Here is a 72,089-nt window from a genome sequence, read left to right on the forward strand (position 1 = left end):
CCCCACCCCCCAGCCACCAGGGGCAGCCACCACCAGGCCCCCACTCATGTCTCCCACCACCCCCACCCCCCAGCCACCAGGGGCACCCTCCACCAGGCCCCCACTCATGTCTCCCACCACCCCCACCCCCCAGCAGTGCAGGGGCAGCCTCCACCAGGCCCCCACTCATGTCTCCCACCACCCCCACCCACCAGCAGTGCAGGGGCAGCCCCCACCAGGCCCCCACTCATGTCTCCCACCACCCCCACCCCCCAGCCACCAGGGGCAGCCTCCACCAGGCCCCCACTCATGTCTCCCACCACCCCCCCCAGCAGTGCAGGGGCAGCCCCCACCAGGCCCCCACTCATGTCTCCCACCACCCCTCAGCCACCAGGGGCACCCTCGACCAGGTCCTCACAATCCCCAATCATGTGCGTTATGGTCAGCCTCCACAGCCAAAAAGCCCTACCAAGTAACCCATTCACCCACATGGAAATGGAAATTACATGTCACACCCCCAATGTTCATGAAGCTAATGAACCCATGTCCGTCACACACAATGTTTGCAATTGAATGGGAAAACACCCAACATGATATGCATGAAACCAATGAGATGATACCACACAGTGAAGTATGAAAACAAAATTGTATTGAAAAAAAGAAAGAATGCTAAAGAAATGAAACAAACTACAATGGGAAGTAAAAAAAATCAAGCTGCATGTCCGCATAAAAATAAAGAACTGCAAATCATAATCCAAAAAAATGTCGTCCAAAGTCATATGTAAAAAAACTATCTATCAAATCAAGAACTATGTAAAAAACTCGAAAGGCTCCATGAGCCCAACTGAACAAAGGAAACCTAAAAAAAAACCTAACTAAAAAGCAACTATATACAAAAAGTGGAGCAGTGTCCGTCGACTCCAAATCATAAGAAAAAACAAAGGAAACCTAAAACTAAAGAACTATATACAAAGGCGGCGGGCAAGTGCAGCGGCTCACTCCGTGGTGTTCTGGGCCAGGGCATCATCGAACTACTGTTCGATGTCCCGGAGGCGGTCCAGTTCCATGGCCCCGAGGGTCCGTAGGGACGACGCCGTGTCCTCCTCCAACCCCCTGCGGATTGCCTCGAGGCACTCGGCCCGCTTCAGGGCCCTCCGCATGGAGTTCTCCGCCCTGACCATTGTGAGCCGCGCCTCTTCCGCCCGCCGCCGCTCCGCACCTATGGCGTGGCCCAACCGCTGCCACACGGAAGACACTCTCTGTCCTGGGTCCTCCTGCCCTCCGGCCGATGCCTGCCCCTCCGATGTCGAAGGCCCCGAGCCTTCATGGCTCCCACCATGTTGCTGCTGCTGCTCTGCCTCTGCCCGTGCACTGCCTCCTGCTGCCTGCACATCCTCCGCCGGCTGGGATGCAGTTGTTGATGTGGCCACCCCTGCTGGACGTCCGACTCCCGACTGTGGCAGGGATGCCTCCTCCACCAGCCTGGCCGCACTGTCAGAGGCAGCTCCACAGGGCACCCAGGTGACTGATGGGTGGGAAGATGGCACAGAGGACGACTGGCGCGTAGGGAGTCCAGTTGAGGAGAGGGTCGGAGCAAGCCCCATCAGACGGAGGAATCCGGTCTGGGTGACCTGTCCCAGCAGGCTGACATGGTCAACGAGCCATTTGAGATGACGTGCAGTCTCTCCATGAAAAGACTGCAGGTCACCTCGCATGGCCCGTTGACACAACGCCACACCAGCCAGGACAGGCTCAACCCGGACCTGGATAGCCACGTCCGCAGGCAGAGGAAGGCCAGTTGAAGTCAGCTCACCCCCTGCCTGAAAACGGGTCTGGACGTAGGCATCCCTGCTGGTGCAAGATGATGCAGGGACAGGATCGGGGACAGGATTGCACACAGGCACCTCCGCGGCGGCATGTGCTGCCTCCTGTCCCTGCACCACTAGCACCAGTGGGATCCCCACCTCCAGACCCCGTCTCTGGTGCTTGCACGGCCTCCTCCTCCACCAAACCCCCCACCAACCTGGATGACTCCGTGCCATCTTCCCCTGTTGGGCCCTGTGGGGTCCCAGCTGCCCCTTCTGCTGCCGAGGAGTCCAACTCCAACCTCCGCCTCTTGGACCTCCCCCCGGCAGCTGCGGCCTGGGACGCGGCACCGGACTCCTCACTCCCCGACGAGATGACAACACGGGAGGGGAGCGGGGCCTTGCGTTTCCGGCTGGCGGTGGGATCCCCACCGCTGTGCTCCACAGCACCTTCTCCGCCCTCTTCATCAGTTGATGCTGCAGACAGGGAGAAACAAAACACAGGCATCGGGGCACTGTACAATGGACACATACACACATGACAGTTGCACATGAGTGGCATTGGCAAACCTCAGACATGTCATCACAATCCCCAACACACATGTCATTGCAACTAGCACACATGAGCCATACCACAGCCATATCGCAACTGCCACCACCATCCATACACATACAACAGCATGAGCAGCCAAAGGTGACCCAGACATCACATGCAACACAGGAAGTGCACCACACATGTACACACACCACCACACTTGCATGCATGTGTACACCTCTGCCAAGTGTCGCACTGTTCAGACGGGCATCCATGTCACATCTGCCAATCAGGCTTCCACATACCGCAGTCACATGCATCCATGTTGCATCACTGTTGCACCCTTGTCAAATACACACACATGCACATGTACACAGTGCTCATACATGCAGCCGAAAACAACATACATGCGTGACATCACGGACATGTCTACTTAAATACACATTCATCCAAACATGTGTGCACACACAACTGCATTTGGCATGCAAGCCTACACACACAAGCACCATCCATGTCTCACACATTACAGCCCTCGCATGTGTCAGCCCCACGGCCCTGGACACCCCCACCCATACTCGACCCCATACAAACAGATGTGCAACCTGCACACTACCGAATAATCACCACACGCACTGCTCACAATCAGGATGCATGTACACTCACCGCTCGACTCCAGAAGGGTCTGCTTCTCCAGGACCTGGACGTGGAGCGCTGGGGATATGCGTTCCAGGACCCTCATCTGTTCTTCCGACAAGTGGCCCCGGCGCCCCTTGGCATCAGCTGCCTTCAAGAGGCGCCAGGCCTTGTTCAGGGTCCTGGACCTGAAGTCCTCCAAGCGCTTCCTGACATGTTGGAAGTCGCGGACTGCCACCCCCTCCGCGTTGATGGCAGTCACGATGTCAGTCCAGATACGAGTCCGTCCTTCCTTGTCGGCGCGGGAACTTCCGAAGAGGGCATCATACTGCCACAGGACTTGCTCCACCAGGACCCCAACTTCGGTGGCACTGAAGCTGGTGCCCCTCTGCCTCTCTGGCCGGGGGTTGTCAGTGGTCACAAATGGTGTTTGCCCCGACATGACAACCCCAGAGGCAGGAGTGGGTGGGCAACTGGGTCCTGGGGCTGGGCTGTGGAGCGATGGAATACCAGTCGGGAGTCTTCGGTTCCAGCAGGGGTGGTCACAGCAACAGCACCCCTGGCTGATGTGCAGGCAGCAAATGGCAGTGCACGTGGGCAGCAGGCAGTCAGGCAGCAGCAGATGGCAGGTGGGAGCGTGCTCGGGGCTGTGGGGGGCAGTAGTTCGGCCTTCTGGGCAGGAGCGTGGTCTTCCGTGTGCATATGCGTGGACAGCTTGATACGGAGTGATTTGGCACATGAAAAGTCTGCACGTCAGCGTGAAATTCGAGGAAAGGCCCTTAGCGCGTAAGCGTGTCAGCACGCATACGCGATTCTATTGGACCAAAGGCCCTCAGCGCGTAAGCGCGTCTGTGACGTGACCCGCACGGGTGTTTCCCACACAGCACGTGATGACAGAGCACACGTGGAAAGACTGCACGTCAGAGTGTCATCGCGTATTATTGGACAGCACGTCAGAGTGTCATCGCGTGTAATTGGACAAAAGTGCATGTACACGCGATTGGCCTATGTACGTGAATATCAGGGGTGCGCGGGCGCTTACACACGCAAGTACGTCAGCGCACCTGTATCCCGGGTTGCGCGGGAATTTCCACACGCTATTGGACTGGGTACTGGATTTCAGGGGTGCGCGGGTCACACGCTCGCCTACAACATGCGCAACGCATTAATTTGCGCGCTAACAAAATAACAAGCTCAGACCCAGGATGAACATACCGTTCCTAGCAGCAGTGGGCGTGGGCTACCAAAGGAGGAGGAGGAGGATAGTCAGGGCCAGAATATTCACACCCAGAACCAGCCTTTTCGGGATGCCTGATGACCAGGTGCATGGGAGGTACAGGTTTCCACCACACATTATACTGGACCTGGTGAGTGAGTGGGAGGATGACCTCACATCACCCACCCTGTGCTCCCAAGCACTCAGCCCCCTGGAGAAGGTCCTCAATGTACTGCACTTCTTGGCCACAGGATCATTTCAGCGGACAAGTGCCATTGTGGGTGGGGTATCACAGGCCACCCAGTCACACTGCCTACACCAGGTCTTGAACATCATCACTGCACGCCCATCAGTCCGCAGGCACATATACCTGCCCAGAACACCTGCAGAAAGGCATGCTGCCGCCCTTGATTTTTACGGTGTGGCACGATTCCCCAAAGTTCTAGGTGCCATTGACTGCACCCATGTCGCTCTACGTCCCCCAAGGGCATCAGAGCACATCTATAGGAACCGCAAGCACTGGCATTCCATCAACGTGCAGGTAGTATGTAATGCCAAGGCAATCATCACCTCAGTATTTGCTAACTATCCCGGGTCAACCCACGACAGCTTCATTTACCGAATGTCCACCCTAAGCCGGGACCTAGAAGCTGGGCGGCATGGCGATACATGGCTGCTTGGTGAGTATGAATGCCACTGCACATGCATGCATGTCAGATACTGAGCAAGGTCACAACCCCACCAATGATAGCAATCACCACCTCCACAGGGGACAGTGCCTACCCTCTCAGCCCCCACATGATGACGCCAATTCGGAACCCCACCACGCCACCCCAGGTAAGATATAACACAGCCCACATTACAACCCGGGGCATAGTGGAGGGCACATTCGGAGTGCTAAAGTCACGCTTTCGCTCCCTTGACCGTTCTGGCGGGCAGCTGTTGTACGCTCCCCCAGTAGTGTGCAGGATCATAGTGGCAGCATGTGTCCTGCACAACGTTGCAACACGCCGGGGCCTGGCCGTGGACATGGTGGTGGCCCCACATCCCCAACCACATGCACAGCCGCTGCGCATGGGAGGGAAAAGGGCACGGGGAGGCAGCCCGTACACAGCTAGTGGCTAATTACTTCACATAGAAATCACACCCCTGTGGAGTGCACACTGCCCTGGCACATTCCATCTGACAATCAATGATGACTCAACCTGACACTGATCCTGAATGTCTGGAGAATGAACCGTGAAAACCATATCAGCCTGAGATTGTTCACCTGGAAGTGTCACAATGTGTGCATCCCTACCCACACAGACACCACCAATGCAGTTTTGTGAAGTAACACATTCAAGCAGCTAAAATGAATACCCACTTTCAAAATGCAACAAGAGGACAGTGCCATGTCAGCCAACCCATCCCCAGCACCGCCACACGACACACCGTGCCATGTCATGCTATTTGCAGGTAAACAAACTAATCCCCACAACATGACACTAGTGTCACAATGTAGAGTGTCCCTAATTGAAACTTGCAACACCTGAAATGCTCACAGTAATGCAGGACCAACAACAAACTTGAGCAGGTACTACCATCAACATGACATCACAAATGTTATATATTAGTAGTCTCACCACCTGGAAATGCCTGCACTCCCACCACTACCAACTGTGCAGTGTTGGCGCCATGTAGAGTTGTAGGTGCACTGCTGCCAACATGGACCCCATCTCCAAACTAGAGGGCCTTGTGTAGACATGAGGAAGGGACCTGCAAATTGGGAGGTAGACACAGATGATGAATTACACATCAATGCAACATGCAGTGTACAACACAACAGCAATATGCACTAGGAATGTATACACAGTATTGACTAGACTACCCACACATGTAGTGGGAGTCCAATGTCACCATGTACGTCAATGTCACTTGGGCACACCCTTTGCAAGCCCATGGAAACGGGAAGCAGGAGGGGTGTGTGTGACTCTAACCCAAGCATCTGAACCAAATACATGACAAGCCTGCATGTGCCCAGCCACAATGCAGCGTATGCCCACAGGAACCACGGAAGCCAACAAATTGTCCCAAAAAAATTGGGAAAAAATAATTAAAAATAAAAATACAAATCAAAAATGGCCATTGATGGGCCCGGGGGGGTTGGGGAGGCCACCCAGGAGGTCCGAGGACAGGATGCACACCAGAACCCACCTGCGTGGATCCTGGGAAAAAAAAACACCTCCATGGGCTCATGGCCCACACGGCTAACCTATTGTGGGAGTATCACTGCTGTCGCTATTATCACCCTGTGCAGCTGCATCCTGAGGTGGTTGCACTATGGGAGGCAGCCCACGCAAGGCCCTAGTCTGCTCCTCCATGGCTGCAAGCATGCGGGTGTGGTAGGTCTGGTTCTGGAGGATGAGTGTGCGGAGGTCCCCATGCAACAACTCATGGGATGCCCGGACCTCCGCCCTCGTTGCCTGCATCTCAGCTGAGAGCGTACGGGTGAGACGCTCCAGCTGCTGTTCTGTCCTTTGGTGTGTTGAAGCCTCAAGCTCAACAAGAGTCGTCCTGAGGTGAAGGAGTTCCTGCCTCAGGGCTTCCCTGTGTCCCTGGGACTCTATGGAGATGGCCTCCTGCAGAGTCGCCAGTGCCGCCCGCCTGTCCCTGTTGGACACCAACATGTCCTCCCTGTGTGACTGGCAGATGGAGTCGGTTGCCTGCTGTAGTCGCTCCATCAGCCTTTCAGGGGGGACAATGGAAGTGGCCACCCTATCCATGGCCTGAGCCATCATCTCGGATGATGCTGCCTGTTGGGTTGCCATACCGTAAATGGATTGCTCCCATGCGGTATTGCCAGGTGGCGTACGGCCATCACGTCGGCGGGCACCACACCTGTCTGGGGCAAGGCGAACTGCGCCTTGCTCTGCCGGCACTGCCTGAGGCTGCAGGACTGCATTCCCCCTCTGATCTGCTGGCCCAGGAACAGGATCAGATGTCACGGAGTGTGACCCTGCATCCGTAACCACCAAAGGCGTAGCTGCCAACACTGACATCCCCATTGAGGGTTCTGACCCTGGTGCAGGTGGGTGGGACAGAACAGAATCCCTCCCTGGAACACTCACCTGCGACGGCACGTAGGTCTCATCCGAATCAACACCTGAGTACAGCTCGGGGGAGGTGCAGCCAGAGACACCCCTTGAGAGCACGACCTGCAGCAGTTGTGGGTTCTCACCCACCACCACACCACGTCCCTCACTGGTGGTTGGTCGGCCCGTCGGACCCCTCCTGGGTCTGCACCATCTCCACAACCCCAGCAGTATCAGGTGCGTCTTCCCCTGCAAAGACATAAAAACAAAGAAATGGAAACAGACATTAGCACCATGGCACACAATGAGGGCTGAGAAGCAAGAGAACCAGTACTTGATTGACACATGTCCCACATGACTAATACCCTCCCATGCATGCACCCTCACTGCATATGAAGGGCAGGCAAATGGCACACACTGATGACACCAAGATGGAAGATGAACACATTTTCTGCATGCTGCCTGGCAGTGGCATCACACATTGGCCTGTGATTGCCAGGTGAAACACACATGCCATCACACAGATGGCATGTACCATTGCTATTGAGTGAAGATGGAGAGGAGGGCAGCACCTATTCATGCAGTCCAGTTCCCGCATGTAATAGCTTTTCTAATTCAAACAGGTCAGATTTTTCACCTGGAGCTGCCAGTCCGAAATGGTCCAATTGCACAGGGACATGTGTGAACAAATGATATCCAGGTAACAAAGTCACTCCACTTTACCATAGCCATGTCAGACATCTGACTAGAGAACTGCGAAATGCCTAGTAAAAGTGGTGGAATGCAAACAATCTGACTGAATGAACTGTGAAAAATAAGCAACAATGTTGTGGCAAGGTGACACTTCAAGGGCAACTGGCGTGCAGTTGGGCTAGATGTCTACTGTTGGCAGAAGGGATACTGCTATGGCCAAATGCAGCTGCGCAGGATGTATTGCATGAAGCACATGGCTGACCCATACGACTCAGGCGCACACACTCTCACCTGGCACACAAACAGAAGCCCTCACACACACCATGCACATGGATGACACACACATGCATGTGCACTCACCGGACAATGCCTCGTAATCAGGCAGATCTCCCACGCCTTGGATCTGTTCCTCCGTGACGTAGGTCCCAGCGACTGACTCATGTGGAGTGAGTTCCATGTCTACTACTGGAGACCCACCTCCAGTCACTAGAGTTGCGGCATGACTTGAGGCCAGCTTACTCTTTGCCCTGCGCTTTAGGTCATTCCAGCGCTTATAGCAATCATTGGCTGTGCGCCTCACGATTCCAAGGGCACTTACGATGTCCGCAACGGTCTGCCAGTGTGCCTGGCGTTGTGCAGGTGTGGTCTTGGATCCTGCAACAATGACCATCTCGTTGTCATGTGCGGACACATACTCGACAAGTGCATTCAGTTCGTCATCCGTGAAGCTGGGCTTCCTCGACGGGCCGGACTGTGTAGCCGTGTCTGGGGCATCAGCCTGTGCCGGACGAGCACTCTTCCTCTTCCGCTTGGAAGGTGGTGGTGATCCTGAGTGTCCTGCGCCGCTCTGGACACTAGGGGCAGGAGCCCTGGTGGACTCTGTATCAGGAGTGTGGGATTGCACACTCAGCATGAGAGTTGGTGCAGGCATTGGCTCAAGTGTGATGGTGTCAGGGGGAATGTCAGCAGGATGGACTAGGACCGACACTGTCCTGGCTGGGTGTGTGAGGGCTGGGGTGGATGGAGCCGCAGCTGCCCCTGCAGCCTCTCCGCCCTGCCTACTTGGGGCAGCAGATGACCTTGCTGCCCCAGATGCACGTGGCATGGTGACATCAACGTGCACCAGCGGACGTGTCATAGGCCTGCTGACCTGGAAGTCAGCCATGGAGTCAGCCAGGTCTGGTGCCACAATGGGCTGGTCCAACAAGGGCTGAGCATGGATGGTGTCAGCCACATCAGCCTCAACAGGAGGGGGGGGGGATTATGGGTGCCCTTGACTGGTCCTCCACACATGGGGGGACAGGCTCACCCTGCAAGTAACGACCACGTCCCCTACCGGATCCACCACGGCCACCACTTGTGGCTCTTCCACCTTTGCCACCCTTACGGAATCCTCGCCTCCCAGCCATGGCACTGATGTAAATGTGCGTATGGGAGTGGCTGTAAACTATTGTCCTGGGCAATTGGGGGTCAAAGGGGTTGGGTACCAGATGGTAATTGTACCCTAGTGCTCTTGCAAGGCTGAATGTAACCCCTGGGGAAAGATGACGGGTCACGCTACGCACAGGAGCCCCAAAAAAGGAAGATGACGTGCACGCAACCCCTCCTAGACCACGTGTGCAGAAAGAAAAACCTGCACTACGCTGTGGCACCCAGTAACACAAGAATGAACGTATGCGTGTCACACGCAGCCTAGAATGACCTCTGAAGGGGTAGGCTACACACGGGGCAAGCACAGATGTTAGATACGTGCGTGACTCACCGTCTGCCAGGTAAAAGAGCGTGAAAAAGGAGCCCGTTTGGTTGGCAACACCCCCGCCAAAAGAAGATTTGTACGCTGTCTGAGGAGACAGGACAACAGTAGAAGGGAACACTGTTTGAGGGAACAGGCCCAGGTAAACCAGTAAATGAGAAAAAAGAGAAAAAGCTGCCAGAGGTAACAGGGAATACGAACTTGAAACGCCGTGAAGTAAATCGCGTGTGAAACGACAAGAAGTACAGAATTCACCCACTCGCTCGCCACGAAAAGCACGTACAAGGAAATGGTTTTCTACACGTACCTTTTATACAGGCCCACACGTCCAGCGTCACTTACGCGGCATGTACGCGTTAGGGCCATTTCCACCAATTACACGCTTTGTCACTTCTGCGTGTAGGGCCATTTCCACCAATTACACGCTTTGTCACTGCCGCGTGTCCGCGCTAGGCCCATTCCCACCAATTACACGCGATGACACTCTGACGTGCTGTCCAATAACACGCGATGACACTCTGACGTGCAGTCTTTCCACGTGTGCTCTGTCATCACGTGCTGTGTGGGAAACACCCGTGCGGGTCACGTCACAGACGCGCTTAAGCGCTGAGGGCCTTTGGTCCAATAGAATCGCGTATGCGTGCTGACGCGCTTACGCGCTAAGGGCCTTTCCTCGAATTTCACGCTGACGTGCAGACTTTTCACGTGCCAAATCACTCCGTATCAAGCTGGCCACGCGTATGCACACGGAAGACCACGCTCCTGCCCAGAAGGCTGAACTACTGCCCCCCAGAGCCCCGAGCACGCTCCCACCTGCCATCTGCTGCTGCCTGACTGCCTGCTGCCCACGTGCACTGCCATTTGCTGCCTGCACATCAGCCAGGGGTGCTGTTGCTGTGACCACCCCTGCTGGAACCGAAGACTCCCGACTGGTATTCCATCGCTCCACAGCCCAGCCCCAGGACCCAGTTGCCCACCCACTCCTGCCTCTGGGGTTGTCATGTCAGGGCAAACACCATCTGTGACCACTAACAACCCCCGGCCAGAGAGGCAGAGGGGCACCAGCTTCAGTGCCACCGAAGTTGGTGTCCTGGTGGAGCATGCCCTCTTCGGAAGTTCCCGCGCCGACAAGGAAGGACGGACTCGGATCTGGACTGACATCGTGACTGCCATCAACGCGGAAGGGGGTGGCAGTCCGCGACTTCCAACATGTCAGGAAGCGCTGGGAGGACTTCAGGTCCAGGACCCTAAACAAGGCCCGGCGCCTCTTGAAGGCAGCGGATGCCAAGGGGCGCCGGGGCCACTTGTCGGAAGAACAGATGAGGGTCCTGGAATGCATATCCCCAGCGCTCCACGTCCAGGTCCTGGAGAAGCAGACCCGTCTGGAGTCGAGCGGTGAGTGTACATGCATCCTGATTGTGAGCAGTGCGTGTGGTGATTATTCGGTAGTGTGCAGGTTGCACATCTGTTTGTATGGGGTCGAGTATGGGTGGGGGTGTCCAGGGCCGTGGGGCTGACACATGCGAGGGCTGTAATGTGTGAGACATGGATGGTGCTTGTGTGTGTAGGCTTGCATGCCAAATGCAGTTGTGTGTGCACACATGTTTGGATGAATGTGTATTTAAGTAGACATGTCCGTGATGTCACGCATGTATGTTGTTTTCGGCTGCATGTATGAGCACTGTGTACATGTGCATGTGTGTGTATTTGATAAGGGTGCAACAGTGATGCAACATGGATGCATGTGACTGCGGTATGTGGAAGCCTGATTGGCAGATGTGACATGGATGCCCGTCTGAACAGTGCGACACTTGGCAGAGGTGTACACATGCATGCAAGTGTGGTGGTGTGTGTACATGTGTGGTGCACTTCCTGTGTTGCATGTGATGTCTGGGTCACCTTTGGCTGCTCATGCTGTTGTATGTGTATGGATGGTGGTGGCAGTTGCGATATGGCTGTGGTATGGCTCATGTGTGCGAGTTGCAATGACATGTGTGTTGGGGATTGTGATGACATGTCTGAGGTTTGCCAATGCCACTCATGTGCAACTGTCATGTGTGTATGTGTCCATTGTACAGTGCCCTGATGCCTGTGTTTTGTTTCTCCCTGTCTGCAGCGTCAACTGATGAAGAGGGCGGAGAAGGTGCTGTGGAGCACAGAGGCGGGGATCCCACCACCAGCCGGAGACGCAAGGCCCGGCTCCCCTCCCGTGTTGTCATCTCGTCGGGGAGTGAGCAGTCCGGTGCCGCGTCCCAGGCCGCAGCTGCCGGGGGGGGAGGTCCAAGAGGCGGAGGTTGGAGTTGGACTCCTCGGCAGCAGAAGGGGCAGCTGGGACCCCACAGAGCCCAACAGGGGAAGATGGCACGGAGTCATCCAGGTTGGTGGGTGGTTTGTTGGAGGAGGAGGCCGTGCAAGCACCAGAGACGGGGTCTGGAGGTGGGGATCCCACTGGTGCTAGTGGTGCAGTCCAGGACCAGGGACAGGAGGCAGCACAGGCCGCCGCGGAGGTGCCTGTGTGCAATCCTGTCCCCGATCCTGTCCCTGCATCATCTTGCAACAGCAGGGATGCCTACGTCCAGACCCGTTTTCAGGCAGGGGATGAGCTGACGTCAACTTGCCTTCCTCTGCCTGCGGACGTGGCTATCCAGGTCCGGCTTGAGCCTGTCCTGGCTGGTGCGGCGTTGCGTCAACGGGCCATGCAAGGTGACCTGCAGTCTTTTCATGGAGAGACTGCACGTCATCTTGAATGGCTCGTTGACCACGTCAGCCTGCTGGGACAGGTCACCCAGGCCGGATTCCTCCGTCTGATGGGGCTTGCTCCGACCCCCTCCTCAACTGGACCCCCTACGCGCCAGTCGTCCTCTGTGCCATCTTTCCACCCATCAGTCACCTGGGTGCCCTGTGGAGCTGCCTCTGACAGTGCGGCCAGGCTGGTGGAGGAGGCATCCCTGCCACAGTCGGGAGTCGGACGTCCAGCAGGGGTGGCCACATCAACAACTGCACCCCAGCCGGCGGAGAATGTGCAGGCAGCAGGAGGCAGTGCACGGGCAGAGGCAGAGCAGCAGCAGCAACATGGTGGGAGCCATGAAGGCTCGGGGCCTTCGACATCGGAGGGGCAGGCATCGGCCGGAGGGCAGGAGGACCCAGGACAGAGAGTGTCTTCCGTGTGGCAGAGGTTGGGCCACGCCATAGGTGCGGAGCGGCGGCGGGCGGAAGAGGCGCGGCTCACAATGGTCAGGGCGGAGAACTCCATGCGGAGGGCCCTGAGGCGGGCCGAGTGCCTCGAGGCAATCCGCAGGGGGTTGGAGGAGGACACAGCGTCGTCCCTGCGGACCCTCGGGGCCATGGAACTGGACCGCCTCCGGGACATCGAACAGGAGTTCGATGATGCCCTGGCCCGGAACACCACGGAGTGAGCCGCTGGACTTGCCCGCTGCCTTTGTATATAGTTCTTTAGTTTTAGGTTTCCTTTGTTTTTTCTTATGATTTGGAGTCGACGGACACTGCTCCACTTTTTGTATATAGTTGCTTTTTAGTTAGGTTTTTTTTTAGGTGTCCTTTGTTCAGTTGGGCTCATGGACCCTTTTGAGTTTTTTACATAGTTCTTGATTTGATAGATAGTTTTTTTACATTTGACTTTGGACGACTATTTTTTGGATTATGATTTGCAGTTCTTTATTTTTATGCGGACATGCAGCTTGATTTTTTTGACTTCCCATTGTAGTTTGTTTCATTTCTTTAGCATTCTTTCTTTTTTTCAATACAATTTTGTTTTCATACTTCACTGTGTGGTATCATCTCATTGGTTTCATGCATGTCATGTTGGGTGTTTTCCCATTCAATTGCAAACATTGTGTGTGACGGACATGGGTTCATTAGCTTCATGAACATTCGGGGTGTGACATGTAATTTCCATTTCCATGTGGGTGAATGGGTTACTTGGTAGGGCTTTTTGGCTGTGGAGGCTGACCATAACGCACATGATTGGGGATTGTGAGGACCTGGTCGAGGGTGCCCCTGGTGGCTGGGGGGTGGTGGGAGACATGAGTGGGGGCCTGGTGGAGGGTGCCCCTGCACTGCTGGGGGTGGGGGTGGTGGGAGACATGAGTGGGGGCCTGGTGGAGGGTGCCCCTGGTGGCTGGGGGGTGGGGGTGGTGGGAGACATGAGTGGGGGCCTGGTGGAGGGTGCCCCTGCACTGCTGGGGGGTGGGGGGGTGGGAGACATGAGTGGGGGCCTGGTGGAGGGTGCCCCTGGTGGCTGGGGGGTGGGGGTGGTGGGAGACATGAGTGGGGGCCTGGTGGAGGGTGCCCCTGCACTGCTGGGGGGTGGGGAGGGTTGGAGACATGAGTGGGGGCCTGGTGGAGGCTGCCCCTGGTGGCTGGGGGGTGGGGGTGGTGGGAGACATGAGTGGGGGCCTGGTGGAGGGTGCCCCTGCACTGCTGGGGGGTGGGGGTGGTGGGAGACATGAGTGGGGGCCTGGTGGAGGCTGCCCCTGGTGGCTGGGTGGTGGGAGACATGAGTGGGGGACTGGTGGAGGGTGCCCCTGGTGGCTGGGGGGTGGGGGTGGTGGGAGTCATGAGTGGGGGCCTGGTGGGGGCTGCCCCTGCACTGCTGGGGGGTGGGGGTGGTGGGAGACATGAGTGGGGGCCTGGTGGAGGGTGCCCCTGCACTGCTAGGGGGTGGGGGGGGGTGGGAGACATGAGTGGGTGCCTGGTGGAGGCTGCCCCTGGTGGCTGGGGGGTGGGGGTGGTGGGAGACATGAGTGGGGGCCTGGTGGAGGGTGCCCCTGGTGGCTGGGTGGTGGGGGTGGTGGGAGACATGAGTGGGGGCCTGGTGGAGGGTGCCACTGGTGGCTGGCAGTTGGGGTGGTGGGAGACATGAGTGGGGGCCTGGTGTGGGCTGCCCCTGGTGGCTGGGGGGTGGGGGGGGTGGGAGATATGAGTGGGGGCCTGGTGGAGGGTGCCCCTGCACTGCTGGGGGGTGGGGGTGGTGGGAGACATGAGTGGGGGCCTGGTGGAGGGTGCCCCTGGTGGCTGGGTGGTGGGGGTGGTGGGAGACATGAGTCGGGGCCTGGTGGGGGCTGCCCCTGCACTGCTGGGCGGTGGGGGTGGTGGGAGACATGAGTGGGGGCCTGGTGGAGGGTGCCCCTGGTGGCTGGGTGGTGGGGGTGGTGGGAGACATGAGTGGGGGCCTGGTGGGGGCTGCCCCTGCACTGCTGGGGGGTGGGGGTGGTGGGAGACATGAGTGGGGGCCTGTTGGGGGCTGCCCCTGCACTGCTGGGGGGTGGGGGTGGTGGGAGACATGAGTGGGGGCCTGGTGGAGGGTGCCCCTGCACTGCTGGGGGGTGGGGGTGGTGGGAGACATGAGTGGGGGCCTGGTGGAGGGTGCCCCTGGTGGCTGGGGGGTGGGGGTGGTGGGAGACATGAGTGGGGGCCTGGTGGTGGCTGCCCCTGGTGGCTGGGGGGTGGGGGTGGTGGGAGACATGAGTGGGGGCCTGGTGGAGGGTGCCCCTGCACTGCTGGGCGGTGGGGGTGGTGGGAGACATGAGTGGGGGCCTGGTGGAGGGTGCCCCTGGTGGCTGGGTGGTGGGGGTGGTGGGAGACATGAGTGGGGGCCTGGTGGGGGCTGCCCCTGCACTGCCTGGGGGTGGGGTGGTGGGAGACATGAGTGGGGGCCTGGTGGAGGGTGCCCCTGGTAGCTGGGTGGTGGGGGTGGTGGGAGACATGAGTGGGGGCCTGGTGGAGGGTGCCCCTGGTGGCTGGGGGGTGGGGGTGGTGGGAGTCATGAGTGGGGCCCTGGTGGGGGCTGCCCCTGCACTGCTGGGGGTGGGGGTGGTGGGAGACATGAGTGGGGGCCTGGTGGGGGCTGCCCCCGCACTGCTGGGGGGTGGGGGTGGTGGGAGACATGAGTTGGGGCCTGGTGGAGGGTGCCCCTGGTGGCTGGGTGGTGGGGGTGGTGGGAGACATGAGTGGGGGCCTGGTGGAGGGTGCCCCTGGTGGCTGGGGGGTGGGGGTGGTGGGAGTCATGAGTGGGGGCCTGGTGGGGGCTGCCCCTGCACTGCTGGGGGGTGGGGGTGGTGGGAGACATGAGTGGGGGCCTGGTGGAGGGTGCCACTGCACTGCTGGGGGGTGGGGGGTGGGAGACATGAGTGGGGGCCTGGTGGAGGCTGCCCCTGGTGGCTGGGGGGTGGTGGTGGTGGGAGACAAAAGTGGGGGCCTGGTGGAGGGTGCCCCTGGTGGCTGGGTGGTGGGGGTGGTGGGAGACATGAGTGGGGGCCTGGTGGAGGGTGCCCCTGGTGGCTGGGGCGTGGGGGTGGTGGGAGACATGAGTGGGGGCCTGGTGGAGGTTGCCCCTGGTGGCTGGGGGGTGGGGGTGGTGGGAGACATGAGTGGGGGCCTGGTGGGGGCTGCCCCTGCACTGCCGGGGGGTGGGGGAGGTGGGAGACATGAGTGGGGGCCTGGTGGAGGGTGCCCCTGCACTGCTGGGGGGTGGGGGGGGTGGGAGACATGAGTGGGGGCCTGGTGGAGGCTGCCCCTGGTGGCTGGGGGGTGGGGGTGGTGGGAGACATGAGTGGGGGCCTGGTGGGGGCTGCCCCTGCACTGCCGGGGGGTGGGGGAGGTGGGAGACATGAGTGGGGGCCTGGTGGAGGGTGCCCCTGCACTGCTGGGGGGTGGGGGGGTGGGAGACATGAGTGGGGGCCTGGTGGAGGCTGCCCCTGGTGGCTGGGGGGTGGGGGTGGTGGGAGACATGAGTGGGGGCCTGGTGGAGGCTGCCCCTGCACTGCTGGGGGGTGGGGGGGGTGGGAGACATGAGTGGGGGCCTGGTGGTGGCTGCCCCTGGTGGCTGGGGGGTGGGGGTGGTGGGAGACATGAGTGGGGGCCTGGTGGGGGCTGCCCCTGCACTGCTGGGGGGTGGCGGTGGTGGGAGACATGAGTGGGGGCCTGGTGGAGGGTGGCCCTGGTGGCTGGGTGGTGGGGGTGGTGGGAGACATGAGTGGGGGCCTGGTGGAGGGTGCCCCTGCACTGCTGGGGGTGGGGGTGGTGGGAGACATGAGTGGGGGCCTGGTGGAGGGTGCCCCTGCACTGCTGGGGGGTGGGGGGGTGGGAGACATGAGTGGGGGTCTGGTGGAGGGTGCCCCTGGTGGCTGGGGGGTGGGGGTGGTGGGAGACATGAGTGGGGGCCTGGTGGGGGCTGCTCCTGCACTGCTGGGGGGTGGGGGGGTGGGAGACCTGAGTGGGGGCCTGGTGGAGGGTGCCCCTGCACTGCTGGGGGGTGGGGGTGGGTTGGAGACATGAGTGGGGGCCTGGTGGAGGCTGCCCCTGGTGGCTGGGGGGTGGGGGTGGTGGGAGACATGAGTGGGGGCCTGTTGGAGGGTGCCCCTGCACTGCTGGGGGGTGGGGGTGGTGGGAGACATGAGTGGGGGCCTGGTGGAGGCTGCCCCTGGTGGCTGGGGGGTGGGGGCGGTAGGAGACATGAGTGGGGGCCTGGTGGAAGGTGCCCCTGCACTGCTGGGGGGTGGGGGTGGTGGGAGACATGAGTGGGGGCCTGGTGGAGGGTGCCCCTTGATGGTGGGGGCTGGGGGTGGTGGGAGACATGAGTGGGGGCCTGGTGGGGGCTTCCCCTGCACTGCTGGGGGGTGGGGGTGGTGGGAGACATGAGTGGGGGCCTGGTGGAGGGTGCCCCTGCACTGCTGGGGGGTGGGGGTGGTGGGAGACATGAGTGGGGGCCTGGTGGAGGGTGCCCCTGGTGGCTGGGTGGTGGGGGTGGTGGGAGACATGAGTGGGGGCCTGGTGGGGGCTGCCCCTGCACTGCTGGGGGGTGGGGGTGGTGGGAGACATGAGTGGGGGCCTGGTGGAGGGTGCCCCTGGTGGCTGGGTGGTGGGGGTGGTGGGAGACATGAGTGGGGGCCTGGTGGAGGGTGCCTCTGGTGGCTGGGGGGTGGGGGTGGTGGGAGACATGAGTGGGGGCCTGGTGGGGGCTGCCCCTGCACTGCTGGGGGGTGGGGGGGTGGGAGACATGAGTGGGGGCCTGGTGGAGGGTGCCCCTGCACTGCTGGGGGGTGGGGGGGTGGGAGACATGAGTGGGGGCCTGGTGGAGGCTGCCCCTGGTGGCTGGGGGGTGGGGGTGGTGGGAGACATGAGTGGGGGCCTGGTGGAGGCTGCCCCTGCACTGCTGGGTGTTGGGGGTGGTGGGAGACATGAGTGGGGGCCTGGTGGAGGGTGCCCCTGGTGGCTGGGTGGTGGGGGTGGTGGGAGACATGAGTGGGGGCCTGGTGGAGGGTGCCCCTGGTGGCTGGGGGGTGGGGGTGGTGGGAAACATGAGTGGGGGCCTGGTGGAGGGTGCCCCTGCACTGCTGGGGAGTGGGGGTGGTGGGAGACATGAGTGGGGGCCTGGTGGAGGGTGCCCCTGGTGGCTGGGTGGTGGGGGTGGTGGGAGACATGAGTGGGGGCCTGGTGGAGGGTGCCCCTGGTGGCTGGGGGGTGGGGGTGGTGGGAGACATGAGTGGGGGCCTGGTGCAGGGTGCCCCTGCACTGCTGGGGGGTGGGGGTGGAGGGAGACATGAGTGGGGGCCTGGTGGAGGCTGCCCCTGCACTGCTGGGGGGTGGGGGTGGTTGGAGACATGAGTGGGGGCCTGGTGGAGGGTGCCCCTGGTAGCTGGGGGATGGGGGTGGTGGGAGACATGAGTGGGGGCCTGGTGGAGGGTGCCCCTGGTAGCTGGGGGGTGGGGGTGGTGGGAGACATGAGTGGGGGCCTGGTGGGGGCTGGCCATGGTGGCTGGGGGTTGGGGGTGGTGGGAGACATGCATTGTTGATCAGTAGTGCAAGGTGACATGTGGGTTGGTTGGGGGGCATGCCCATGGTGGATGGGCTGCCTGCGGGACATGAGCAGGGGTGCAGGGTAGTCCCCCGTGGTGTGGGCTGCCCGCAGGGGCCGTGGAGGTTGTGGAGCGTACACCTTGGAGGACCCACACGGCCAATTCACGTGTAGTACTCCCCAGAACCCCTGAAATACACATACCCTGCTGAAATCGCGTGTGGAACTTCCCGCGCACCCCTGAAATCCACGTACCCTGCTGAAATCGTGTGTGGAACTTCCCGCGCAGCCCTGGAATTCACATACCCTGCTGAAATCGCGTGTGGTACTTCCCGCGCACCCCTGAAATACACGTACCCTGCTGAAATCGCGTCTGGAACTTCCCGCGCACCCATGGAATACACGTACCCTGCTCGCACTGGGCCAATCGCGTGTGGAACTTCGCGCGCACCCATGTAATACACGTACCCTGCCGAAATCGCGTGTGAGACTTCCCGCGCACCCCGGTATACACGCACACGTAATTTTTTGTCAGCGGGTGTCCGTGTTTGTGGGTACCCCTTTGCACGTCATTTGTCCTGGAGGGCCACAGTATAGGACATTCTTCATGGCTGTATATAGGTGCTATTTGTTGGCGCACCTTTTGGTGCACATTTCTTCCAGGCGCAGAGACGCTACCGCCTGCTTTCTTGTGGCGGTCGTGTTTGTGTCTCTGCGCTGGTTTGAGCGTGCGCTTTTTTGCCCTATTCTATTCCATGAATACGTGTTGTAGGCGAGCGTGTGGGCGTTCCGCGCACTTGTACCCTGTACTTCCCCCGTGACGCCCACGTTTTGGCAAGTTGTTCCCCATTCCAAGTGTTACGCCCCGTGTTCCGCCTACTTTTGTTGCGTGCGCCGCGCTATGTGCGATTTTCGCTGTGGCCTGTGCGATTTTCGCTTTGACCTGGCGCACGCTGCTAGATGGCCTGTGCGCCAACGTGGCCGCGCACTTTTTTTTCGCACATCCGATGGTTTTCTCGCGCACGGCCTTCCATGAATCGATGTGCGCTGCTTTTCGTGCGATTTTCGCACTTGCACTGCGATTTTCGCTATTCCACTGCGATTCGCACGTTTTTGCCCACTTGCGCCGCGCTAATTATTCCATGAATCGGCCTCTCAGTTGTTGAAGTGATGATTGTTTGGAACTTTAATTGGAGGATGGCCGAGTAGCTGAGGGGGCACCCTGCATCTGGTTGACCATTCTGCGTGCTGCTAGGCAAAGTGGAGAGTTATGCTTGGGGTTGATGCCAACCCAATCACAGTGCACCAAATAATCTATGGTCCTATAGTTAGTAGAACTAATGAGACATTGTACTTTTACTGACGTTTAAAGTAGTCATTTATGAAGGAAGGGGTTAGATTCCCGCCTGACCGTATTTACCCAATCCCCTCACTCTGTTACCATATATAGATATAACACCTATATTTAAGTTACCTTTTTCCAACCAATAGAATTGCATGTTAACTTTTGAGTGTTACACATCAGTTTATTAGGTGTTTTGAGTATAAAAGTTATGTTTGGAATGACATTCGAGGGAATTGAAGTGAGACGGGCTGTCGCACTGCTGTCGATTTCCATGTTTCCCTATTTTTTGTACTTGTCATTAAACGGACTCCCCTTTGCCAAACCAATGAGTTGTCCTTATTGATTGGTGTTGGAGTAAGAGACCCTGCACCCCCATCAATCTCGAGGTGCAGCTATCTCGTCTTAAAGTGCTGAAGAGCAAACCCCGACTCTATGGGGTGGCTGGGGGTCTCTCAGTTCACAGAAATGCACACATTGACTGAAACATCATAGATATTTACTATACCAGAATGATTAGGCTACAATGTTAAAATATATAGGGGCAAGTAATGGGTCAGCCTTTTACAACCTGTTAAAATCAAATTAATTTCAATATTCTAGTCTGGACCAAATAATATTGGGTGCAACATAGGAATTGTATTTGAGGAAACTACTCTATAATTCACAGAGGAAATCTTGTATTGACTGGTAGTGAAGGAACAATGAATAGAAGTGCTTCAAGGGATATTCTGAATATCGAATTGTTTGATGTGCAACGTCAGAAGTTCAAAGGTGTCCAATGCACTGAGGCCTGATGGTCTTTCGAATCAAACATTGAATTCTGATCCAGTTTTATGGGCAAACATTTTATTTGAATTATTCCAGAACATCCCTTGCTTCGAATGGTTCCCTTCATCTTGGAGGGATTCAATGGTTATAGTCATTCATAAAACCGGAGATAGATAGAGTCCATCAAATTATCAGCCTACCTCCTTACTGGACGTGTCTTACCAGATATATTTCTCATTTATTTTCACAAAACTCAATGACTGATCTAAGGATATGAGGTGTTCTGATTATTTTCAATCAGGATATAAAAGAGGTACTAACACCTCATTGAATTGTTTTGTAATCCATCGTTTAGCTAAACAGGATAAGGAAGCAAAATAGAGAGATTTACTTGGCCTTTTTAGATAGTATCACATTTTTTAATTGTGATAACAGCAAAGCTGTGGGAAAAATAAGGGCACAGGAGTGCCCGGAGACTCTAGTAAAAATGTTATCTCTGCTACACACAGACACAAGAATGAGAGTAAGGCTGGCTATGCATGAAACATTTTCGCCTTGGATATCTACCAAAGGGGCCTAGGCCAGGGTTGTGTATCTGCCCCATTTTTGTTTAATGCGTATATTTCAGATCTGAATTAATGTGTGTGTGGTGTAGGGGCAAATCACCTAGGTTGGGTTTTCTCCCTTTTTATTATCTCCTGTTTGCAGATGATATTGTGTTCTGTGATTATACACCAATTGGGTTCCACAGATCATTAACAGCAGTACATAAATATTTCCAAAATGTGTACTTGGAGCTTAACATTTACAAGTCTAAGGGGGTCATAACAAGTTCGGTGCTAAGGGATACCAGGCACCGGTAAGGAGACTGGTGCCGGTAATCCCTTACCGCTTAATTCCGAGGACCCTTAGCGGGAACCGTAAAGGATGTGTGGTCTGACCACACATCCTTTACGGGTCCCGCTAAGGGACCAGGGCGCTAATAACGGGCCTGCTATTCGCGAGCCCGTTATTAGCACCCTCCCTATTCTCATTGAGCCTTATGGGGGCTCAAATGGGAATGGGGAATGGTTTGTTCAATGGGGACTTACTGGTCCCTCCAGGGTCGGAATGCACTGGTAAGTCCCCATTGAACCAGACCGGTGCGGACCTGGTATTGGAGGCAGCCATGGCGCAAATAGCGCCATGGCTACCTCCAATCTCGGAATGAGGACCAAAGATTATGATTCTGAATCCAATTGGCAGGTCAATACATCTAAAAAACCGCAATGAATTGGTGGACTGGACACTTAAAACTGGAGTGTGTACAATGCTTTAAATATTTGGGAATTAAAATGATAGGTAAATAAATGCTGGAGGCTAGAAAACCAAATTTGAATAAAGTGAGTGATGTTGTTGCTGCACAATTGCGGGCTCTGGATAGAACATTTGGACGTTTCACATTCTAGCCAGTAGTTACATTTTATAAGCAGAAGATAGTCCCTAGAGTAATCTATGGAGTAGACACTGAGGGTAGTGTGGTAAAATGGGAAAGATTGCAATCCAAGCTTTGGAAAAAAAGTAATGTTATTGCCCCCAGGAGTTCCGTTGGCAGCAATCCGTCATGAATTACAGATTGCGTCATGAAAGGCTTGCATAGATTGGTGGCAAATGCAGCTGCTGAGAAGCTTGCTCAGCCCGCCGGAGGGCACACCCTTTGTTAAATTAAATGAGTAATGGCAGAGTGGCTCATGTAGAATATTATCAACATCTTGGATCATTGGAATCCTCAGTAGATGATTTGCTGCTGTGTCCAGATAAGGTTTTTAAAAAATGTTTGAACTGGATTGGGCTACAAGTTATTTGATCATTTGAAGTTGGATATTAAATCCTTAAATGCAATTCAAGCATAATGAATGAGACATCTGTCAAGGGAATATAGAAAGCTGGTACATAGGATACATTTGAACCCACAGTAGATGTAATGGGAGCCAGAGGTCACATTTCCAAAGAACACAGGCTATGTCGCTTCGGTGGTGAAAAGTTGAAACATGTTATCATCTATATGTTGAGTGTATCGTGTAAGCAGCTGTACGAATATGTGCATTTGGCAATTTTATGACGAAAATGGGGGTGCTATCTTGGGAGCCGCTGTGGTGTTCTGGAGAAGAAGTCTTTTAATAGTTTGATGTTTAAGAGTGATTATTCTTTTTAGGACTGATGTGCTTTTTTAAGAATAGTATATGTAATATTACTGGGGATTACAGGTATGTGTTTTCGTATGACTTGTCAGGCTTTTACTGTGGTTGTTTTATGGAGTATATTTTTAATGTCTCGTTTTAGATTTTGTACAGTGTGAACAGTTTCCGTGTTTGTGCACTTTGTATTTGAAACTAAACACACTACACACACATACAAATACATTAATTAAAACCTTGTATCTTCAGTGATAGAGCGGAAAACATGAGTATTTCCACTATGAGCACTACCTCATCAATACCTCTCTGAATCACAGGGGAGATCTTTCAAAGCTCAAGCATGCCATTAGCACGTCCATGTGAAACACATCTGAAGCCAATCTACTCATCATGACCAACTGAAGACTCACGGCAGCTTTCACTTGCGTGACAACAACACATCATTGTACTGACTGCTAAATACCTTTCTTGGCAGTCCCAGACAGAGCTGGTATGCAGTCTTTTGGGCAATTAATTCATATATGGGATTACCAGAGCGCCAAGCTTGATGGGCATCAACAGAGAGCTGTGCAAACAGGGAGTAACCCAGGGGTTACAATTAGAGTAATCCAGGAGCAGAGGTCTGGTTTCAGGTCGACCAGATGATAGAGGGGACTTGTATTGGAATGTTAAGGTCTTCGAGGCTGAAGGAAGAGCTGCCGTAGGCACTATTGTCTCCATCCTCACATTGCTGGCAATCCTCCATTTGCATTCTGAGCATAGCTGATGAGGCACATGCATCTTATGTTAGCTCGCTGGTTGAAAGAAACACTGATGGCGCGCGTGTGTGGGTGATGCCTGACATTAATCAGATGGAGGGAACCGTTAGATATTCCTTATGTGCAAGCATGATGTATGTGCACAATATGGGGTGTTGGCATTGTGCATTACTATTGTTTGCTCTGGAAATTACAGTGTACATTTCCTGCGCACAAGCACTTGAAGGATGACCCTTTATAATAGCATGTATGTCTCTGCAAAGCACCGGCATCATTTTGATGTGACAAGAAAATGTAATATGCTTAGATTGGAGCGTGCGAATCTTCTTTTTTTCATTAAGAACGTGAAGGAGGGAGGCATGAACCTTTAACCAGCAAATTCTAAATCATACAGTGCCACTTCTCATTTTCTTAATGTTTAGAGTGTGAGCTAGGTAACTTCTCGGATGATAAAAAGTGATTAAAAAACCTATGGCAGTTATTTCACAGTGTTGACAGTTATATTAACATGTACGTGCATGTTTTACCTTTGCTGATGATTTGTTAGTTTACAGTTGTAGGTTGAATGGGGGAATATGTAGGGGACTCTTTGCAGAAACATGCCATCTATGCAAATGCAATTTTGCAAGGTTTACGCACTACACACAAATGACCATAGTGCAAAAAAACATGATTCGTCCAAGAGTTCTTGCATCAAAGCTCTTCTGCAAATGCTTGAAGTGGCGGCAGCTGAGCGAGTAACAATCCCACCAAAGTGACAGTGGGAGGGTGCCTGCGGAAACCCAGGGAGCAAAGTATAGTGTAGAAAATGTTATGTTGGGTGCAGCACCAGCATGCCGACTATGGACGACAGCTGGCATTGTGAGGAATCCCCGGAATGTTGTGGTGAGAGGGAATTGGCATGGCATTCTACCTATGGGTAAACCGACTGTGAGATCTGAGTTGACAGGGAATTGGGGACGTGGATAGCCTGAGGCAGGATTAGTACTGGGGGTGAGGCGGTTCTATGACCAAAGTTCTTGGCATTCCATGAGAGATTTGCTGCATGAGTGACTGTTGGCGCAGTCAGAAATCGGGAGCACAGTATCCCTTCATGCGCCTCCCTTCCCTAGACGTGGTTTGAAGGGTTTGTCCTTCTTTCATTAGGCCTCAGCCCCTCAAACCTCTGCCTCAATCGGTGGGCTGCCCACGTATTTGCAGGTCTAACAGACTCTCTCTTGTCACTGGCAATGCTTGTTTGTCAGGAGTTGGAGGGAAGGGTACTTGCAGTAATCTTGCCTATGCAGGAATTAACTTTTTTTTTAAATTAGCCTCCCCCACCCCCATCCTTGACTACCCTTCAAGGGCTTAGAACATGTTTTAAGTGCATATTGTCATAGCATATTTGTAGTTATGATGTCAGTGGGGGAGCAGTGGAGAGAATATTGACTAGTGGCCAAATAACTGCAGGCCAAGACACCCTTCTTCTAGCCCCATATTAGGCCTAGAATTATCCTAACAGTCTGAAGGAATGTCTGAGGGGCAAAAAACGAACCCACGTATGCTTTCTTATACTGTGTGATAATAGTTTGCAGAAACAAGCTCTTGACTTGTGCCTGGTAAATGATATGTTTAAGTCCTTGCTTCAGCGCACTGTATTGGCTGTTCCTGTCAGCCATGTACCCCTCTTCATATGCCCCCAACCAGTGCAGGAAATGGGCTGGAACTATACAGAGTGGGGCTCCAGCAAAGCGTTTCTTGCCGGAGCCCCGCCCTCCAGACACAGGGGGTCCTACAGCCGACTCTCGCAGATCCTGTGCCTCATAAGGCAGGCTGCTTTCAGAAGACTCACAACTATATAGCCGTTCAGATAGCACAGCGAGTAGAGCGCTCGCCTTGAGATCTGTGCAGAGCCTGCGGATAAAGGTTTGCATTCCGGCAGGGACAATCTCAGCCTTTCATCCTTCCAAGGTTGATAAATGAGCACCACACACCATGGGTAAGCAGCGCTCAGATGCCTGAGGGTTTGTAGCACTATAAAAAAACTAAACTCAGCATTTGTGCTGAGTCTTCTGAAAGCAGTCTGCACCCGCTGAACAAATCATTATTCAATGAGCGTTCAGAACACACAGTACTGAAGCCTGCATACACAAATTGCCCAAGCCTCACATACAGTTTTGCAGCCGTTCAAATTGGTATATATGCCCTGCATTTTACAGTCATCTCTTTATTAGTGTGAATATTGTGACCAATCAAAACAGGAGAGTCTGTTATTCACTTAAAAGTTTTTCTTAATGAATCACTATAAGACATGTTTAACATTTTAAATTGTGGACATTATGTTGTTGCCATAATGTTCTTTGCTTTTATGCAAATTCCCAGGATTGGGTTCTATGTTATGTTATGTTACATAAATTTATAAAGCGCAGCATACGCATCTTGGCGCTGGAGAGTATCCGGCGAATAACTAGAAGAATAACTAGAAGAGCAGAGTCTTTAGAGCACGTCTGAAGGCCAGGTGATTTGCAGTAGCGCGCAGAGCCAGAGGAAGTTGGTTCCAGGCTTTGGCTGCTGCCACCGAGAAGGGGCGGCCACTAGTACGAGCGTGTTTAAAATGAGGAACCAAGAGAAGTAGCGCTGTCTGGGAGAGAAGGGAGCGTGTAGGCACATAATGGACACATTTCTCCTGCAAGTACTCTGCTCCTACCTTATAGAAGGCCTGGTGAACAGGCACATGTACTTAAATAGAATCTGTTGTTCAATCGGGAGCCAGTGTAGTTGCCTCAGGAGAGGGGCCATATGCGACTGTGGCGGGGGCGAAGTATTGCACGGGCTGCTGTGTTTTGAAGCATTTAGATACGATTGAGCAGTGTGGTTGGCCATAGTACAGCATATTAAAATAGTCGACTGGGGCATGCAGCTGGCTTGGGATGAAGGGAAGAACCTTTCTCAGAGTCTGCAGTTTGAAATGGCCGGCTTTGCAGATTGCGCCACTTGCTCTGTCATCATCAATGAGGATGAGAACTTAACCCCCAGATTTCTCACCGTAGGAGAAGGAAGGGAGAAGGGACCAAGAGAAGTGGGCCAGAAGTCTGGGGTCCAGTAATTAAGGGGGGTGTTTGTCCCTACCACCAGGTAGGGACAAACACCCCCCTTAATACTGCCATTTACTGCCATTGAACTTGAGAGAATTGGTACCCTTCCAGGCACCTAAGTCTTCAAGGCAGTTTCTCAGTCGGGCTGCAGTATCAGACCGCGTGAGATCCAGGCGAATCAGGATCTGCGTATCATCTGCATAAGAATAGAATCGAAAGCCGTGAGAGAGAATAAGAAGGAGCAAAGGGCAGATATGGATATTAAAAGGATGGGAGATAGAGCAGACCCCTGAGGGACTCCACAGAATAGTGTGACTGATTTCAAGCAGAGAGAGGGCAGGAAAACAGATTGAGAATGATTGGTCAGAAAATCTGCAAACCAGCTCAACACCTGTCCCCCCAGCCCTGCGTCCGACAAACGGGATACCAGAGTAGAATGATCAACCGTGTTGAACGCAGCTGAGAGGTCCAGTAAGAGCAGGGATCCCACACTGCCCTGGTCAACTAGGCGGTTGAGATCATCGAGTACAGAATTAAGTACTGATTTGCTGCCTCTTCCCAGACGGAATCCTGATTGGAAAGTATCAAAATATCCTGAAGATTCCATAAAGGATGACAAAGGGTGGGAGACCAACGCCTCCAAAGTTTTCATCAGGGACGGAAGAAACGAGATAGGTCGAAAGTTTGCTAGGACAGCAGGGTCCAGAGAGAGCTTTTTCAGGAGAGGGAGCACCCGAGCATGTTTCAGGGATTCTGGTATGAGCCAATTGTGAAAAGATTAATAGCTGTTCTTATTTCAGTGATGATGTCAGGGGAGATGGCCTTGAGCACATCTAGATGGATGGCATCAGCAGGGGATGCCAACTTAAGCCCATGAATAGCTTTCAAAACATTCTGCTCAGAGACCACAGGAAAGGAGGTCCATGAAGCACTGGAAGTAGGGAGATCAGGGAAAGATTGCTTATTAGCCATAGCAACCATTCTAGCTTTGATTTCTTTGCATATAGGAGCAATTTTGGAATGAAAGAAGGAGTAGAGAGATTCACAAAGAGCTTGTGAGGGCTCGATCGAGGGGTCAGAACTGGTCGGCGTGGATATAGAGATAATGTGTTGCACTACCTGGCGGGTGCCACACCCCTTGGTCCCGACCCCTCCTTCCCAAAGCCCTGTCCCTCCTTAGAAGTGACGGTTCCCCCAATAAATGTTTTCCATTTCCTGCACTGCCCACAACGATGGCATGAACCACTGGGTCCCACCGGAGGCTGGCAGATTGTCTCATGGATTTTATGCCACAACTATATTAACACACTTTGTGGAAATAAAACAGCCCTCTGCTGGGGAAGATACTTGGGCTTAAAGAAGATGTGATACATCACAACAGATTCCCCTCCCTCTTCTTGCCTTTATGGTATTTCTTCTCAACCAGCTATACATGTTTGCAGTTTTCTACAGCAAGGATCTCATTATCCTCTGCTATCTTCACTCTATGGCCCAGGATGTTTCACCTTGAAGCCACTTACTCTTTACATTGACACCAGTTCCTACCACTATTACGTTTTTTTCGGACATCTTCATCTCACTTTTTAAACTTGAATTATTATTCTAGTTTATGTTTTATCGCCCTTAGCTTGTATTTTTTTCATGTTTAGTTTGGCTTTTAGTTGGCAAAGCCACCTATAAGCCAATACAATGGCATTCGACTACAGATAGGTGGAAATAGCATATAAGGAGAGACACAAAGTTTGAAGGTGTTGTTTGATTATTTGCCCAACAATCTGCTGCCCCTGGCCATTATAATCCCTATGGCCATTCCCACCCATTTCCTTCCCCTCCCCGCCCAAATCATCTCCTCATGGGAACTCTTTCAGCTCGTTTTAAGAGTATGTCGGATAGCCATAAAGGCTGTTATCCATCAAAATATATGTCAGCCAATTTTTTATTTAGCCGAAGCAGCATTAAGTAAACCATCAGTCTGGGTTCCGATCCACCAAACGCACCAGCCCACTACCTATGGGAAATTGACATTGGTCAGCACATTCGCTTTCAGATGTGTATCCGCCAGTAATGGAGGTGCCTATCCGACATGCGGAAATGACACTACAAAGTGCATCCAGCACAGATAATTTGTAATGTGCACAAAATAACAGTGCATTACAGCTCAACACACCGAGCAGCATGTCATTAGCGCAGGCACATGCAGCAAGATACCCAGTTGCAGATTTAAATCTAAGTATGCATCCTATAATGACCTGGACCAGAAGGCCAAACAGCAGTACTTGTGGAGCTAAATGTATGGGATCATGAGTGAACATATGTGCCTGGCAAGATACTGAGTGCCACACACAAAGTGCACAAATGTTAATGATGTTTATAGTGCTTATGCATTAGCGCTTTATATAGCACAAATGTACATACATTTGACATCCCAACCGAAATTGGCACTCATTTATAGACTTTGGAATGATGAAAGACTGAATTGGTCTTGCTGGGATTCAAACCTGCGACCTACAGATCACTCATAGATCACTGGAATGAGCACTCAACCCGCTGAGCTATCTCACCAATTATTGTTGCATGCAGCACAGCATTGAGCCAGCCTCATGTCACACATTCCTCCCTGGCATCCCTGTTCACCATAGAAAATGTTGTCAATCAACACAGAAACACATAGTGGAAAACTCTGATGCCTGGAGTGTCCTGTGTCACCGTCTAATGTATGCAATTTAAGACATCATTGACACATACCTTCTTCCTCTGATAGGCAACTACATAGACAATGCAGGGCACACATATATCAACCAAGGGCGTTCCTCCAAACCAGAACTGCAGAGGAGGCATTCTGCCTGTACTGTTTTGATCAGCAGACATTCCTGGACATAACAGATTCCTTAGCTTTGGACATTTAGCCACAGATAGTCATTGCAATCACTCCACCAAGACTGAACGCATGCATGTCTCTAATGTTCCCTATTTATCACCATTCCAAAGTCGTTTCTATTCTTTTGGACCTTTCTGCAGCTTCCTACATTGTTGACCACTGCGCTCTTCTCCTCACTCTCCAGGACATTGAGTTTTTCGAATCTGCTCAGGTCTTGATCACCTCCTACTTGGAAAATCAATCCTTTAAAATCTCCTGAAACTCTCAAAACTCTAACCCCTTAATTGTCCCTGTTGGCATCCACTAAAGAACAGTCCATGCACATCTGCTCTTCACCTTCAATACCACGGCCCTGGGAAGACTGCTCTTGCCCTTTGACCTTTTCTCTCACCCTTTTGCTGATGACATTCAAATCCTCTTCTTCTTTTCTACCTTCACCACAACCATCTTGGAATGGATTACCAATTGTTTCACTGCAATTCGTTCATGGATGTCTCTCCACTGCCTCATGCTGAACACTTACAAACCATACTCTCTCCATCCTTTGCAAATCCTCCCCCACTTCTACCTACCAACAACATGCTGATTGGCTCTACATGCACAACCACTCCATTTTTAATTTACTAATCATAGTTTGGAAAGCCACCAATGGTTGTTCTTCCTAGTACTTTTCTGATTGTACCTTTGTTTAATAACCATCTTATTCCCTTTGATCCTCATCTGCACCCGATCTCACTGTCCCCTGCCCCACGCCCCCTCTCACTCCCTCTCCTTTGCTTTACTCACTCTGCTCCACTGGAACCCACTACCGAGCACAACCAAAGAAAATCCAACTGTGAATAGCTTCAAAGATAGGCTTAAACATCATTTGCTTTCTGTCCTCTACACCATCCTCCCTACTCGACCCCATCACTCCCTCCAGTCACCCTTAATAATAATACCACTAAACCTTAAGGTGATGAGTGAGTGTCCTGCACTTCTGTGCAAGCGGATCATTCCAGAGCACATTGGGTGGCATTGCAGGAATATATCAATAGACGGTCAGTGGAATCCTGACATGGGTTGGGGATGCCTTAATTTCCCATATGGCTGAATATATAACCTTCCACACGGATGACACCACCCTCAATAGGATAATGGAAAACCTCTACAGTACAGAAGGAATCTCAAATGAAGGAATCAAAGACAGACTCCATGAGGCCTTCATCCTCCCCAAAGCATGTGTGCTCATGTTCAACAACAAAAGGGGCTTCCACAGCATCAACCTGCAGGCTGTGTGTGATGCCCAGATGCTCTTTGTGCAATTATGTGCCACCTGGTTTTAACCATGATGCTACAGTCTTAAAAAAATAGTGTGCCATGTTTGATGTGAAGCATGAGTACCAGATGGGTATGGCTGCTAAGTAACAGTTTCCCCTCCCAATGCAATTGACTATGTATAGATCAGATATCAAGAATGCCTGAAAAATTGACCAAAGTTTGTTCTTATTTCCATTGCCATAGGGGATTTTACATACCCACTCAAACCTTGGCTACTGATCCCAGTGCGTAATCCCCAAACTGCACAATGACAAAGACCCAGAGATTGGTTGAGTGTGTGTTTGATGTGTTAAAACACATAGGACACTGCCTACGATGCCTTAGGTACTCACCTGGAAAGGTGTGCAGCCGTATATTGTTGTCATGTATCCTACATAACATTGCTATACAAACCCTGTGGTCCCACTGTCCCATACATGATTTGTAGCTCCAAGACATAATACCAGATCGACATGTACAACCCTGCTGCAGAATTCTGATGGAAAACACTGCTCATATGAAATCCCTGTAGGATGAGGTAAGTGGTGGATTCTGACATTCCACAGACTACCCGTGGTCCTCCCTCTAGTGGTCTAACACGAGCATGAGTGCTGCATTGTGACATTCAGGGGACTCCTTCATTGAGCAATGGAACACATTCTCTGTACTGAGAAAAATGTTCGGCTTCTAAAGCCATTTCAGAAGTTTCTTCCACAGCTGTACTTGACAATAAACTGTCTCAGTCAGACTTGACTCTGAACATATGAGCTTACATTGATCCTAGCACTAACATCGCCACGTGGTCAGGGATGTCACTGGTGTTCAATGTGGGTGGTGTGTGCTGCAGAATACAAATCGGAGGCGGTGTGGTAAGCCATGTCATTTGAGTCTGAGGAGATTTGTGGTTCCACATATGGAGGTTGACGTTATCCCTCCTGATCAAGAAAATATTCACCCCCTGATGTCTTCTGTGACATATCTTCATCTTCCTGCACATGTGTGGCATGCTGAGCTATCTTCTGGCTTGCAAGATGTGCTGGCATGTGCACCTTTCAGTTCTCCCTTGAGCCTGCCGTGATCCTTCCCTGGCATGGACCTGAATTGATTTTCCACCAGGGCCAGATGTAATTTCCTGGGTGGGATGTGTGGAATGGACAGTGGTGGTTGGTTCTATGTGATGTTACCCAAGTTATTTTCACTGAATCAGTTTTTACTGAAAAAGAAGTAATATCGGTTTTATTTTTAAGTGTGGGTCCCCCCCCACCCACTTCCCTACATTTCTAACCGACTCGACCCTCCCTCGACCGCTACTAACCCCGTACCCCTACTCCATTTATATATTTTTTTTTTTTGGTAAATGTTCATTTGGCTTTTTTTTTTTCAGCAACATCACTGGATACCGTGGTGGGGGTGTTAGTGGCAGCTGTCTTTTTGGCTACCATGTTAAGGGACTTCAATTCAGCACTCCAACTAAGTCAATGCCGAGTCTAGGATGCCCAAGGGAAGCCCTTATTTATATATTTTTATGACAAGTTCATGGATCTGGATGATAAACCCTTGTATAACGCCCCTCTCTTTGAATCCCCCTGACCTCACTGAGCCAAGAAATAGGTTTGTTTTGCAAATTAACAGATTTATTTGAACATTAAACAATATACATATATATATATATATATATATATATATATATACATATATATATATATATATATATATATATATATATATATATATATATATATATATATATATATATCACACTTTTATAATAAATTAATATTTGATCGCACACTTATGAATATGACTGTGATCAATAATGGATAATATTACACTAGCACACTTGTGTAATCACTTAGGAATTGGTATAGGAAGGATAAGGTCACTGAGAATGCTTTTATGGTTTCAAGGAAAAACAATGATGGAAAGAATGCAGCACAGAAATAAACTGATATGGTTTCAACAAGAGAGAATATAATCACTTTTCCTCTTGTGGCAATTCCCTCCCCACCTATGCAGTATAAAGAGGTGGAAGGGGAGCACACAATTTTCAGGAATACCATCAAATGCAATACCAATTCAGTTCCCCCCTAGCAAGCTTAGAGCACAGGGATGATTTTAAAACACAGGCAAAAATACTTTAAATGTGATTTGCAAAGATGTGAAAATATGCTAAAAATGATTTTAATTCCCTATAGGAGATTCAGGGTAGGTGACAGCTACTTTGAATTAGTTCAGGTCTACACTAGCAATGATTCATGAGGGATTATCAGGTTGAAAACGAATTTCAGCAATGCAAGCAAAAGCAGCTATTTTTTTACAAGTGGTGAAATTCAGCTAGTTGCAATTCGTGGTACTTTTGCCGAGTGTGTCGAGCACGATTACGGAAAGAATTTAAGGATTAGAAAGTCGGTTGGAAAGCTCAGGATCTTAGCTTTAAAATGAAAGTTAAATCTCGTTCCTAGCTCACACGGTTCCAAAGATAAAGACAATTTTGTGGAGGTAGATTTTCAGAAATGGAATAATGATTTGAATGGCAAGTGACACTTTCACAGGTTTGAAATCACAGAATGGACACACGATTTCTATGCAGTTCTAGGCAGGTTGAATTGGATGGGATAAGCTTATTTTAAACTAATAGATGGCTATGCACAGCTCTGGCTGGGTACTCACACTATGAATTTGAAATAGGCTGTCAAGATCTGGTCAGGTTGGCTGCGGTTCTCTCGCCACGGGACGGTCTCTGGCACTGGTTCTGCTCACAGCGATCTGGTCTGGGTCTGGTCTGCGGTTCTGGATCTCTGGTTCTGGTCTCGGCACCGCACAGCGGTCTGGTCTTCTGGAACTGGATCAAGTGGTTCTGGATACAGCACTGCTTTCTGGGTTCTGGAACAGGGTTCTAGCCAGAATCAAACAGCACAGCTCGGCTGTTGAAGAGTTGCGTTAGGTTGCAAAAGATTTTGAGCCTGCTGAGAAGGATTCAGCTTTTGGACTAGGCCTCTCTGCTGCAAGTTATGAAGTCTGGATGCTAAGTTCTGGTTCTGGAGTCTTCTAGATATTGTCTGGTCCGGCAAAATGCTTCACAAGAAATCAGTTTGAAATGGAAAAGTGAATGTCCTTACCTGGGTCTGAATGACTCCTTTTATGTCTTTTGAAAGTGGGTGGGGAGGCTGACTTTCTATGCCCCACCCTCTGACATTTGGAGTAATACTCTATTTTCCGCTACTACCCCAGAACATACCACAGAGTCCTAACACCTCTTAAAATGTGCACAGAAAAATCACAGGAATAATGATATCAATTATATAATTTTGACAAGTTCGTACTATGAATTATCCATCTTTTTAAAATGAATGCTCTGGCCCAGAAGGGTGTGGTTTCCCAAAGAACATGGTGGAATTTATTTTTGTCCACTTGCTCCAAGCTTAGTTTGCTCACAGAGGCACTGCTCCTCCCAGTTTCTTCCAAGAGGAAGCCATTTACGACCCCTTGATTAGCATTTGCCTGAGCCAAGTAAAGCTCATTGTTCTGTTTCCTGCAGCCCCGGGTATGCCATCCCTAATTCAATTAGAGAGGTGTAATCTCCTTTGGGGGGGCAGCAGAAGGGAGGCCAGGCCTGGGAATGCAGTTGCTGGGCAAGTTTCAACTCCTGTCGGGGGTAGTTGTCAGGCAGAATTCAATCTCTTTAAGCCAAGCATCACCTAAATTTCACTTTTGTTCCCAGTTTTTATCATTCAAATCAAACTTACACTTTTTACACATGGAGCTAGAACACTGATTCTAAGTTCAAAACTATGGCATTTAAACAGTTGCAACCTATGTGACACTCAAAAGTAGGTCACTCATTTATTTTAAACATTTCAATTTCAGTGGTTTTAAATCGAATTTCACTTAAGCTGCTGACATACACAGCTCAGCCAGTTTTGTTATAAACATTGCTTTAGGCTCTTCATCTTTCCAGATTTTGTATGCACACAAGACTACATTCTGCCGAATATCTGCTGGTGTTCAGTGAGATTTTTGAATATCTTGCAATGTTTAAAATAGGCATTTTTAGCTTGCATTTCAGAGAAACAAATGTGATTTCAAAGCACTTTTTGAGCTAGCAGGCACTGCAGTTTTTCCTTTGGCACCACGTTTCACTCATGGCGCTTCTGGCCCATCACGCTCGCACTGGTGGGTGGCAGGTCAGGCGACCAGTTTGGTGTGCGCAAAACTGTGCGGTTTTCCTGGATTCTGGCGCAAATGTGGGCTTTTTGGCCATCTTGGATTTTCTAAGCCCACAGCACCAAATGTTGTAGCCTAATAATTCAAACATGGGCCAAGACACCTGACAAGCCCCCCGCGTGACTGCACTTTGATTTCGAGTCGAGGGGGAGTCGAGTGCAAAGAATGTTTTGATCCACGCGCTGGGATGTCCGCATCACCTTCTTCTGATTCCGCAGATGGCACAGTTCAGCATCTTTTCCTCCATCAGGGTGGATCGATTGGTTCTCCTCGCCGGTCCTGATGGGAGTTTCGGGTGGTACCTCGGACCCCTCAGATCTTTGCTCTCGGTCCCCGGGTCGTCCTCCTTGGTCAGTCTCCAAGGTTTCATCTCTCCTAGGATGACAAAGCAAAGCGGCAGAAACATATTCATAGACATTTCCCCCCCACTGTGAATGGTGGGGCGAACATATACATTTTATACATCATGAAACATTTTCATGCAAGAATCATATAATTTTATAGGCTATATGTGGAATTTTAGGGTTGGAACTGTATTACTCTGGAGCGGCCCCCTCTGGGATTGCAGAGGACTCCTCCAGTTGCTGCAGAGTGTCCCTGGGATGGCAACACTTTAGCTGATTTATATGGACCCAGTTGTCTTCCCCTTCTGCCAAACTACCCGTGGGGATGCAGATCTTGTAGGCGACTGGGGAGATCTTGTCTACAATTTCAAAAGGTCCCTTCCATGTAGGCAGAAACTTTTACAGTTTGGCCTGGTTCCTTTGGAAATTGTATAGATAGACCCGGTCTCCCACATTGTATTCTTTCCTGGTAGTCTTCAGGTTATAGTGAGTATTCATACTCTCGGCTGATCTTTCTAGATTTCGCTGAGCATAGGCAAAAGCATGTTGGAGGTGTTTCCTTAAATTCTCAACGTATTTGTGAGTTGTGGAGGCATTTATTCATGTCTGTTCTTGTGTCCTGTAGAGCAAATGCTGGGGAAACACCATCTTGTGTCCAGTCATCAACTAAAATGGTGACATTTTAGTTGCAGATGAAGGGGTAGATCTGATGGCCATTAGGACCAGAGATAATCGGATATCCCAACTTGGCCCAGAATCTGTCAAAAAAGTTTTTAAGATGCTCACAATGGTTCTGTTGTATCTCTCCACTGCACCAGAAGAGGCTGGCCGGTAAGCAATATGTAGCTTCCTTTTAACCCCCAGTATCTCCCACATCTTTGTCATTACTTCACTGGTGAAGTGGCTACCTCTGTCGGACTCAATCCTTTGGGGTAGTCCAAAACGCGAAAAGATGTGATTGATCATCAGGGCAGCTGCTGTTTCTGCCTTGCAGTTTGGAGCCGGGAGACATTCCACCCATTTAGTAAATAAGCATGTCACCGTCAACATGTACTTATTTCCCCTACAGGAGCGAATCACGGGTCCTATGAAGTCGACTTGCAAATCTGACAATGGCAGTGTCATCCCCCTCTTTTGGAGAGGCGCACGGTGTGTGAGGGATGTTGGCTGAAATTGAGCACACACAAGACACCCCTTCAAATATTGATCGAGTTCCTGCCCTATGTGTGGCCAGTATGCAACCTCTCTTAAGATCTTAAGTGTTGTATGAAACCCCCTATGACCGGTGGTGGCCGCATCATGGGCATGACTTAACATCAGGCTTCGGAATGAGGTAGGGACCACCCACTGATCATGGCCAGCTTGGGATTTCCTTACCAACAACCCGTCTTGGATCCGGAACATTTTTGGACATTTCATCAACACTGTAAGGTCCTCTTTCCCAATGTAATTGGTATCCGTCAGGGGAAAGTTCTCAGGGGCCTCAGTGTGTTGGTAAAACTTACCAATTATTGGATCCCCATTCTGAGCCGTAATCAAATCAGAATCCAGGGTCTCCTTACTCCATTGTGCAGTTGAAAGATCATTGTGAGCATTTGTCTGGGACCTAATGATAGCAGTGACCTGGATTTCCCCCAACAGGGACTCAATCTCTATTAGATTCCCTTGGATGGCCCCGGTTTTGGCCAGCTGATTAGCTAAGTCATTTCCAGTTTTGTCTGGTCCCTCTACTTTGGAATGACCCTTGATCTTTTTCCAGTAGACGGTCATCCCATTCAAGGTGACCAGATCATCAATATTTTGGATTAACTTCCCATGTTTCAAGGGTTTGTTATTAGCACATAACATGCCTCTTGTTTTCCAATTAACCAGGTGCTCCTCGAACCCGTTCCGTACATAATCTGAATCTGTGATTATGACCAGTTCGTGGAGTTGATGTTGGACAGCAGTGAGGATGGCCTGATGCACAGCCATCAACTCTGCCACCTGACTACTTCGGGGAACAATTTTGTACCCAGCGGAGGGTTCTGGGGACTCATTCACCCATGCATTCCCTACGCCGGCCACAAGTTCTTTTTCCTGTTGTTGTCAACATGGTAAGAGCATCCATCCACATAGACAGTGGGCATTCCCTCACACTTGTCTTCTTCAAAGACTTTGTGTGGGGAATTAAGGTATGCCTCCATGTTGTCCTTGATTTTTAGACGTTTGTCCTCGAGACAGTTTTCTCTGGCACAATCATGCAAGTCAGCCAGACCTTGCGCAATTGGACTCTTCTTGTTTTGGCCATATCTGACCTCCACAGGAAAGCCTTGCATTGACAGAATCCAGGAAGTAATTCGGGAATTACTCACATTTCCGGCTCAGATTCTGTCACTTTGGAGGTATTGCAGAGGCTGGTGTGGAGTCTCCACTATGATGTGTTCCCCCTGGATACACGGGCGGTAATTCTTCAATGCCCACACCGTTGCCAGGAGTGCCTTCTCACAATCGTTGAATTTTTCCTCCACAGAGGATAATGTTTTGCTCGCATAGGAGATTACTTTATTGACCTTGTCATGCTTTTGATATAATACTGCAGTCAAACATGTATTAGAGAACCCGGTCTCCAAGAAAAACTCCTTGTTTCTGACAGGGTAAGCTAGGCAAGGCGCTTGTGAAAGGCTTCTTTTGAGCTGTCTTACTGCCTCAGATTGTTCTGGACCCCATTCCCACTTGACCCCCCCTTCAAGAGATGAATCAGGGGTCTGGTGATCTCTGCATAGCCCTCAATGAACTTTCTGCTGTAATTAGTCAGTCCAAGGAGGCTCCTTAGTTCCCGCAGAGTTGTGCGTCGTTCAGTTTCTGGAGTGCTTTCATGTTCTTCTCCTGGGGACAGAGACCCCGAGGAGTAATCTCATGCCCCAAGAAATTAACACAGGTTCTATACCACTGTGCTTTCTGAAAAGAAAATTTTGCTCTGGCGGCCCTCAATTGTGTCAGAGTAAGATGAACTTTTGATGAGGACATCATCTACATAAGCCAGGTTACCCCTCGCACCCAGGTTGGGCATGGCCTTATGTAGAAAAATGTTGAAATCATTGCCGGAGTTGAGGTATCCGAAGGTCCATGTGTACTGCTGGCCCCCAAAGGTAAAAGCCAGCTTGTATTGGTCATCCCTACTGACAAGCACCGTCCAGTATCCATTGGTCAGGTCTATTGCAGTGAATACCTGTGACCCCTGGATCTGGGCCAGCCCTTGGTCAATGTAGGGAAGAGGCCATCGGGAAGTATGGACCCGTTTGTTGAGCTCCCTAAGGTCAGCGCAGAGTCTCCACTGGCCGTTTGGCTTCAATATCCCCAGCACCAGATTATTGAAGGTTCTGTGGACTGGACGGATTATTCCCCGGGACTCAAGGTTCTTAATTATTTCAGTAAGGGACTCCATGGATGTGAGAGGCAAGCGATATTGCTTCACAAACACTGGAGTCATGCCAGGGTCCGTGGGAATTGTTGTTGTGTGGCTGTCTGTTCCAGAGTCACACAGGCATCAGCTAGATTGACTCTCTCTTCCACTATCTGCCTGAAGCCTGGAAAGACTTCTGCTTTTGCTATCTCAGCGGCCTCCTCCAGCTGAGTGGAGAAGTCCCTGGTCAGAGTGCTGATTTGGACTGGGGGCTTCAGGTGGGAAAGGCAGCCCTCATGGACCTAGAAAATCACCTCATGCCTTCTGAAATCACAAGTCAAATCATCCTTACCAAAAGGGAAGGACGTGTACACCAGGAAATTCCCCCCATGCCGGGTAAAGATCCTGTCTGGTGTTGTATTGTCATCACTGTCACTGTCAAAACAGTCCTTGGGGATTGGTCCTAACAGTTAATTTCCTAAATCAATGGAGAAATGTTGTCATCAACCGCCATTCCAATAATGGTGCCTGCGGCTAGAGTAATACTCTCTAAGTCACTGTTATCCACCTCTATTGGAATGGTGTCATGTTCTATGATGCCTAATGGTGTTGGGTTTACCCCCAAACCTTGCTGTTGGAGAGAAGCATTTAGATGAATATAAGCATCAGGGTTTTTCAATTTTTGTTCTCTTTTAACTTTCACTTCCAGGGAGAATTGTCGGGTCCTTTCTGGGATGTTGACTTCTTCTTTAATCTGAATTTCAACTGCATAACATAGCAATTGAGCTGACCTAAATGCTTTTTCTGGATCATCAAAGCCCATGGGATTATCCGCTAATCGGGACCACGCTTTGAAGTTTATTAGGTCCAAACTAATGGCAAAGCGATTGAGAATGTCACTGCATAAGTAAAAGGTGGCAGTGACATCTCGCACGACCCAACAATTATGGACTATACTCTTGTTGCCAATGGAGATTTTGAACATACACCTGCTTGGCAGGAGATGTTTGGAATTGGGTATTTCCAGCTCCATTTCCCATTTGTCTATCAGATTGAATGTGGCAATGGCTGGATCTTTTGGGCGTTGGCGGAACATGGCTTCACTGATGAAGCTCTTACCGTTGTTCAAACACACTTGGGCAAGAACAGAGTCCTTCCCATCATTTAACTGAACAGGGATGAACAACTGCTCTCCAATTTGCTGAATATCAGCCAGGTTCTGAGCTGATTTCACATCTTTCTGGACTATTGGAGTGGGAATGTCTGATTGGGGATTAGTAAAGAATTTCAAAGTGTTTCCTTCCAGTGTGGAATACCACCTTAAACTGGAAGGAAGGTTGATTTTCAGAAATAACTAACATGGTTGACGCTCTGTTTTCATTTTATTGGTCGGCTAGTCTGGGTCCATTGTTCACACAATCTATTAGGGGTGGCAACTTTCTCAGGAGGTCATTCCCTAGTAAACAAGGGGTACCCTCTGGAGTCACTACTATGACCGGATGTTTCACCTTGTATCACCCAATTTTAATGTCCAAATCTGCAGTCCCCTCAACGGGAATTTCCTTCCCGTCAAAGTTCTGAAGCAGTCCAGGAAGAGAGGTGAGAGGAATTTGGTAATTCTCCCCCCTTCCTGCATTTAGATTATCAAAGGCCCTTTTGGACAGAAGAGTAGCTTGGTATCCAGTGTCTACCAGTGCCAAAATTGTACCCTGCCCCTGTACTTGTACCGGGGCATAGTATCTTCCCTCCTTCTCCTCAAAGGGGCACCGATAATGCACATTTTTTACAACTGGTGGGCTAATTTTCTGGTTTTGGACATTGAGAGAGAAGAGATTTGGGCAGAGTTCGGCAGGGAGTTTTGGGAATCTGAAAGAAAAAGTTGGCAATTGGATATTGATGCGGTTTTGGGTTCCCCTGGTTATGGTTCTAGGCCGCCACCCCCTTTTTGGAGGCAGTCAGGCAAATGGGTTTGAACCAGGGGGTTTCGGTATTGTTGGTTCTGGGATGGAATGATGGGGGGCGACAGCTCAATCCCCACATTTGCCCAGTCTATTGGTGCGGTTTTGGGTTCCCCTGGTTCCGGTTCTGGGCTGCCCTCCCCTTTTTGGAAGCAGTCACCCGGATGGGTTTGAACCAGGTGTTTTCGGTATTGTTGGTTCTGGGATAGAATGATGGGCGGCGACAGCTCAATCCCCACATCTACCCAGTCTGGATTAGAATCCCTTGGGACCCATTTTTCTTTGGGAGGAGTTCCCCCATCTCTGAAGGAGAAGATCCTTTTCCCAGGATCCTCTGAGGATCCCTCTCCCTCAAATTGGAAGAGCTGTACCTCCTCCACAAACTGGGTCTGTTTGGGTACTTTGTTTCTCCTACCTCCTCTCTGCTCCTTGGGTGGCAGACTTTCAGGGGTAGGATATTTTGTTTCCGGTTCCTGGGTTTCCAGGGGCTGTTTACAAGTGGGGAAGGAATCTTCCTCCAAGGCTTTACACCCCCCGTCCCCTTGTGCCTCCTCCCTGGGAACCAGTGGGTAATCGGGGTGCTGTACCCGTCATTGTTCTGGAGCACCAGGCCCAGAGTTTGGGGCATTCTGCGCCGGCATGCTCGTCTGAGGGTTCTGTTGAGCCCTCAGCATGTGACCCAGATCCCGTGCCATATTTTGGACCTGGCACTCTAACTGGGAAACCCGCTCAAACTGATACGGGGTTCTATTTTCTCCCCTGGGCTGATCCCGGGAAGGGTAACTATCCCTTCTCTGGTAGTACACCGGGTTGGGAAGATTTGGGTACCCCTCCACCCTTGGCCTCCCCTCTCCTGGATTAGGTTGTCTGGGCTCAGGGAATTGGGGAAAGAAGGATGGATGATTTTGGGACTGGAAATTGGGCCTGGGAAAAAAGTTCTGCCCAGGGTTTGGTGAATTTCTGCTCTCCTGTGGGAAGTTCCCTGGGTTGGGTGCCTGGTTGGACCCCTCCCCTTGGGCTGGAGGAGTCCACACATACTCCAGGATGGGTCGGTTTCCCTTGTAGCAAGGACTTACATAATCATGGGAGCGAGGAACCCCATTTGTGGGACTACCTCCTTGACTCCCTGTCTGCGACTGGCCCGAGGACCTTCTGGGCTGAGAATTATTCGGTGCAGGCAGGTTTTTAGGCCCCCCCATCTCCAAATCTAAAATGGGGGAAACCTTTACCTCTGCCACCTTGGCAGCAGCAGGGGTGCTGGTCGGTTTGGGACTTTTATGGGCGTTGTTTTTATTTTCTATGGGCTTCTGCACCTCATAGATCTGGGTGGCCTGTTCAATGACCAAGTCTAGTGACCTTTTCTCATGAAAATCTGATGTATTTGGGCAAGGCAGGAAAAATGTATTTACAAACTCTTTACTGTCCGTGCGCACCTTTCAATTCCTGCACAAATTTTGTGGGGCCCGATCCTCCCCACATTGCAAATTGTAGGCTACCTTGCGAGCCTCTTGGTGATTTCTGTGAACAGAAAAATGTTTCAAAATGGCCGCCCTATATGTGGACCATCTTGAATGGTTTTGGTCCTCCAGCCCAGCAAAGAAACTTGAGTATTCTGGGGAGAATGTCCATTTGACATACTGAATGAAGCTACTGCTGTCCTTCAAATGGAAAGTCTCCATCATTTGCTCATAAAGCTCCAAGTGTTCCCAAACAGAATACTTGGCGTTCTTGTGATAAGGGGTGATGACACTCCTTATTGCCTTAATCTGTTTTAAGGGGTCCTTAAGCAGGGCCCTTTTTGCCTTATTGGCCTTTTTGGTTTGGGTAACCCTGGTCCATTCATCCTCTGACTCAGAAGCACTGCTCTCAGAGGTGCCCGTCTGATCTTCCAGGTTTTCCCAGATTCTGCGAGCCTGGGAATGGCTGGCAGAATGTGGGGACCTGGTCTTCTGTGTCCTGTGATGCTCAGAGGAGTCTTCAGATTCCTCCTTGCTGCCAGGATTTGGTGAGTACCCCCCCATTGACCTAACTGGGCAGATGTTTTCAGGATGCCCTTAGTGGGCCTACTCTCCTGGGGTTCTCCACTAAATTGCACTGTACTTAGGTGCCCATACCCGGATGCCCGCCCATCCATTCCTGGGTGGTACTGGCCTATGAGCCCCATACTTTTGGCTGGATGGTAATCTGCCATCCCCGTGGCCCTGGGCTCATGTGCGCCATGGGACATGGGGGTGGCAGAGTCCAAGGACTGGGAGAGATGAAGGCTTCTGGTACTAGGGTTCCTGAGGTTATGCACAGGTGTTTCCCTTTCCCAGTGAACCTCATCTCTATCAGCCCCTGCTCCCTGTTGCCATGCAAGAGCCTGTGCTTTCAGTTCCTCAGTTAAGGCCTTACTTGACTCTATCAGTCTCTCCTGCATGGCTTCCTGTTGCTGGAGCCTATCATTGTGCTGACAGAGAGCCTCATTCTCTCTCTGTGCCTCCTGGTTGGTTCTGGAATACTGGGTCTGTTGAGTGTTCTGACCCACGTTTGGACTATTATGCTACAACATTTGGTGCTGTGGGCTTAGGAAATCCAAGATGGCCGAAAAAGCCCACGTGCGCCAGAATCTATGAAAACCGCGCAGTTTGTGCGCACACCAAAATGGTCGCCTGACTTGCCACCCCCCGGTGCGGGTGTGCTGGGTCAGAAGAGCCATGAGTGAAATGGGGTGCCAAAGAGAAAAACAGCAGTGCCTGTTCGCTAGAAAGCACTTTAAAAATCACCCTTTGTTTCTCTGACGGCAAGCGCAGAATGCCCATTTCAAACATTGCAGAATATCCAACAATCTCACTGAACACCAGCAGACATTTGACAGAATAAAGTCTTGTGGGCATACAAAATCTGGAAAGAGGATGAGCCTAAAATAATGTTCATAGCAAAACTGGCTGAGCTGTGGATTTCAGCAGTTTAACTAAATTTGGACTGAAAGACACTAAAAATCTAAATGTTTAAAAGAAATGAGTGACCTACGTTTGAGTGTCACAAAGGTTTCAATTGTTTAAATGTCATAGTTTTAAACTTAGAATCAGCATTCTAGCTGCATGTGTAAAAATTGTTAGTTTATTTGAATGCAGAAAACTGGGTAACTAGAAGTGACATTAGCTGGGGCCTGGCTTAAGGAACTGAATTCTGCCTGACATCTACCCCCACAGGAGTTAAAACCTGCTCAGCCACTCTTCCCCTTGCCAAAAGGAGTTGTCACCTCTCTGATTAGATTAGGGGTGGAGCAGCTACAGGGAGTTGAACAAAGGCCTGTCCTGGGCCCAGGCAGATGGTTTATTAGGGTAGTCCCAAATGGCTTCCTTTTGAACAATGGGCCTTCCAGGGCCCAGGCAGATGGTTTATTAGGGGGATTGTAAAATAGCTTCCTCTTGGCAGAAGCTGGGAGGGGCAGGGTCTCTGAGCTTGGCAGAAACTGGATAAACTGGTTTCTACACCATGTGACCTGGGAAACCACACCCCTTTGGGGCCAGAACATAAATCTAAAAAGATGGATCATTCATAGAGCAGACTTTTGAAAATTTTATAAGTGATATCATTATTCTTGTGATTTTTCTGTGCACATTTGAAGACGTGTTAGGACCCGGTGGTATGTTCAGGGGGGTTTTTAGCGGAAAAGAGGATATTACTCTAAATGTATGTATGTTAAAAATCTGACACTCCACCACCTAATGCCCACATGCTTTGCGAACATTTGTGTAAATGCGGGGACAAATCCAATATTGGTAACCCGACCAAAAAGTGAAATATGTTGCCATTTTTGAACCCAAGCCCCCAGGAAGAGCAGAGTTTGAACAGGGTATACCTCATGTCATATCTGATGGGTGCATGTACTTTCAAACCACTGTGTATCTATGAAATATGTCTTTAGGTTAAATATAGATTGTGTGTAATTTGACAGGGGAGTGTCCTTTCTGCAAGCCATTAAATGACATCGCTCTGACACTCCACTTCTTTTCCCCAATCAAGAGAGAAAGGAAAGCTTGACCAGTGGGCAGTTGAGAGAGGGGCTGGCTAGTGATGCCGCACACACACCCACTTTCAAAAGACATAAAAAGAGCCACTGGAAGCTAGAGAGGAGATTCTATTCCACCTGCTGCGGGACGCTCTGCCGGGAAAATCCATACTTTACCTCCATCAACCTCCAGAGAGCCAACATAGAGACTTCAATCTATCCACCTTCAGAGACCAAGACTTTACTTCAGAATTTGTAGCAGAGAGGTCAACTACAAGCTAAATCCCTCTTTAGCAGGCCTCAAATCATTGCCACTATTCACAGCCAGGTGAGCTGTTTGAATTCTTTGCAAGAACTCTTGCCATTTGCCAGAGAGCAGTGTTGTATCCAGAGAGAGACCAGCTGAACCGGAGACCGCTGTATCTGGACCCACAGACCTGATCAGAACCAGAGACCCAGACCAGACCAGCAGAGTAGAGCTGACCCAGACGCTGTGCACAGAAACTGTCCGTGGCGAGTGAAGAAAACCTGTTGACCAGATCCGTGGCGAGGCCCATTCCTTTTAAAATTATATTGTGAGTACCTAGCAGAACTGTGCAGAACCAATCTCTTAGTTAAAATAATATAATTCAATCTATTTTAATCTAACCAGAACTGCCTCCTAACTGTCACCTGTCATTTGCAAAGCTGTCACTTGTCATTTTCTAGCTGCAAGCTGTAACCTGTCGCTTTGAACTTTTAAAATTTCAAATCTGAAAAACTACCTTTATTTAATCGTCAGTATCTCTGGAACCGTTTGGGCTAGGAACTTGGTTTAACTTTCCTCTGAAAGCTTAGAATCTCAGCTTTTCGACATGCCTAGAACCGACTTCATACTTTTGCCATAAACACGATTCTCGCACTCGCGAATTTTACCGCGATTTGCAATTTGGTTAAAAATCCAGCCACGTGTGAAAACAGCAGCTTCATTGCTTTCCTTTGCCAAAAATTCGTTTAACCTGCTAGTTACTCCTAGATCCTTGCTAAAGTGAGCCTGAACTCATCCCAAGTATATTTCACTCACCCTGAACCTCCTAAAAGGAATTAAAACCATTTTCAGCATATTTCTCACTGCATTGTCACCATAGTCAAAGCATTTTGCCTGTGTTTCAAAACTCCTATCTGTTGTATAAGCTGCTGGGGGGGAATTGAACTGAATTCTATTTGATTGCATTCCTAAGAACTGTGTCATCTTCATCTCCTTACAGTGCATAAAAGGGGGGGTGAATGGTCCAAGAAAGTGATTACATTGTCTTTTGCTGAAATCCTATCAAGTTATTTTCTGTACTGCATTTCATTCCACATTGCATCCATTTGAAACCATAAAAGTATTGTTGCTATCGTATCCATCCTATAACCACTCATCATTGATTATAAAGAAGTGTGCTAGTGCCGGACTATCCATTATTGATTACTGCTCAGATTAAGTGTGATATTCAATTATTAATTTATTATAAAGTGTGATATATATGTATATATATTGTTTAAATTATCAAATAAACCATTTAAACTTGCAAAACAGAACTACTTCGTGGCTCAGTGGGGTCAGGGGGATTCCAAGAGAGGGTTGTGATATATAGGGGTAGTCATCCAGAACGCATGAACTGGATGTAAAGATATATCAATAAGGGTTTCCATTCAGTATCCCAGACTAGGCATTGACTTAGCTGTAGTGTTGAATTGAATCCTCTTACAGGCCAGTCTTTGCTGCAGGAGGGTTACCTCCTGAGTCCCATCCCTACTGGCCTGTTCCTTTCTTGCCAGAGCATCTTCCACCCTCCTGGTGTGCTCTAACAAGTTCTGAGGCTCTTTTTTGGAGGTCACCCAGTCCCTGGAGGGCCAGGTGCTTTTCTTCAATTTTTTCTTTTAATTGGCAGACTTCTTGGCCTAACGTGACCGTTTCCTGACTAAAAGCCTGCATCTGTGCCGCCAGGTCGTCCCTCTGCCTTTGAAAGGCACCAGCTCTCTGGTGCTCCTGATCAAACTCTGCCTGGGTATCCAGGTCTTTCAGAATCAGTTTGTTGCTCTCTGCCTTCTCCCTATCTAGGTGGCTTTGCAGGGTGACTACCTGTTCTGTGCATGCCCTATTGAAGTCCAGTTGTTGCTCCAGCTTTTTATGGCTCTGCAGTAGGGTGTCCAAACCTTCTTGGTACTCCTTCTGCAAGGCCAGAAATCTGGTATCCTGGTCAGACTTTTCCTGTTGCAGGATACCCATATCCTCTTTTATTTTAATGATATACTGCCTACTATCATTTTCTGACTCCTGGCTCCTCTGCAGCCTCTGCTAGGGAGAGACCAGGTCAGAGTGGGCCTTCTCTAATGCCATCAGTTGCCTATTTGCCAGATCTTGGCCTTCAGCACATTTGTTCTATATGGCTCCCATATATAAATATAAATATGCCGCTACCCTGGCAATCTTGTTGTGCTCATCCTTGGCCTTAGGGGCCATATATAGTTCACTCAGGGCCACATGTAAGAGACCCTGATCTCTCCATATATCTGACCCAGTTACAGTGACCTGTTGCGCGATTGCCTGCAACCACACATTCTGGTCCTGTTCCGTCCATTCGCCTCTCACAAATAGCTTATGTAAGAGGTGCTCTCTGGCTATTTTGATATCTACCAAGGTCGTCATTCTGGAAATTGATTTCCTTCCTGTTTTACAGAAGTTAGTATTTTATTTTGCAAAACAGACCATTTCCTTAGAGTGTTCCTTTGAGGAGTGTTTTTACAGTGTAATACAGCATGGTGATCCAACAGGATTTGTGTATCCTATCAGTTAGCACACTGTATCAAGCTGCGCACGTGGTAGATCTAATCCAGATGTCCCGGCTCGAGCCCCCACTCTGTTAAGGGACTTCAATTCAGCACTCCAACTAAGTCAATGCTGAGTATGGGATGCCCAAGGGAAGCCCTTAATTATATTTTTTTATGACAAGTTCATGGATTTGGATGATAAACCCTTGTATAACGTGCCTCTCTTTGAATCCCCCTGACCTCACTGAGCCCAGAAGTAGGTTTGTTTTGCAAATTAACAGATTTATTTGAAAATTAAACTATATATATATATATCACTTTTATAATTAATTAATATTTGATCACACACTTATGAACATGACAGTGATCAACAATGGATAATATTACACTAGCACACTTTTGTAATCACTTAGGAGTTGGTATAGGAAGGATAAGGTAGCTGAGAATGCTTTTATGGTTTCAAGGAAAAAAAAATGATGGAAAGAATGCAGCACAGAAATAAACTGATATGGTTTCAACAAGAGAGAATATAATCACTTTTCCCCTTGTGGCAATTCCCTCCCCCCCTATGCAGTATAAAGAGGTAGAAGGAGAGCACACAAGTTTCAGAAATACCATCAAAGGCAATACCAATTCAGTCCCCCCCCCCCTAGCAAGCTTATAGCACAGGGATGATTTTAAAACACAGACAAAAATAGTTTAAATGTGATTTGCAAAGAAGTGAAAATATGCAAAACATGATTTTTATTCCCTATAGGAGATTCAGGGTAGGTGACAGCTACTTTGAATTAGTTCAGGTCTACACTAGCAATGATTCATGAGGGATTATCAGGTTGAAAACGAATTTCAGCAATGCAAGCAAAAGCAGCTCTTTTACAAGTGGGTTCTTTGGAAATCTCAGGATCTTAGCTTTAAAATGAAAGTTAAATCTCGTTCCTAACACACACGGTTCCAAAGATACAGACAATTTTGTGGAGGTAGATTTTCAGAAATTGAATAATGATTGAGAATGGCAAGTGACACTTTCACAGGTTTGAAATCACAGAATGGACACACGATTTCTATGCAGTTCTAGGCAGGTTGAATTGGCTTATCCCATTGAATTGGATGGGATAAGCTTATTTTAAACTAATAGATGACTATGCACAGTTCGGGCTGGGTACTCACACTATAAATTTGAAATAGGCTGTCAAGATCTGGTCAGCTTGGTTGCGGTTCACTCGTCACGGGACGGTCTCTGGCACTGGTTCTGCTCACAGCGATCTGGTCTGGGTCTGGTCTGCAGTTCTGGATCTCTGGTTCTGGTCTCGGCACTGCACAGTGGTCTGGTCTTCTGGAACTGGATCAGGTGGTTCTGGATACAGCACTGCTTTCTGGGTTCTGGCTGCTGAGAAGGATTCAGCTTTTGGACTAGGCCTCTCTGCTGCAAGTTCTGAAGTCTGGATTCTAAGATCTGGTTCTGGAGTCTTCTGGATATTGTCTGGTCCGGCAAAATGCTTCGCAAGAAATCAGTTTGAAATGGAAAAGTGAATGTCCCTACCTGGGTCTGAATGACTCCTTTTATGTCTTTTGAAAGTGGGTGGGGAGGCTGACTTTCTATGCCCCACCCTCTGAGGATCCTGATAGGCTAGATAGGCTAGAGAATTCTCTGTGCTCTCACTGGGGAACTAAGTTGTGAGTCATGCAGTGTCATTTTATGGCATACAGAAAGAACACTCCCCTTGTCACTTTGCACACAAATCTATTTTTGATCCAAATGAAGATTTATCTATGTACAATTTTTCTAATATTATATGTCCAGTTAACACATTTTCTGCAGCACCAAACCATCTGATCCCTGTCTTTGTAAGATGTTGTGTCCACTTCTGACAGAATTCTGCCCTTTTCATCAAGAACACAACCTCTAAACTTTTCCAGAATTTACACAAACGTGCGCAAGGAGTATGGGCATCAGATGATAAAGCGTCAGATTTTTACATACAGACATTTGGAGTAATACCCTATTTTCCGCTACTACCCCCAGAGCATACCACAGAGTCCTAACCTCTTAATATGTGCACAGAAAAGTCACAGGAATAATGATATCAATTATATAATTTTGACAAGTTCGTACTATGAATTATCCATCTTTTTAAAATTATGCTCTGGCCCAGAAGGGTGTGGTTTCCCAAAGCACATGGTGGAATTTCTGGTTTGTCCACTTCCTCCAAGCTCAGCTTGCTCACAGAGGCACTGATCCTCCCAGTTTCTTCCAAGTGGAAGCCATTTACGACCCCTTGATTAGCATTTGCCTGAGCCAACGAAAGCTCATTGTTCTGTTTCCTGCAGCCCCAGGTACCCCACCCCTAATTCAATCAGAGAGGTGTAATCTCCTTTTGGCGGGGGCAGCAGAAGGGAGGCCAGGCCTGGGAATGCAGTTGCTGGGCAAGTTTCAACTCCTGTCGGGGATAGTTGTCAGGCAGAATTCAATCTCTTTTTTCATTCAAATCAAACTTACAATTTTTACACATGCAGCTAGAACACTGCTTCTAAGTTCAAAACTATGACATTTAAACAGTTGCAACCTATGTGACACTCAAAAGCAGGTCACTCATTTATTTTAAACATTTTGATTTTAGTGGTTTTACATCCAATTTCACTTAAGCTGCTGACATCCACAGCTCAGCCAGTTTTGTTATAAACATTGCTTTAGGCTCTTCATCTTTCCAGATTTTGTATGCACACAAGACTACATTCTGCCAAATGTCTGCTGGTGTTCAGTGAGATTTTTGAATATCTTGCAATGTTTAAAATAGGCATTTTTAGCTTGCATTTCAGAGAAACAAATGTGATTTCAAAGCGCTTTTTGAGCTAGCAGGCACTGCTGTTTTTTCCTTTTGCACCACGTTTCACTCATGGCGCTTCTGGCCTATCACGCTCGCACTAGTGGGTGGCAGGACAGGCGACCAGTTTGGTGTGCGCAAAACTGCGCGGTTTTCCTGGATTGTGGCGCAAATGTGGGCTTTTCGGCCATCTTGGATTTTCTAAGCCCACAGCACCAAATGTTGTAGCCTAATAATTCAAACATGGGCCAAGACACCTGACAAGCCCCCCGCGTGACTGCACTTTGATTTCGAGTCGAGGGGGAGTCGGGTGCAAAGAATGTTTTGATCCACGCGCTGGGATGTCCGCATCACCTTCTTCTGATTCCGCAGATGGCACAGTTCAGCATCTTTTCCTCCATCAGGGTGGATCGATTGGTTCTCCTCGCCGGTCCTGATGGGAGTTTTGGGTGGTACCTCGGGCCCCTCAGATCTTTGCTCTCGGTCCCCGGGTCGTCCTCCTTGGTCAGTCTCCATTGTTTCATCTCTCCTAGGATGACAAAGCAAAGCGGCAGAAACATATTCATAGACATTTCCCCCCCCCACTATTAATGGTGGGGCGAACATATACAGTTTATACATCAGGAAACATTTTCATGCAAGAATCATATAATTTTATAGGCTATATGTGGAATTTTAGGGTTGAACTGTGTTACTCTGGAGCGGCCCCCTCTGGGATTGCAGAGGACTCCTCCAGTTGCTGAAGAGTGTCCCTGGGATGGCAACACTTTAGCTGATTTATATGGACCCACTTGTCTTCCCCTTCTGCCAAAGAATATCTTGCAATGTTTAAAATAGGCATTTTTAGCTTGCATTTCAGAGAAACAAATGTGATTTCAAAGCACAGGCACTGCTGTTTTTCCTTTGGCACCACGTTTCACTCATGGCGCTTCTGGCCCATCACGCTCGCACTGGTGGGTGGCAGGTCAGGCGACCATTTTGGTGTGCGCAAAACTGCGCGGTTTTCCTGGATTCTGGTGCAAATGTGGGCTTTTCGCCATCTTTCATTTTCTAAGCCCACAGCACCAAATGTTGTAGCCTAATAATTCAAACGTGGGTCAAGACACCTGACAACCATCCATTCCAGACATCTGCCTTGCTTTATTGCAGCCACTGCACCAGATGATTACTGTAAGGGGCCGCCTGCCGGGACCGAGTCAAGATTAATTGCTTCACATTTGTGTGGGAACGGCACCTCTGTGTGCTCCAACACCAGTTTCTACATATGAATGGTAGCCTTCTGTGCATTGCCATATGTGGGTACAGTTTTTGGCCTTTTTCTGGAGCTCCAGGTATGTGCAGGTACATCTCCGTGCCCTCATAGCTTGTGTGTCTACATGCACTGAACAGCTGCTGGGATCAATGTCTGTGTATGTCTGCATTATTGGAGCTGCGTGCATGGTCTTTGTAGAGTGATTTGTGGATATCCCCCTATGCTGTGCCTATGGCTGTCACGGGCTTGTCAACTGCATGTGGCACACTCACGTGTATCATGCCTCTCCTCCAAGGCTCTCACAATCTCCAGTTAAGAAATGTGCAGCACCTTCTTCTCCCAGGCTGTCTAGATGATGTTGTCTTGCCCCTCTTTTCCAAAGCTGTCTTTTGCCTCTGAAATATATATGTGCATTGCATGTTTTGGATCATTCCAGTGCTTGCATAGGTCTTCCTTGTCCTGTGGCGGGGGGTAGTAGGAGGGGGTCTGGGTGTTGTACCGCATTTCCAGCCATTGCAATGGTGGCACACATGTTCCTTATCAGCGGTTGCAGTAGACTCTGATCCTAGGAGCCATGTCTTCACAGCCATCATTTTATCCAATAGCACATAAAATTCTGCATTCATGAGGAATAGGGGCTGGGCACCTGCCATGATTGCTGGCTTTAGATATGTGTGTTGTCTTCCTGCAAACCTCTCCATGCTGGAAATCTGGTTTCCTGCCTGTAATTGCTCTGATGCAGGTGGGTGGATGTGCTGTCATGGGGCCTATTTTCCTATAGAGCATGCATTTTAAGCTGGCGTGCAGGCCGCTCACCTGACACCTGACCGATAGCTCATCTGACATCAATGGCAGAAGAGGTCGATCGTCACTTCCGCCAGTATAGAGTCCAATGACCTAAGCGCTCCTATGGCAGTTCTGCATACATTCCAAAGCCAGAAGAGGTCTGTCATCACATCTGCTACATTACAGTCTGATGGCAGAAGTGGTCTGACATAGTTTACTCCATTAGTGTGTGGATTGGCATCAGCGAGACTACCAAAAAACAGGATAGCATGTCCTCTTTCCACCACTTTGGCATGCATGCCAACACATGGCATGTATGCCAAACATGTCAACACATGGTGGTGTATTGGCATGCAGGGATGGCGGATGGCAGTTTCTTGTGTCGGCAGTGTTTTGGCTCTTCAATGGCCATGCTCGAAACGAGGCACTGGATGTAAATGCTTGCTAACACACAAGAATGCTAATTATTCTTAGCACATTTTACGGCTTTTGATCAGCTCTGAGAGGCACCATAAATAGACCCTTGAGGTTTTGGTTGTTCAAACAAATAGCCACAAATGATTTGTAGAACATTCTGTGGCTTTTATTTCAGCACGTGTTATCTTTAAAAACATGGACTCCATTATTAGGGCACAGCGAAACTTTCAAAGCAATGTGTCTTTCAATCCCACCCCATACCATTAATGATTGTTTTCAAAGCAGGCCACGTGTGCCCTAGCAGGCCTGAATGGTACAATGTAAACCAGAGCAGAGCAGAGTATGACCACTAGTGACATGCTGTATATCCTAGGCTACAAGCAGCCCAAATCCTGCTTGCATGAAATATGTGACGCTTTGCCCTAGTATGGTAAGGCTGTTTTTCCCTCTGAATGCAACTCTGCAGCACGTAGGGCCCGCTGGAAAGCAGGAACTAAAGTCAAAGGAGACGCCAGATCACACCATGGACGTTTTCTGGCCCCCATTCACCAGCAGCCTTCCTAAACAAACCATTCATTTTCGAGAATGAGACCGCCGACCCTTTTTCTTATCCTCCAATAACTCATTTACAGAGCCTGCAAGAGTTGAAAGGTTACGTGATGGCCGCTAGATCCTTACTAAATTGAGCAAAATCAAACTAAATGAAGCCTTTGGTCATGAAGGAGATGACACAGTAGCAGAACTGCCATCGAAACCAGTCGAGCACTGTTCCCTAATATCCTTTTACGTACATAGGATACAACTTTTTAAAAGTCTGCACACTCCCTTCTGGTTTGTGCATTAGGCATACATGGAACGTATACCGCTTAACCATTTTAGAACATAGTTCACCTTGTAGATACCACTCGCCCCTCACTTTGTCTGGACACACAGCACTGCGGCTCAACAAAGGAATGTAAATAATATAAATTCCACTTTGGAATCTTCTGATTCTGTTGAAAGGCGCCAGTTTGGTGCTATCTGCAGGCCACACCGTGTTTTAGCAGTAAGCCCCATTTATAGTTTAGTGGAGGGACAGTTTCTCTCCCCTTTTCTTTTAGATAGGTGGCACAGCACCATTGACCTAGTGACAACACTCTCACAGAGGGACACGGTGTGCTTCCATCTAGGGTCATCATTAGCCTCTTTAGTTAACATTAGATTAATACATGTTGATTCGTCTATACGCCTTCGCCCCCTTATTCTCCATACATCTAGTGTGTGTTACCTATCCTGGGGTGCAAGCAGCCCAAATCCTGCTTATATGACATATGTGACACTTTGCCCTTGTATGGTAAGGTTTTTTTTTTTTTTTTTGCTCTGGATGCAACTGCTGCACACAGGGCCGGCTGGAAACTAGTAAAGCGGGAACTAAAGTACACGCCAATTCTCGTTCTTGATATAGGTGCTAGATTTATGCCGTTTATGTCCAAAACTGGCTTAGAGGACTTTCTTAAAGGATTATGTTTCGGCCAAATCTTGGTAGTTCCTTCTGCTCATTTTCTCTCTCTTCACTCTTTACTCTGGTTCCTTCTCTGACTACTTGTATCCCTATTTCACTTCAGTGTAGGCCTTACAATGTTTGCTATTCTCTGCGTTGGAGAGGCTGCCCAAAATTGCACCATTACATTGGTCCAAAGCCTCTTCAATCTTAATTCTTGCTAGTCAAAATATCATTGTTTCTTCTTTTGCTCAGTTTTCTCCAAACTCCATGTACAGCAACTACCTATGGACTTGGTAAACGATCAGTGGACGTTGTTAAGCTTCAAATATTGGACCATCTTTGTACCCTGTGTAATAGTCACATGCTCATTTATCTTATCCCATCGAAAACATTCAGTTTCCTAACATGACAGTTGTTACTATTGCTTGAATATTTTTATTTATATTTATAAATAATGGGATTTTCATACCAATTCTGCCAGGTGCTACCGTTTTATGTGTGAGTGCGACCAATAACATTAGCCCATGTCTGGAATTTCTGTGATAGTAAAAACAAGCACTGGCAATGCCAACAGTTTGGGCTTTTGTGTAGTCAGTCAATGCAGTAGTGGTATTAACTCCCCATTGATGGTGGCAGGTGCAAAATGGTGCGAGTACCCTGGCATCTGAAAGTAGTGCCTGGCAAATGCCTAATACTTATATGAAAGTCAATACTGTTGACGTTGCCAGTCTTTCTTTTCGACAGGACTTCAGTGAAAGACATGCACAGAGCTTATAGATCGAGTGACTGAAGGAATAGCTGTTTAAGACATGTTACACTAGTAGTGTGTTTACAGCGCTCCAATGAAGTCATTAACTCTCAGAATACTTCTTTGAAAAAACACTGGAAGGCATTTTGAGTGAACAGTTTCATGGTAAATTCCCATGAGGAGGTGCTTTGGGTGGGGAAGGACAAGAACTGGGTGGGAATAGCCATATGTATTAGCACAGCCATGGGAAGTACATGTGTGGGAAAATAACTAAACAGCACTTTCAATTGTGTGTCCCTCCTCAAATGCCATTTGTCCCCTACACGTAATGTAATCATGTTGGCTTATAGGTGGTGCAAGCACCACCTTATAGCCAAAACTTAAAATGCACTCAGGTTTATATGAAAATACATATTCTGAAACAGTTAAGCATAACTTAAACACATATATGCATTTTGTGTTTCTGGCTGGCAATACACCTTTGTAGTTATGGGGTTTTTCAGTGCTGCATGCCACTGTTTAAAAATGTGCAATCTTTCTTTCATCATGACATCCTTTTGATGGGGACAGCCAGTGCCGGATTATCCATTAGGCCAAGTAGGTACCGGCCCATGGACCCCAATCCATTTAGTGGCCCGCGACAATGGATCAAAATAAAGAGGTGTAGAAATTAAAAACAGATTGGGAGATAATTTGCATGGGGCTGGGGGTGACATGTCGACTGCCCAGCAGCCTTCACAGGGTTTAATCTGGCACTGGCCAGCGCCTGGCAATTATGATTAGGTTGATCATCTGTGACATCATCATCAGCAACAAAATACATTAAGACCAATATTCATTGTGCAAAGAGCCAGTTTCTCAAGAGGACTTCCTTTAGGCCATTCCAGATTACATCTTGTGAGTACTCAGTGGCTGCTGTTTACATAACATGGGTGCAGAACGCATGTCCAGTAAACCTGCATGTGTAGAAGATGAAGAGTATATGAATCAAACCAATTAAATCACAGCCTGCTGTCTCACAATGACTTCTGCCTAGATATGTGAATAATTTGAATGCCATTGTACAATGATCAGAACTGTAGAACTATTTGACATTTATGATCACTTATGGTTGTGGTTTAAATCAAGGCTTTGCCATTTCTAACTGCACTTGTTTTACAGAGCACTCAATATCACCTAGACAGACGTATCAAGTAACTAGATTTAAGGTGAAAAGGCAAACAATTGCATCAAAAATCATAAAACCAAGAAAGAAGAGTAGGAACAAAATGGAAATATTTCTTAAAGTACAAAAAGAAACAAGGTAAGCAAATTCTGATGAATGTCCAAGGTGGTTTGTTGGGATCCTGCCGAGATCTTTTGTGCAAGAGCAGTTGTCTGAACATTGTTAATTTGCATTGTTTTTTCTCTGCACATCTTACTGAAAACTGCTAAGCAATGTATTTTGAAGATACATACAGTTATAGTTTGTATCCAAAAAACGACTAAACTGCTTCCCAACTAATAATGTAAAACATAATTATGAATACCTCTAAAATACTTTTTTGATCAAGGTTACGATTTTAGAACACTGCAGAAACCTGCACATGCACATCAGTCAAACAGTTAAATTTAGCAGCAAAATCAAAAAACAGATAATTTGGTATCCGACTAATGCTCGTAGTAATACAACTGATAATGATACACGTCAAATTTCAGCATAGTCACTGCATTTTGTGAAATTAATGAAACTTCTAGAATAAGAGACAGACAGACATATTAATATCCATATAATTATGTAGGTTAATATACTAAAATAGAGACATGTATTTTAAATTAAACAAATGTGGCTATGGTTCATAAAAGATGTTCATACAAACTATAACTCTTACATTTGAATCCAGTGATTTCCATTAGTACTATATCGTTGAAATTTTGACTCAGCATAGCACATTCTAAGAGTGTGGAATATTTTACTAGTTGTAGAAATGGTATGAACATATATTTTGATCTAGTAAAATGGTGCATCTACCAATAAAAACTTTGTTAAAATGCCAGTAACGTTTACAATGTTGTGACAAATCAGTACCTGTTGGTTAACCAAATATGTTTTCTAAAATGTCAACCAATTACTACACTTTCATCATCAATGTTTTAATACATTGTTCTTTTTGGTATATTTAAAAATATTGCCAGTTCCCAAATTGTGTGAAACATGTGTGCAATTCTTTTCATAGCCTTATTTTACGTTAATGTTAAAGGATATTTGTACCGCGCACTATCACCACCAGAGTGGTCCCCTGGCGCTTATGCAAATAGAAGTGAACACAAATTAAAACCAATATAGATATCAACAAGAATGAGATATCAGATGAGCAAATATACAGAAACATTTTATTAAAATATTTGAAGGAAGTAATAAAGGGGAAGTTAATAGTAGATTGTAAACAAAATAGCGTAAATAATATAGCTTGTTTCTGGATGATGAGTTAATGACATCTCAACTAATGCCTTTCCACAACCTACCAACAAAATACGTGTTCCTTCTAATTCTAGAAAGAGTAAGTGCGTTACTCGTAGAAGTAGGCTCTATTTCCTTTAAATTACACTATTTAACATAAACATCTTGCCTTTCCGTGTTATCTTCTTTATTCAATTACAATTTGCTTCTAGCCTATCTTTGAATGAGAATAATCAAGTAAAAACAGATAGCTGAGAATAGCAATTTTAATTTACATTAGCTCTTACTACTGTACCTTGATTATGTGGTATTTGGTCTGAGGTTGCCTGGCCTCACCTTGCCTGTAATTGGTTCTGTATTACTTTTAATAATGTATTTAATTGATTTGTGCCTCGCGGTTCAACACTTGCAGTAGAGAAACCACTATTACTCTCCACATGAACCCCTGTTTGGTTTGTCACCAGTGACTTAGTTGTGCTGCTGGTAGGGGGGGGCAAAAGTCACTAGTGGATCCCACCGTGACATTTCTATTTTAGACATGTATTTGTTGTTCCTTCGACTGGTTGGGCTAACTGCATTACACGTTTATTTGAGCTTGTTTGTATTATTTACTTGATTGATTTGCTATGAAGTTCGTATAGAATGCTCTTCTTTGCTTGAAATTTCGTTCTGAGGTTTAATGCTTCGCCATTTCTAACTGTACTTGTTGGCAGCGTTCAACAATGTATATCATTTGCTAGTGAATTCTCACTACTTCCTGTATTTCAAGCACAATCATGGTCTCATCTGCCCTTTTAGTCGAGGATCTGATCTAACACTATTCTCTTTATTCCTCACTTGACTGCACCCTCCTCAGTGTTCTGTCATTAAGATTGTGAAAGTTTGAAAGACATTAATGAAACCCCCAGTCTGCTATTTTTCATTTTAGCCATTTATTTTTCGGCTCCCTGTACTGTTTGGGCTCTCTGTAATAGAGTTAAATGTGTGTGAATGATTTGCTTTAAAGTTGCTTTATTTTCCATTTATCTATGATCTGTGGTTGCCTGGCTGTTTTTCGCAGTTTATTTAATTAACAAAAGCATTCAACGCTTCCTGAAATGCAACCACTAATATTTTCCTTGCTTAACATGTTTTAGGTTCATCACAAGAAGTTATCTCACACTTGGGTCTGTAGATACTAACACAGATGTGCTGCTGGTAGGCCGTCAAACCTCCAAAGCGCCATTTTCATTGTAGCCATTTATTTGATGTCTCTGGTACTCTTTATGCTGCTATGCCCACAGTGCCTTTTCAACTTCTGTTGTTAATTTTTTCTTGATTATTTTGATTTAAAGTTCATTTACCTTACATTCCCTCTGGCAATCCTGCATTCTGATCCTGATATGACTGAGATTACCTGAGTCTTGGCTAGTGAATTCCAGAAGTGTAGGTGGCACACCCTTCGTCTATCTAACGAGCCAGAGAAATGTATGTTACTGGTGTCAGTAATCTTGTTATATTTGGAGGTCGAAGAAAGTATGTGACTCCATGTTCTTGTTGAGACAAAACAATGTTGTATTCAATGTGTTGACCACTAAACTGCTGCCAATGCCAAAAAGCTACAAAGCCTATACATTTCGGACCAGTGATCCATTGTCAGGGCATATAGCTGTGCATGCAATTAAAAAGACCATTGAGACCCCAACCAATCCGTGGAGCAAGGGCAACCCCATGTCGATAACAGAAAGAAAAATCAATAGTGAACCATGTGGAAATGTCACAAAGTGCATTTAGTGGTTAGATCCCGACACTGCAATTACATATTCCACAGGTCAAATAGCATGGTTAAAAAGAGACAAAACGGCTCGAAAATGTCAGTGATCACATGGTCCAATAAGACAATGGGCTTCATTATGACCACGGTAAAAATGGCACGGCTGCCGACTCAGTAATTTTTTTGACGGCGCCTGACAATGTGGATTTACCAGGGCATTACAGCCCCGGTTGTCCCGGTAATACCCCATTGCCCGGCGCCAGAAAAAATTACTCCCCATTCCTATTTGAGTCTCATTGGACTCAATGGGAATGGGGAGGACGGTAGCACTATCACCATTGTGAATGGTGCCAGTGCTATCGTCAAGGTCTGCGAGCGGGTGGAGTGGGTATAAGGCACCCGCTCGCAGAACTCGGAGTATGCTGGTCCAGAAACAATAGTGCCGGTAGCTTACCAGCATCGTTGTTACCGGACCGGCATACTCATTATGAGGCCCAGTATCATTGTGTAGTGGGCATCAATAAACCAAAACAATGAGAATAATGGAAAAGGGAAGGAAAAGAGAAAGGAGAACAAATAAACAGACTGCAATTAAGCATTGAACTGCACCAATGTTGGTGCTGTAATTGTACAACAACTGCAGCTAATGTTTCTCAATAATACATATATTGCAAAATGCCATCTACCTGCCACATAGAATGGGCATGGTGGTCATGGTGTCTCAACGTGTCACAATGAGAGCAAACAGTACTTTTACGTGAGGACAGTGACAATCAGCAAATGTATCCCCAAATAAAAGATGCATATTGCAGAACATAGTATAGGTTCAACTCTTCATTCATACCCCATGGTGCCAAGGAATCAAGCCTGTGTATCCAGAAAGTGTCTTTCTGCTCTGCTCTCTTTTCTTGGCAATGTCTCATTGATATCCTTTGGTGCTTATCAATCCTAGCACCTGGAATCTCATTTGCGCTATGGTGTGTCCTTTCTCATTGAAACATCATGCTATGAATGAGTTTGCATTCTTGTTGCGTATTTTCAACTTGTGCTAGTTCCATCTGATTCATGCTTGTGTTTTTGTTTCTCCAATGTGGTAGCTGCCACAGGGACACCTAATGCAGTATATAACATTCTCAGAAGTGGCAAAATCTCTGTGTTTAATTTGTTAAGCGTGGGTGTGAAACTTTGGCGTCTTTTGGGATGTTATTGCAATTCCCACAATTGAGACAAGGGTAGGTACCCTGTCTTCCTGTATTGATAGTTTTGGATTTGGGTTCCCTGGTGCTCACTATCATGTCTCTTAAGTTCTCACTTCTCTGGTAAGCGAAGACAGGTGGTTCGGGGAACAGGCGCTTAGTTCTCTTATCACTGATCAGGATGTGTCAGTGTCTGTATATACTTTGCTTCACTTTGTTGCCCTGTCGTGAGAAGTTAGAGACAAAGATCAGTGGGAGAGTAGATCTCTTAGGTCTTGTCAGCAAGTGTTTGGTGCGTGGTTGCGTGGCTGTTCTGGTGATGGCTGCCTCAAGATCTTCTGCTGGATAACACCTTTGTTGTAATTTGTGCGTGAGTTTACTGAACTCTGCATGATCCTTTTGATCCTAAGCAGTTGACCATAAGGAAGGTTCCTATGAGTGTTTTGGTGGGTGGAAACCCATATGGGGAAGTTGATTGTTTCTCTCAGTGACCTTATTGTTAAATTTGGTAGAGATGATGGTGTTGCTGATGGCCTTGACATTAATATCCAAGAAATGGACACAAGCTGCCTCTATCTTGGCCATGAATTGAATCTGTGTATCTATGTCGTTAATGTAGGTAAGTAAGTCTTGCAGGGTTTCTCGGGTGACATGCCAGATGGCAAATATATCATTCATGCATCAGATCCATTTGACCAGGTAGTTCCGCCAGACTGGATAGTGTAAAATGTGTTGGGTTTCAAATCGATGCATAAAGCAATTGGCGTATGCAGGGGCCATTATGATGCCCATGAAGGTTCCAGATGTATGGATGTAGTACTCTTCTTCGTATTGGAAGTAAGAATTCTGAGCAATACATTATAACACAATCATGAGGAATTCTTTTGCAACACCTTGGCCTAAGTCATGGGGAATGCCGGTATATAGACAGGCAACGTCAATAGTACATAGTATGTCTTCATCAGTGAAGTTTGTGGTTTCTAGTGTCTGGAGGAAGTGTGTGGTGTCTTTATCATATGTTGGGGTATTTTGGATCAACAGTGTTAAAAATTGTCTATGTAGGTGCCCAGCGCACCTGTGGCAGCAACTATGGGTCCCTCATGGGGGTTGACAAGTCTCTTGTGAATCTTGGGAGAAAGTAAAAAATGGGTACAGATGGATGTGTGATTTTCAAGAATGCTGTGTGTGATCCATTCAAAAACCTCACCTTTGTGTAATATAATATCTATATTGGATTTGATATCTGGAGTTGAATCGTCCTTGATAGGCGAGTAACATTCCGGTTCCTAAGTTGCCTAATGCATTCAAGGTGGTAATCACTGGTGTTCTGTATGACCAACACTCCACCCTTGTCAGCTGGGCAAATAGTGATGTTGGGGTCTGTGTATAATGATTTAGTCTAAGATATCGCTCCTCTGGTGAGGTTAGAGTGGTTGGGTGTGCCGAATTTCAGTTGTTTGAGGTCAGTCATAACCATATTTTGAAAGATGCAATTGATGGGACCAAGATGGGTGGCATACAGTTGCTCTTGGTTTTAAACTTAGTTTAAACATCTTCCTCTTCTGTATTGCATTTGTCAGCGGTGTCCCCTCTTAGGGGTAACTCTGCAAACAAGGCTTTGAGCTTCAGCTTACACGTAAACTTGAATAGATCGAGTCTCATATTGAAGAAGTTGGAGATATAGGTGGGAATATATGTGAGCCCTTTCTGCAGTGTGCAGGTCTCGTTTGTACTGAGTGGTCAACTGGATAGGTTGACGACAATGTTCTCTGCTTCTGGAATATGGTCTGCATCCCACAGGAAATTTGCTGCCTTCCCCTCCTCATCCTCTTCCTCTTTTGCTTGGTTCTAAAAAAAAGAAAGACGCTGTGTCAGGTTGGTTCTCTCTCCTGTGGTGCCAGTGATTGTGCCAGAGGTACTGGCCTCCTGGGTTGCTGGGGTAATTGTATGTGTGCCTGTTTGATCTGCCTCAGAGTTGGTCAGGTCTGATGATGTAAATCCTCCTTTTCTTCTAGGTTATTGCTGATATGTATCAGCCCAAGTGTAGATAGTGTTATTCAGTTAGTTGTATGTGTCCCTCTTAAACTTTCTTAACTTTTTAGTTTAAAGCTCTATTTTGTATGACTGGAGTTTATGGTTGATGCCTGTGAGAATTTCCGTGGATGATTCAGCCCTGGGCAGCCCAGTGATCTCATTGGTGAGTCCCTCTATCTCCTTTTCTAAGTTGTTTATGTTGCTGGCTAGTTCTTGAATAGTAAGCAAGATTGGATCAAGCAAACATTTGTTGAGGATCGGTTACCAATTGATTACAAACATTTTGTTCTCCTTGCACAGAATGGGACTTAGTGGGATATGTAGTCCTCTGCGAATATGCTATGCCCGATGATATCTAGACAGTGTTATGGCATGTAGTTTACAGTTTATTTCTTTCCTTATCACATACTCAAGTTATTTGATTTTTGTTGTGCGTCGCCTCCTTTGTTGGAGAGTCCTGAGCCTTTGATAAGATCATCAGCAGTAATGCCAAGTGTGGTAGCCCTTTTATTGGTGAGATGTTCAATGTTTTTGAACGACATTCTCAGCTTGCTGCCACTCAGAAAAAATGTGTGGAAAAAGACAGTGCACACATTCTAGGTGTGAGCGGGCAGTGCTATATGTAGGTTCAGTATTCTCAATTGGTTATTCATTATTCTGGTTAATGTCAAAGTGAGGGGTGCATTCCCTTTGGAAAATACCTCAGCAAGGGGCATCTTCATGATTACATGCACACACGGGACAGGCACTGCAGAGAACACCCTTAAGGCGGCCTCGCAGCCACTACCTCATGATCCTGTGATTAGGCACACACTACACTTAAAGCAGGTTAGAGGTGAGGCATTTCTCTCTAGGCAAGTGGGATGGACACATCTCCACTGCTTTCACAGGTAAGTCCATGTCGGACTTGGGATGGGTCATTAGTTTTGAGTGCAGATTGCACTGTAGTGATAACATTGTGGTATTTTGTTACCTTACTTACAACAGTAGAAGCAGTTGGTCGCAACACGCACTTTGAGTCACTGTTTGCTCTCATTGTCAAGCACACACCAGTCGATGTACAGCCAGATGGGAAGCTGGTGATTGCGACACATTGAGACACCCTGAGCACCGCACACATTCTATGTGCCAGGTAAATGGAATTTTGCAATATATGTGTTATTGAGAAACAATAGCCACAGTTGTGCATTTTATTTCAAGTCAGTTACAACACCGAGATTGTTACGATTCATGCTTAGTTCCAGTCTGTTTAGTTGTTCTCCCTTCTCTTTTTCATCCCTTTGCCATTATTCTCATTGCTTTGATTTATTGATGCCCACTACACACTGATCTTGTCTTATTGGACCATGTGATCACTGACATTTTCGCTACATTATTTCTCTTTTTAAGTATGCTATTTGGCATATCGAACATATAAATTGCAGTCGCAGGTTGTAACCACTAAATGCATTTTGCAACATTTCCACATGGTTCACTAAAGCTGATCTTTCTGTTATCGGCATGGGGTTGACCTTGCTCCACTGATTGTTTGCGGTCCCGATGGCCTTCTTAATGTACAGCTTTATGTTCTGAGGGTGGACCACCGGTCTGAAATACATAGGCTTTGTAGCTTTTTGGCATTGGTCGCCGTATAGTGGCCAACAGAATATCAACAAGAATCTGTAGTCGGGTACTTTTTTCAACCTATGAATACAATAAGATCACTGACACCATTAACCTACATTGCTCTGGTTCTTTAGCTAGACTAAGGATGTACAACCCACACCATTGGATTTCACTAGCCAAGGTCCACAGTTCTGCCATTATCTTGAAGGCCCTGTGCAGCAGCATTTTCCAATGGGTATGCACCCCTCACTTTGACATTTACCAGAACAACCAATAAACAATTGAGAATACTAAACCTACCTATAGCCCTGCCACTCACACCTAGAGGTTGTCGTTAATCTTTGTAGGTTCACCCATGCATTGTTCCCAGTGACTGTTCCATTTACTCCCCTCTAGAACCTGCCCAGAAGGTCACTCTAACTCCCCTCATTGTAAGAAGCTCACTCCTTCCCATCGCATATGGTTTCTTATCTATGTTACTTTCTTTTGATATCCATTGAGCCTTGTTCCTCCAAGTATATAAAATAAATATGTATGATGGGAAATGGGTAGGTTCCATTGTTTTTGTTATTGGGGGGCCTTTCTCATGAGGCGACAACTTTACAAGGAAAGAAAAGTGAGCCCAGGCTACCCCGCCTTACACACGTGGATGGGAGGAACACAAATTTGGACAGAAACTCTAATTACTGAACAGTTTTCATGGTCAGAGCAAGCTAAAAAACAGTTTATTAAAAAGAGAGACACAACATTTCAATAATAAAAAATAAAAAAAACTCATTATGATATCAAAGAAAACATGACCTCCATAGGTTGGATGGACTATGATGCACAAAAAAGCTGCACACTATAGCTAGAATAAAAACCTGTTTCAAAAACATCAATGTGCTAGTGTGGTGTTAGTAACAGTGTGAACAACGTTTCACTGTAAGTGTCAAACCAGTTGTGTTTCTGACTACAAAGGGGAAACTGTGGGCCTCATTCCGAGATTAGTGGTAGTCATGGCGCTATTTGTGCCATGACTGCCACCAATAATGGGTCCGGCACTGATCTAGTTCAATGGGGACTTACCGGTGTAGTCCGACCTTTGCGGTACTGGTAAGTCCCCATTGAAAATGCCATTCCCCATTCCCATTTGAACCCCCATAGGGCTCAATGGGAATGGGGAGGGCGCAAATAACGGGCTCGCATATGTCAAGCCCGTTATTTGCGCCCTGGTCCCTTAATGGGTCCCGTCCATAACGCCAGGTCAGACCAGGCGTTAAAGGAGGGACCCGCTAAGGGACCTTGTAGTAGGGCGGTAAGGGATTACCGGCACCGGTCTCCTTACCGGTGCCTGGTATCCCTTACCACCCAGCTTGGAATGAGGGCCTGTGTCTTGCATCAGTTCATTAGGTTGTGGAACCATCCAAGCCGGCATCAGGACAACCAGGTTCAAGGCGATGTATTAACGTTTGTGGTTCGCCTGTAGTGGAGAACAGATCAAATGATAAAAGATCTATTGTATGTTCAGTTGATATCAATTAAGCATTGATCCTCCATGTATATAAAATAAATAAGTAAACAAATACATTATGCTCCTCACTTGTCACAGAAGTGATCCCTCACCCGAGTCATTTTATGCCACCTTATTTCAGAAGCCTCAGTTGTGTTGTTTGTAGGTTGGAGAAAGGCACTTGTGAACCCCACTCTGTGAGTTCCATTTTAGCAGCTCATTTCACGTATCTTCTACTGTTTAGATTGCCTAGGCAAACATGTTGAATGAGTAATCTGCAGATGTCCACTAGTGGTTAAATGAGGATCTATAAACACTATAAACCTTGTGTACTTGTTAGACGGCAGGGGTCTCAGAAAGATACTGCTGCCCCAAATTCTGCCATAGTTATGAGTAAATTATGAGCTCAGCAAACATTGAGATTGATTTGTTTTCACCTCCCTGCAGCAGCACTAATGTGGAAAGGAAGATAATGGGGATTATGTGGAATTGTGGACGACTGTCATTCTGGAGGTAGAACCACATCCAGAATGACCCCAGGTCCCGCAGACATCCTTCCCCCAACTCAAACACGTTCACTTTCAAGGCCCGAGACAACAGTAGAGTCTGACAGATCTGTGTGGAGCCACCCACCTTGAAGATCATCCCCCAATTTAAAAATGAAGAATGTATGGATTTAAATCATCAGCCAGACACGGGGAAAAATAGAAGTGTACCGTGGGATGTGACTACGTTTATGGGGAGAACCAAAGTGCACGGAAGGAACCCAAAGAGTATCCTGATGAGGGCTATGTCTCGGTTACTGGTGGAGGCCAGAACACAGAGCATCATGCTGCCACTGGTCTATGAAGGTCCACATCTCAAAGACCAGAATGGGGACAGAGAACCCAGAGCCTGCCAGGAGCTAAAGCCCTATAGGATGACAATAACGTCTGCTGACAACGAAACTGGCAAAAGGGGAACCTACTCACTGATAAGGTCTCAGTAATACACTTGCTTGAGTGTGGAGGGGTACTTGCTTGGAAAGTAGAACCTATGTCAAGAGGGGAACAAAATACTCATTTGCACAATGGTGCTGTTTGACACCCTGCAGCCATAAGAGTGACCTGCAGCCATAGGGTGAACATATCCACGCCAAGAAGAATCCAGAATCCCCCAAGGAGGTCAAGATGTGCGCTGGGCACCATATGCAGGGGCATGAGAGTATGTGTGAAAAGAAATTAAGCTGGGTTCACTAACTTGAAGACTCGTTATGATAGATGAGGGAATCCTTAACATTACACAGACACCACCTAGTTAGATCCTTACACCCTGTTTAGTTCTTTATTGCTATCTTTTCATGTACAGCTGTTCCTTTTTTTGCTTTACAGTTAAATGCCTCTAATATGTTTTGTCATTCATCCCATTCGATCCCTTGTAGGTGACATAACTAAACCTACATGCCTAAAACATCAGGCTTTAGGAGGTGGAGAAAGGTAAGGAAAGGAGTTTACCAAAGTTATGATCTATTATTATTAGTCAAGCTGGATCAGCCACATTGCGTAGTTAATATGACTTATCTCAACCCATTAGTTTTTAACCTCCTCTGATATTAAAGGTGTTGGAACATATTTTAGTTGCTCAAGTGTTATTTTGGTCTCTATGTGATTACATTGTTTTAACTGAGGCCTCATCACGAGGTTGTTGGTACCCTGGCTCTAATTGCGCCAGGGTACCGCCAACGCAATGAGCGTTACCGCTTCTCGGTCTGATGCTATTAGCACCGGATCACGAGTAATGGTAAGTTTGTAAAGTCCCATTCCCCAGGGTTGGGGTGGTGCTATTAGCGGCGGCGCAAATAGCGCTCGCTAATAGCTCCAAAAACTGCCCGAAAATTGAGATTTTTACCTCCAGCAAATAGCTGGTGGTAAAACTCCCATTTTCAGCCAGACTCATGATAGGGCCAGTCCTAAACTGCAGTGGTAATAAAATTACCACCACATTTAAAGGCTACAACCCAACTCGTGATGAGGCCCAATAATTGTTCTTCATGTCTTCTACTGAAAGCTATCATTTGCAAACTCACATTGGTGTCCCTGCTTACCTTTCCGTCGTAGCTCTGAGGTTGCTTATCCTCATGTTATCTGAATTTACCTAATTTTGGACATAACATTTTATTTTAATTGATTTGTTCGTAATGGTTTACCACTTAATGTGGTACAAACATTATTACACACTTCATTGGTTCTTTTGTTTAAGTTGCAGGGAGTGACTTTCCTGCACTGTTGAAACCCATCTTGTATCCATTCTCCTGAGTGATAATGGTGACTTTAGTGGGCGGTCACGGTGCCTGTCAGTCATGTAAGTCACCCCAGCCACCCCAGAAAGTTAGCATGTCTTTGCACTTATTTTTTTTTCTATCGCCAGTTCTCCTGCCCATGGTATAGGATCATGTTTCTTTCAGAGCCTGTAATAAGCCTGTTAGATACGATAAGACTTATTTTATGCATAATGTGTTTAACTCGCCTTACTCTGCACTAAGGTTTTTACATTTTATACCCCAGCATGTTTAAAGTCTGTCTCTGGTTGTTTCCACACAATGTTCACCCTGCCCAAATCATACACTTGCCTGGTTAGGCAGTATGCAAACTAGTACTGTAAAATGTTGTCAACATTATATACGAAGACTGGTTGAATATTTTGACTACAGAGTTCCTAGATGGAGCCGTACTTAATACGGCTGAAGAGAAATGACCAACTCAAAATTGCATTGTTACTGGACTGCCTGTCCTATCCCTTTGCCTCATACCCCACTCTTTCACGGTCTGCATGATTCACTTCACCTTCCTGCAACTACAGCACCCCTCAAGGCCTAAGGGATGATGTTCACAGATTCATGGGACACTTAGAGAATTCCAGACTACACCTTTTATCGTTACTGCTCCTTATTTCAACATGAGGAAACCCACCAGTAGTTGTTCAGCATAACAAACGGACTTTATTGTGTAGCCTCAGTACTAGGTGAAGGGAATCGGTTGGAGGCGGGGAGCGGGATTTCATCTCATTTCTTTTTGGCCTGTCTTTCTGTGAACTATGTAAGAGGATTTTGAGGTGGATTTCAGGAAGATATGAGCAGAGATTCTGGGACCTGCCCAGAGTTCCTTCAGAATGCCTGATTAATGACGTCCGATGCCTTGGTGAGCTTTTCCCTTATAGACGAAAGCCCCAAATGGCCGCCGAACACAATGCCTGACCAGGTTAGAGTGGGGCTCGAGATGATGTTCAGCTTGCCAACCTAACTAAGGCAGTTGCAAGGGGTGGTTGGGCTCTTCATATCTCAAACAATATGTTATTGCCTCCCAAATCCCTTAGCACATAGCTTATGATAATGAATGGAGTCTCCAGGCTGCTCCTTTCCTGAATCAGCCGATGTCCATATCCTTGTGGTGCATAGGGTAACATTTATGTATTTGATGGAGTGTGTAAGAGAAATAGAGTTATGGGGGTGTGGGGATGTCAAGATCTGACAGTGACTTTGTGGCAAAGTGAAATGGGACCTGTTTGCAAGTGGTTAGTGGCAGGAGTACTAGTTTGTAAGGCCTTTTCTATGTGTACATATGACTTCTAATGCTATGTTATTATGTTAATGCCTAGATTCAATCTTTTGCTACGCCATACTATGTCCTGCTTTACCTAGTTTCAGGTTTGTCTGCTCATCGTTGTCTCAGATAACTCCCCACATTAACATTCTTATATTCTACATTCCAATATGCATACCAACTAAGCAACCCACATATGGCAATTGAAGACCCTTCCCATTAGACATCGGGCATTATTACAGTACACATCTACAATTAATGTGCATACCACACCCAAGGGAAATGCAACCTAGTGCCATGGGCATGTGATGCTCCTCTTCAGACATGAAGGCCTCTATGCTGGAATCACGGCACACCTAGACCATACCTGTATAGAAACCTTAGGGTTATTCTGGTCTGTAGGCACCAACACAACAGTAAAGCTATCTTGCATTTCCTCCTCTCTACTCAGTAACCTCACTAATGCCCTCTCTTTCAGAAGAGTGCCTAGAGACCATGCAAATGGCAACATAGCACTGTATAAATCCTAATAACAGAACACACAGATAAAAATGTACTTAACTAACAACCATAATAAAAGCTACAAATGCACCAAACATTAGATAAATAATCCAGGAAAATTGATACGAGAAAGTCCAGGAAGTCAGTCTTATCAACACTCAAGGAGTACACATGCCCAGTGACAAAAACCATGTAATGCAATCATGCCACCCAAGAGACGATGCGCTTTTGGAAGGTCATCTAATGCTCAGTGTAAAGATTCATCCAGTGCAGAAGTGAAAGTTGAGCAACACCATGAAAGACATCAAGCACAAGCAGGCAAACAGGCACCACTGAGACAGCAAAATGCACCCGAACAGAGACAAGCCGACAAGATGTAGTCGTCTGATCGGTGGAAAGAGGCAACCAGGACAGCAGCGAAAAACCATGCTAAAGGTTTGGTTACTTTGTAGCCTGGGCAACATGGGGTATAGCTACAAGTTTATAAGTTTGAAAAATCAAGTCACAAATCACTTGCTAAGTGAAGCCTACAAATAATGCTCTAAGCCATTGATGAAGCACAATCTGATTATTACAGTGAATAAGTCAGACTTGCTTCCTCTACGAGCCTCATGTTAAATAATGTAATGTAGTGTAATCAAACGTACATTACATGGCAGAACCTTGCCTCTGTTTAAAATTGACATGTTTATTAGGCTGGTGATACTTTTTTTTTATTTTATTTTTATTTGATTGGCTGAAGAATTCAACCTTTCAAAACAAAACTTTGTTACATCATATTTTGAACAATCACAAACAGACTAACAAAAGAAAAACAATAACATATTCTCTACAGGTGTCTACACCTATACAAAAACATCATTGTTATACAACAGAGGTTTCTTTTAAAACCAAGACTATGTCAATATACCTAAAATTCATAAAATAGTTAGCAAAACATCTAGTATTTAACAAGTCATACATAGAGGAACTTAAGGCAAGAAATTATAAAATAGTCTTATAGGCAAGACTCACGGGGCAGAATTGTTTTTATAAACTGCGTAAGTGCAATGTGAATAGCAGTTCGATTACTCGTGATTAATATAGTCCAGATTACAAATGATCGGCGATCACAAAATAATTGTAGTAAATTGCGAAAGTAAAGTTCTTGTAAGCCAGAGAGTGCAGGGCAAACAACCACTAAGTGAGATAGTGTTTCCACTTGTTTGCAATTTTTACAGAAACGGCAAAATTGTTGATTTTTTGGAATTAATCCGTGTCTCGCTAGGATTTGGTTAGTCGGAAGTAGATTCAGACGTAATCTTAGCATTTCGACACAGACATAATGTGATGGGCACTTTATGAGGTAGAAGGCCATTTGTTTAAACTTTTTCGGAGGGAAGAGATTAAAATCAAAAGCCACATACTTTGTACACAGTTGCTGCGTCATAGCCCAATCATGCCAATAGATTTTCTTCTTGGCTTTGTCAGGATTAGTGATTAACAAATCAATTGATATGTCAGCATCAGCCAAGAATCTCAAAATAAATTTGACCCACTGTTTTGGAAACACATCGTGAGAGGAACAGATGTACATTGCCAGTGACCCCAGAATATTCTTGGTGTTGAATCCCAACAAACATTTACGGAAGAAGTTACACAGCTTCCAAAAGACCGATGCGGACAGCGAGATCAAACCCAGTTTGTATCTTAATAAACAAATTTGGTAAGCCAAAGACAGTTTTCCAAAATTTGCCTTCCAGGTGATCCCAAAAGGTTCTCGGTCGAGGAATAAAAGTGTCAGCTCCATACGACAGAATAGGGACAGCTTTCTGATTGAAGAAGGTGGTGACATGAGTTGATGTGAATTTACCAAATTTATACAAAATTATCTTGGCTTGAGATATTAAAGTCTTTGTTTTTGCCCCTAACGTGTCTTTATGAATTTGATTTTTCACTGAGCCTGTGAAGGGAAGGTTTAGATATTTATAAATGGGCACAATTTTTAGAGGTGATTTCTTCAGGAACCACTGAAAATTAGACATTTTTGTGTTCTTTTTTCTTTGACAGATCACTATCTGCGTTTTGCTCACATTGATGGTCAAATTGTTATTACCAACATACGCGTCTAGTTTATTTAGGAGTTCTTGCAATCCTTTTGGGGTTTGCGAAATTAAAACTAGATCATCGGCATAAAGAAGCCATGTGATCTTTTGGGACCCTAACTTTGGTGCATCAGAAAGAGATTCTTCAAACGAAATTCCTATATCCAATAAGAAGAGATTAAATAAAGTTGATGCTAAAATGCACCCTTGTTTTAGACCTCTCAATGTCTCAATCTTCGCAGATAGTCGTCCCTCAAGAGATAGTCTAACTTGCATGGTTGTATTGGTGTGTAGTTTTTTAATTATGGTCAAGACTGAGGGAGGACAGCCATAATTTTGCCGCTTCTGAAATAGTAACATTCTATCAACCGAATCAAACGCTAAGCGAAAGT

This window comes from Ambystoma mexicanum, chromosome 2p (assembly GCF_040938575.1).
Source record: "Ambystoma mexicanum isolate Mex_15411 chromosome 2p, UKY_AmexF1_1, whole genome shotgun sequence".
Lineage (NCBI taxonomy): Eukaryota > Metazoa > Chordata > Amphibia > Caudata > Ambystomatidae > Ambystoma > Ambystoma mexicanum.